The sequence below is a fragment of the Crassostrea angulata genome, unplaced genomic scaffold, assembly GCF_025612915.1.
Source record: "Crassostrea angulata isolate pt1a10 unplaced genomic scaffold, ASM2561291v2 HiC_scaffold_169, whole genome shotgun sequence".
Classification (NCBI taxonomy): Eukaryota; Metazoa; Mollusca; class Bivalvia; order Ostreida; family Ostreidae; genus Magallana; species Magallana angulata.
In genome coordinates, this window is record NW_026441722.1 from 57,726 (window position 1) to 129,814 (window position 72,089).

The 72,089-nt window shown below is 32.6% G+C and overlaps 2 protein-coding genes and 1 pseudogene across 2 annotated transcripts in view; 1 reads left to right on the forward strand and 2 right to left on the reverse strand.

The window, feature by feature from the left end:
* Positions 1–23,039: 23,039 nt before the first annotated feature.
* LOC128169679 (uncharacterized) lies at positions 23,040–31,095 on the reverse strand (annotated as a pseudogene).
* Positions 31,096–34,517: 3,422 nt separating this feature from the next.
* On the forward strand, positions 34,518–36,496 carry LOC128169670 (uncharacterized). The gene is made up of 2 exons (XM_052835772.1): positions 34,518–35,093; positions 35,313–36,496. Exons 1-2 carry the CDS (start codon positions 34,796–34,798, stop codon positions 36,494–36,496), a joined length of 1,482 nt encoding a protein of 493 aa, XP_052691732.1. The 5' UTR covers positions 34,518–34,795.
* A 17,714-nt stretch (positions 36,497–54,210) lies between these two features.
* Positions 54,211–72,089, reverse strand: part of LOC128169676 (synaptogenesis protein syg-2-like) — a 22,271-nt gene continuing 4,392 nt past the window's right edge. The window contains exons 4-16 of the mRNA XM_052835780.1: positions 71,085–71,354; positions 70,463–70,732; positions 68,413–68,673; positions 65,297–65,584; positions 64,720–65,010; positions 61,401–61,523; positions 58,124–58,142; positions 57,151–57,203; positions 56,781–56,802; positions 56,384–56,448; positions 56,039–56,057; positions 55,762–55,847; positions 54,211–54,932 (exon numbers count right to left, since the gene is read on the reverse strand). Of these exons, the coding sequence (XP_052691740.1) occupies positions 54,865–54,932; positions 55,762–55,847; positions 56,039–56,057; positions 56,384–56,448; positions 56,781–56,802; positions 57,151–57,203; positions 58,124–58,142; positions 61,401–61,523; positions 64,720–65,010; positions 65,297–65,584; positions 68,413–68,673; positions 70,463–70,732; positions 71,085–71,354 (1,835 nt within the window). The 3' untranslated portion in view covers positions 54,211–54,864. The remainder of the gene's footprint in view (positions 54,933–55,761; positions 55,848–56,038; positions 56,058–56,383; positions 56,449–56,780; positions 56,803–57,150; positions 57,204–58,123; positions 58,143–61,400; positions 61,524–64,719; positions 65,011–65,296; positions 65,585–68,412; positions 68,674–70,462; positions 70,733–71,084; positions 71,355–72,089) is intronic.

A 72,089-nucleotide genomic window follows, 5' to 3' on the forward strand; every position in this document is an offset into this window, starting at 1 on the left:
AAAATGTAAAAAAAAAACTTTGTTTACATAGCGAAGAATTGTAAGCTCTGTAACTCCTTTATAACTCAAGGAATGACACTCATATTTTGTTTGCAAGTTAAAAATGCCTCATTGAAGCATTAAAATCGGAAATAATTTTTGACAAAACTCGTGACCATGCCCTTTTTAATGATATGTCTCAGTGTGTAGACTTAACTGTATATGCTAATTTTAATAGTCGTGTTAATGATATTGAAAATTATATTATGATAGGAAAAATATAGCTGATATGACAAAGTTTTTGTTCACTCCCAAAGATATGAAAAGATTTAAAAACATATAGAACAAAAGATGACTTACCTATTATTTTCAATGTAATATTTTCAAAGCAATTGCTGTTAATTGCTGCACTATCACAGAGGGAAAACAATCCAACATCTTGTATTTGAAAATCTCCAAAGCAGACAGACATCTTATTGGCAGTGATACTACAGTTCATTGTTTTATTTCCAAAAGGTGACATGTTTGGTGGGATGCTTTCAGTTACACTAACACAAATAGTTGAATAATTTCTTTTAATAACGTTTGTTATCTGGGCATCATTTATCGTGAAATTAAGACAAACTGTAGATCCTTTTTCGTACATTACTGTAGAAGCTAGGCAATCTGCAAAGTAAATCAGTTTGTTTTAGATTTTTATAAACAAAACAATTCAATACTCTGCATATTTAAAAATTAAAATTTGTATACTTAAGGCAGACAAATTTAAACAGTTAAAACAACTGAAAAACTTACCAAAGATCCAAAATAGTTATACCTTTGCATGGGTGTTTTTCTACAGTGAGCCTCAGCTCACAAGGTCCAAACATTTTACAGCCTAACTTTAACATAATGAAGTATGATCTCATAATTTATTAAAATATGCACCAAAACACAAACCACAGGTTATAATTTTTAAAAATCTGATAATAGCTGTTTAACGAAAAATATCTTATTGATTTTCTACAAACTACAAAAATATGCGAAAAAAGTACATTCATTTATCTCACAACCTTCCAAAAAATACCAAAAATTTCATATTTTTGGTAATTTCTCAAAAATTTTACAGTTTACATGCTTATTTTAATAAAGTTTAACATTTATATGCAGCTATATTTTTTGTTAAAAAACACAGTTTATCTAAATTGACCAGCTAGGTTTTTTTTATAGTCCCTTTTGAAATATAAAGGCTATCTTTCAGTCACTAAAATGTATATACTCAATCAAACTGTAAAATAAATATAAAAATGTTGGTCATAGTTGGTAAAACCGTAGTAACAAGTGCAGTATCTCCCCCTCTCCGGCAAGTAATTTTTTACCAAGTGTTTTTATATATTTATGGTTTTCCTCTCCTTTTTTGATAAATATGAGCAAAATATTTGTTTTGAAGCAACCGAAACATAAGTGTGCAATACTCTAAATCAAATAAATATCATTTGAAATGATGGTAAATGTGTCTAAAACTATGACGGGAAATTTATCCAGATGTGTTAAAAAAAGAGAACACGACAGCCACTGGGTCTACCTTAATTTGATTGACCAATATAGATTTTTTATACGATGTATGCGTAATCCGTTTATCTTACACAAGGCAAGTATAAAATATTGTTATATGTTTAGGCAAAGCACGACGCACAGAAACGGATAGAAAAAAAGGTAAAGGAGACATAGTAACTCAACTGACGCAAAAACGCAACCTCGCGCACATGTGGGAGAAACATGATTATGCTGAATTCAATTAAGCAGACACATGTGTAAAATCATTAACAGACCTGTCATAATCTCGGCACCTAGCCTTCTGTTTATAACATGAGTATTCATTGTGAGATTTCCGACAAGAGCAAAGTAAGCGTATTTACGCCAAAACAATTCTAGGTGAAACAAGTATTCCTTTTAAAGGAATGATCGGCAATAATGATATATTGATAGCTAGAAGCAATCAAACATGATCAGTTTGATGTAAAATAATTTAAAAAGTACTGTATTTTTATAAAACATAGAATACTTTGAATCTGTACACCATAATTTAATCATTATAAACCGTCAAAAAATTTAATTTTGAAATAAATTTGGGGAAAGCCGTTCGTAAACTCCTTGTCTAGTTTTATATTTTTAACGTAATTATTAAATGTTAATGTATCTTCTTCTTCAGAATACTGAGTAGGGCTCTTCAAAGTGCATTAACACGTATACAAAGCAAGAATTGTATTAAAATAATTTAACGCGACCGATAAACATTGAATGCTATCATAACTTGCTATTGAGGTCGCATTATAACGTAACCTTGTTTTTAAATCAAGCCGTCTTCCTAGCTACTATTATGCAACATCAATAGATCGAGGTCAGTTCATGGAGCATCTTCTTATGATTGAGGTCAGTTCATCGAGGCCAGCTGCATTACTGAATGAATATTTCGATCGAAATTCTTACGCGTGAGACAAAATGTGCATTCTTGAATTAATGGGTCGAACTGTATTTTATGTATGTTTGCATCTCTTAATGTAAATGAATTGAAATAAAACTGAGTGAAATGTTACATAAATACTAAACCAAACTTCAAGTTTTTATAAGAACTACTTATGCAAGCGGAATGTGTGCGCACGTGGAAGCATTTGCCGGATGCCTCATATGAATACAACTGTGATCGGCCGAAGCCGATCACAAAAATTAGATAGATCGAGACTCTTGAGGACTTCTATCAGCGTAATTTTTTGTAAAACGATTTGATACCCGAGTTCAATTTCTTTTGATCACAGTTTAAAAACCAAAGTGCTGTTAGACGTGTTCTTTAATGTCTCTAATAATAATATGTTGGAATATAGCATATAAACTTCTTAAATACCTGTTACGTAAGGGAGTGTTTACATCTAGGTTGACATTCGACTTAGCTTACTATATTAGTATTTGGACTTACGCCTTCGCAAAGTTTCGGGTTTGGTCCCAGATCAGGCCGGGGCGCTTGATCATATGAGTATTAATAATTACCGATGAACTCACTAAAACCTAGCGTGATATAAACTAGATATGGATGAACAAAAATGTGGTCAATACGAAAGCCGAGAAGGATCATTCGAGATTCGAGATTCGAAATACGAGATTCGAAATACGAGATTCGAGATTCGAAATTCGAGATTCAATATCTAAATTAACCAATCAAATCATAGATCTGAAACCTGTATCCTAGCAACATCAAACTGTTCTAAATAAAGATCATTCGTACATGCTCTTTCCTACAAATAAATGTCTTAATAGCTCTTATATAGTGGTTATAAAATGGTTAAATTAACATTGATGAATTAACCCCACACAGTATAAACAATTAAATTAGAAATAACACTGTTGGCTTTGCGAATCTAAGTGGTTTTGTTTGCCCTGTATGTATTTCCCCCCGAACAATTTTAACCTGAAGTGTATTCGCCCCAACTGTGTAAAAATCGGCTCGCGAAGAAAGATCTGTTTAATCTAAATGTTTTAGCTATGAAACGAAACTCAATGAAATAATCGACATGTCAAAATATAGGTTATGATAAAGTTTTAAACCATAGAAGATATAATGATTTTCAACCTCAAAGACAAAAATCCAGATACGAATAGTGTATTGTAGGGTATGGCAATGCCATTGTCGATATGAGAGAGAGAGAGAGAGAGAGAGAGAGAGAGACAGACAGACAGACAGACAGACAGACAGACACAGAGAGAGTTTTGTAGTGTCAAATTCAGTTTGATTTTGAATTTGAAATTGATTTGATTTGTTACAAGCATATATAGACAATAATTAAGCCTCTAAAACGAGAAAAGAGAGGATGTACCTAGGGTAGGGCAGACCAACTAGCAAGCTTTAATTTTAACGGTGTTAGCGCACCTGTGATTTACATCGACTCTCTCTCTCTCTCTCTCTCTCTCTCTCTCTCTCTCATCACCTAGCATTTCCTTTTCCGTGAGGGGGTTTGGGGTATTTGTGATGTCTTACATTAGCTAGCGAAAATGATAAAAAAACATGAAATTTTCTTTAAATTGTGTGCTGATGTTGTACGCCAATAATCTGTTTTCAGTATATACATTCAAGAGGGGGGGGGGCTATATAGTCCTAATTAATTTGTCAGTTATTCTGTCCCCTCTTTGTTTTCTCTTCGTTTTCCAGGGTTTTTTTATTTGGCTCAGCAAATTATTATAAAACTTTCTGTGTAGCTCCATAACGATGCACTGTAGATAAATTATGAGTAGTTTTACTTTTGATAAACAGGTACATATCCGTACTTGATTTTTAATTTGACTCTTATAATCGGATTTAATATTCCAATATTTATAGGGTAGGAAAGAGTAGACGGGACTTTTTTGCGCATATCCTACTGTACCATTCATTCAACACAGGTATTAGCACTCATCGAGTTCGACTTGCTTTCCTTTTCTTTCATCCACTGGATTTAAAGCTATTAATTTTTCAAAATATTTTGAATTTATGGCTTGATTATATATAAATTAGAGCTGCGCTGGTGCATATATTTACCAAAATGGACCAAAATATAACCAAATGAATCTAAAAATTTTGACAAAATTAGTTTTAAACGTACGACTCTTTTTCAATTCTAATCAGGTATGTCATTTAGAAAAATCTTGAACCACACACATTTTAGCAAATAAAACGACAATTGTTTCATTTTTTATGGGGAGGGAGGTGGTGCCGGTAAAGGACATGTATTGCTTGTGGCAGTTGTGCTATACTCTCATTTGTTATAATAGGTAATACTACATATCGATATAAAATGAAAGTTTCCAATTACACTGTACATAGCTTCTATCACGCATTTTGACCCGTGCGATAGTTTAAAACAATTTTCAAAGCATTTAATGTAATTCAACCGATCATTTTTGAAATTTAATTTTCTGGATCCCCGCCTGATACGTCCGCCTTCTTGTATATTAGAAATACATGTACGTTGACCATATGTACACATTAACTTAATCGGCTATGTTATGGGACGATAACATTTTTTATCAATGTTTTTGCAGGATATGTAACAAATAACAGCCCATTTGTGGGTTTTTGCACTGATTATTTGAGATAATTTGCCGCCATCTTTTATGCATTCCACACACCACTCACAGTTTCTTTATTTGGTGTTCTGTGTGTATGGCGACAAATTGGTAAATTTGCACCACTCACCCCTTGTAGCTTCATCCTGATTACATTTTATCTGGCTAAGTGTAATGTAGTAGTATATTAAATACACACATCTTTGTTTGCAGTGCTTATTTACATCATTAGAGATTAACTTTAAAAAAAGTAAACATTTGTATGACTTATATGTAATTATTGTCAATTTTGAAATTTTAAAATAGTTCAATAATTGCTTGTTTGAAGTTAATAAGTAATCTTCAACGCATTTGAAATTACAATGACGATCGTAATTTATCCTATGATGATAAATCTATGGTCATCAAAACATTCAAATTAAGAAATTATAGTGTAGTAGGTATATTATTTAAATTTGAAATCGATGATTTTGTATGAAACAAGTAGTTTCCCGATACTGTGTGTTTGTTGTGTATAGCGTTTAGCACTTAGGCTTTAGGCACTTTCAATATATTCACCTGTTCTGCAGATTAAACCCGCGTTTTAATTTTTCTTAGTAACTGAACGATCACAAAAAAGGTCTTGAAGTAGATCTCATGTGTGCTTTCAACACTCTTTTTTAAAGCTGACATGAATGCATAAATAAGCATTATTTTCCTTTTATCTCTGACTACTACCATATTAGTTGTCGATTTCTGTCGTTACGCTCATCATCACTCCCCCTATGTATGAGCACTATTCATGCTTGACCACAATTAGGTATTTTAAAATTCACCCGTACACTTTACGTTGGACTGAAAGATTGACGGAAAGCGTTTTGAACACAATATTCCACTGAAAGACGAAACAAAACAGACTGAAAGCCAGGCACATATTTTATAAAACCTTCGATCAATGTAGAACGTTTTCCTGTGTCGTACTGTTATGCTAGCGCAAATGCGCAAACCACACACTGTAGCAGATCGTGCAGTGACAGCATGCACGTTAGAAAACAGAGTGTTTTTAGCTATTCTGATCACATTTTGTCTGTCGTCCGTCTGTCTGTCTGTAAACTTTTCACATTTTCAACGTCTTCTCAAGACCCACAGAGCCAATTTCAACCAAACTTGGCACAAAGTATTCTTAGGCTAAGGGGATTCAAAGTAGTGAAATTAAGGACCACGCCTATTTGCAAAGGGAGATGATTAGGAATTATTAAAATTCTCGAGAAATGTTTTAAAAACTTCTCACGAACCATTAGGCCAAGAAAGCTGAAACTTTTTTGGAAGCATCCTCAGGTAGTGTACACATGTATATTCAAAGTTTTAAAAATAATGACCCTTGGGGGTAGGGTGGGGCCACATGGGGGGGGGGGGGTTGACTTTTTACATATGAATATATAGAGTACATCTTTGAAAATATTCTCCTCAAGAACCATTCGGCAAGAAAACCTGAAACTTATCTGGAAGCATCCTTAGCTTGCATAAATTCATGGTTGTGAAAATCATGACCCTCAGGGGTAGGTTGCGGCCACAATGGGAGTCAAATTTTTACTTAACAATATATAGAGTAAATCTTTAAAAATCTTCTTCTCAAGAACCATTTGGCAAGGAAAGTTGACACTTATATGGAAGCATTACAAAGGAATTTGTAGATTCAAGGTTCTGAAATTCATGACTCCCGAGGGTAAGGTGGGGTCACAATGGATGAGGGACAAATTTAGGAATATATAGAGTAAATTTTTAAAACTCTTCTCAAAAACCATTTGGCCAGGAAAGCTGACACTGTTATGAAAGCATTATCAGGTAGTGTAGATTCAAGGTTCTGAAAATCATGACTTCCAAGAGTAGGGTGAAGCCACAATGGGGGGGGGGGGTGAATTTTTACATAGGAATATATAGAGTAAATCTTTAAAAATTCTTCTTCTCAAGAACCATTTGGGCAGGAAAGCTGAAACTTGTTTGGAAGCATCGTTAGATAGTGAGATTTCAAGTTTATTCCAATCATGATTCCCGAGGGAAGGGTGGGGTCACAAGAGGGGTGATAAATTTTTACATTAGAATATATAGAAAAATATCTTTAAATCTTTTTCTAAAAAAACATTTGCCTAGAAAAGCTGTAACTTTAGTGAAAGCAACTTCAGAGAGTATAGATTCAAATTTGTTCAAATAACAATCTTTAGGAGTAGTGTGGGCCACACTGGGGATTCAGTTGTAGAAAGGAAAATATTTTTATTATTCACAAAAACTGAAATGTTATTTTATATGCTTTTACTTATATGCAAGCATTTTTATATTTTGCTGATTCTTTAAAATTGTTTAAACTTTGGCCCCAGGACGATTATTTGGCCTCACACGGGGTTCAGAGTTTTATGAAGGTTTATATCCTTTATATAAACAATTATTCAGGAGCTTTTGAGAACTGCAATGCTGAAATGATGTGATATGACTATAAATCATCCTGTTAGAAAAGAGACTTGATTATGAATATAAGAATATCCAGGGGAAAATAGATTTTTTTGTATAGGATCTACATGTATTATACCACAATGTCAAGATTTTTTGTATTATGACTCCATGAAGCTGATTTTATCATGCCTATTGTTGCTCAGGTGAGCGATGTGGCCCGTGGGTATCTTGTCAAAACTGATAAAACGATGTTGTGTTGTTTCTTTCTTGGATTTAATGTCATCTATTCACTCTGTTGGATGTAATGCGGCCGCGGTCTACAATAAGATGCAGACCTTATGCACTCTGTATTAACGACACACGTGTTCAATGTTCATGCGAAGTAAGGCAGCGCAGCACTATCTGTGTAAGATAATACGGATACATTCGAAATTCTTTCATAGAATAAACCATCTTTTATGTTATATTAATTGCAATTTCCTTTATTCTTTATACATAGATATTACTATGATGTGTTTTAGAAGTCCGTGAATCATGAATGCCTCGTTTGGAAAGTAACCGACCGTAACTTTGTGGTTGCAGTTGAGAAGCGATCGACACTAATATGGAGACCAAATTCTTTTATGATTATTTCAGCTTTAATGCAGGACAAGCGGACCTAGATATTAGCAGGCAAGATGGAGAATGGAACGATTTTCGTGACCAAAAAAAAAAGATTCTTTCAATCAATTACATATTGGATTTAAGTAATTATTTATGTTAATCAAGACAATCATTGGTTCAGATGTTCCCACTTTAAAGTAAAAAAAAAAAGAACAAGAAAATATATTGACGCAAGCGTCAAATTGACCGCAAAAAATATAATTCTTGTGTGAATCATCATTGGTTGTTTACATAAAAAACACAGCACAAAGCTCAAGTTAGCTAGTCTGATCAATTTTTGTCTGGCGTCCGTCTATCTGTTTTTCCGCCTGTCTGTAATTTTTTTTTCATTTTCAACTTTTTCTCCGCTGGGCCGATTTCAATCAAAATTGGCACCAAGCATTCATCGATGAAGGTGATTTAAGTTTGTTAAAATGAAGGGCCACGCTTTTTTTTTAAAGAGATTATTATGAATTATTTTTAAAAAATGTTTCTATCTTTAAAAAATCTTTTAAAATCTCATTCGGCCAGAAAAGCTAAAACTTGTGTGGAAACATTCTCAAGTAGTGAAGAATTAAGTTTGTTCAAATCATGATCCCCGGGGGTAGGGTTTGGTCCCAATGGAGGTAGATTATTTTCATAAGAATATAATTATAGAAGTTTATCTATAAAAATATTCTTCTCAAAAACCAATTCGTCAGAGGAAGTGTAAATTAAGTAAAGCAACGTTAGATAGTGTAGATTCTAGTTTGTCAAAGTCATGTTCTTAGAGGTATTTTAGGACCAGACTGGATGGTTGATAGTTTACGTAGAAAATATTTCTAAATTTTAATCGAAAACTTTAATGTTTTAATATATGGTATTACTCGTACTTAAATGCAAGTATTTTGACATATTGTTAATTCTTGATTGTTTAGATTGGGGTCCCTTGACAATTCTTGAGCCACACAAAGGGTTCAACGTTTGATGTAGGTTTATGTAAATACAACCAGTTGTTAAAGAACTTATTGAAAACTGCACTGCTCAATATGTAATATCACTAAAAATCATCATATTACAAAAGGGGCTGATTGTTATGTATAAGAATATCTAGTGAAAATTTTTTATATATTTTTATACAGGATCTATTCTACTTCATTGTCAAGATTTTTTTATATGACTTCAAACAATGATTTTGATATTTCTATTGCTGTTCAAGTGAGCGATGTGGCCTCTTGTTAATCTTAACAGAATCACGATCAAAATTAAAAGCATGCCTGTGTTGTCTTTCATTTCATAAACATTAAAAAAAATTACCCTACCCCCTTTTCACTAACCATGGTTAAAATTCATACACAGTAGCTAATGCTGTAAGTTATTACATGTACAATGTATAAGTCATTTTTTAGATTAACCCCTTTTTATCTAAATTGGAGTCTATGGAAAAGTTCATAGTTACCCAGATTTATGTTTGGCATCATAATTTTTGGTGAAGTATTCTGATATGTCTTCCTCAAAAAACTTACTTTTTGAATACCATGAAAACATAAAAATTGAAACAGCATTGTCCAAACGCCAAAAATTGTGTGCAGTTGTAATGCTTGCCCCAATAACTATTATTGTATTACAAAATAAAAATAAGTCATCACGTTTAACTAATATTTGTGATATAAAAATGGAGACGTCTGGCATACTTGTGAGCCTACGTAATTTCAAATTAAACAAGGAAGAAATGTAAATGTATTCCTGCAGTCAGAAACATAGAATGACTTACTTATCTTCTGTTAAAGAAAACATTAAAGTCGCCCACAACAATGAATGAAAAAACATTTTTCTTCCAATATTTGAAAGAAGTTTGAGCATTTCTTGAACATCAAAATATCAAACTTCTTTTCAGAAAAGATTTAAATGGGTCACACACACCTATCAAAACCTACAAGGAAGTTCTTCCTTGCGGTTTTTAAATCACATCTTGATAACATTGCTGTTTATATCTACTTCACTTTCTAATGACACACGCGCTGTAAAATGACCTTCCTTATTGGATAAATATGCATTACATAATTTAAAAAAGTAAATTGAGCACATAATATAACATCGTTAAACATACCTATAAATGAAGGAACAAACAAATGAAAACGACGTCGAATTTCCACTGTATAATTGATTTCTCATCTAAATCAGTTGGTTGGTTAATAATTAAGTGTATTAATAACAAGAGGCCCAAGAATCACATCGCTCACATTAGCAACAATAGCAAATATAAGATTAGCTTTTTGGAGTCATATACAAAATATCATGAAAATGTAGTGGAAAAGATCCTGTATAAAAGATTTTCAAAAATAAAAAATAGATATTGTAATATTAATGACAATATAGGATCTAATGATAAAAATAATCAGATATTCTTATGTCAAAAATTGAGCACCGTTTGTGACAGAAGGATTTTATTAAAGTCATATCAGATATTGAATGTTGCAGTTCTTAGAAAGATTTGAACAATTTGTTTATATATATATATATATATATATATATATATATATATATATATATATATATATATATATATATATATATATATATATATATATATATATATATTTGTTATATTCAGTAGTATATTCTCACTATATAACTCTATATATTTACATTCTACTGTGTTTTCCCATTAAATTCTGTGATCTTCAAATGCCTCTAAATGCAACAAGTAGTCAAAGGTCAAATTGACGAGTTTTATTATGACGTCACAAACGTTGAACGCTGTAAACTGCAACGTCACAAGCGAAAATCAAAGTTCACGCTTGTGGCTGTTACTGTGGCTCTTCCATTAATATTAACTTACCCTTAGGATAAGATCGGAATTTTAAGGTATAATTCATATTTGCAGACACGGCAAGAAGTTAAAAAATGTAAATATAAGCATTAAATCATGATTTTGTGAAGTATACACTCTCATAACTGCCGCGGTGTGTGCATACAAATTTTCATAACGCGCTAACGCGCGTTACTCAATTTGTATGCACACACCGCGGCAGTTATGAGAGTGTATACTTCATAAAATCATGATTCAATGCTATAATAGACGAATTAAGAAATGAAGATAATAATTTTTCTATTGATCGACGTATCAAAGAAAAAATTGACCGGAAAACTTCATCAATGCGCGTAGCATAAACATTGAGTTTATTTCGGTGTTGTGATTTTTTTCATGTAATACAGACCCTGAAACGTGCTACTACACCTCTAAAACGAACCGTACCGTTCCGTGCAAGAAACGAACCGTACCGTTCACAAAACGAAACGTACCGTTCACAAAGCGTACCGTACCGTTCACAAAACGAACCGTACCGTTCTCAAAGCGAACCGTACCGTTCACAAAGCGAACCGTACCGTGCAAAAAGCGTGCAATATAATTTATGCAAGACCCGCCTCCAGACGGACAAAAAAGCGTACCGTACCGTGCAATAAGCGTGCAACTTCCATATATGGCTTATTGACCTAATGTCTTTCGATGAATACGGACGGAGATTATCGCTGACCAGATAAGTTCAATATTTTGCTAGATTTTTTATACGGGATTAGATCACACATACTAAGATTTAAAACTGTTATTCTTATTAAAACAGTCACAAACATATTTCCTTTCTTAGACCGTAACCATTTCTTTGCTTTTCGACAAAACTTGCATCGCTGATTTCTTAAACATTGTAAACTATTAACGTTCACACAATCCGTGGTTATACTATTTTGGTTATTTTTATGAAATGTTTGAAACATCGGGTACATACTGGACTTTACATAGCTTTAAGTGATTCTCGGGGGAGAGAGAGAGAATGAGAGAGAGAGAGAGAGAGAGAGAGATCTCGTTACCCGAAACGTTAGAAAAGTAGCGTTTGTTTAGAAATATGTATATACACTATGACTAAACAAGGTTGAAATATATCTAAATATAATTTGATATCCTTTTTAAATTAAAAAAAATGTCGACTTAAGTTACGCAGACCCAGAAAATGTAAATGACAACCACATATTACCGGTGACTCGAGTGATTTGTTCTTGAGCTATTTATGTACCAATAAATAAACAAAAAAATCACTCACACATGTATGATGAATTGTAAATAAATACATGAACAAAATCTTAATGCATTAAATGCAAGCATTGAACGGAAAAAAAGTACACGCATTCCATAAAATAACTTTCAACTTTATTTCCCGCATAGCTGGTAATGGCGTCGTGATTTCACATGAACAAAAATCACTCGTGCGAAACACGTGTACAGAAGCTGATCTTTGGTTCTATACACAACAGGTGTTATTGTCTTTCTTTGGTCTTTAGCAGTTATTGTACTTTACAACTAACTCTGTATATTTGGACGCTTAAATAGGTGTACACGAGATGCCGGTATTCACACCTTTCCACGGGCACCTGTTAGGTTACTCATCACAATCTGTCGTGTGTATAGTCTGAATATATCTTACTTCTACTTTGTTAGTTTCATGGCTTTTCTTAATCTCTAAAGAACAAAAGAACCGTCTGTAGAAATGGACACAAACAACTACACGAAAGACTATCGGCGCGTGGATCCGTGGAACAATTCAGCGACTCTATACATGCGGGATTTTCACATATTAACTTGCGATAAAAATATCATTTACCGGATACATTAATGTACCAAAAAAAATGATTAATTAAATCATAATTAGTTGAATGAGATAACAAGTACATGTAAGCACAAACACAGTTCTTTTAAAAATTATTTTCAATCTTATATGTGTGATGTGAAATAGCGTCGAAATTTTAACCGTCGAGATCAATCTATATGTACATCGTCCGCTGTACAAACTTTTAGTCATTGTGTTGAAATCGTTGTGAAAACCATGAGTCTTAAATAAATGAATTCAATTCATACAAATAAAAATCTAATAATTCCAAATGGTTTGCACACAATCACATACACCCTCAGAGAGAGAGAGAGAGAGAGAGAGAGAGAGAGAGAGAGAGAGAGAGAGAGAACTTGTGTGTTGATTATAATACTTAAATTAAAATTTTATCACTGAACTTTATTATTTAAAATTTCGCTTTAGGTTTCTATAATTGGTCATTTGAGCGGGATTTTCTCTCAGGACTCCACGTGCTTCGCCTGTCAATCAGTTTAAGTATAACAGTACAGATCACGCCACGCGCCGCGTGCTACTTGGCTCCTCCTATATGGCTAGAAGAAAATTATCGAATGAAACGTTTTTGTTTTATGTTTTCTTATATCCCTATTGAAAAGAGTGTTTCTATTTTAAATTATTCAACAATAATTTCTCTCCGATTTCATGATTATTATTCATGTACTGGCGATCAGAGTCGTTTTCCCTCGCTGTCGTATTATTTTTGTTACTAGATAAATTCTTATATATTAATAACTTTTAACATTCATTTGTTGATTACCGGGTAATTTTTCGTGTCCTGTTTACAACAAGTATGTGTGTAAAAAGGTAAATAAAATATAAACAGGTTAGTCAGCATTTGTAAAACGTCAGCTAAATCGCATGCATACAGTGAAGAGCGGACACTTGTTCAACAGAATGATAAATATCGCTATTATATAAATAAAAGTTATTGACTTGTTGTGTATATCCAGTTGTGTACATATCGTATGAAATATGTTACATGAACATGTATATAGTTTAACGGAAAAACAAAAACTAATAGTCATATTTTGACTATACACGCGATCTTAGTTCAGATAAGAGAGGCGATGACGGGTTAGATGTAGGTATGATCTATGTATACAAACAAGTGCAGAAAATCATAGAATTAATATTTAAATGAATAAAAATTCGTGTCAAAAAACTATATAACACTTGATTTCAAGATTTCTTATCTATCCATTAATTTTACATCGTCTATTCACTAAGGCAATCGGCGATCGGCAATAGTACTACAGTAGTACGCAATAAAGAATGATCATACGAATTATGAATAATAAAAACTAGCCGAAAATCAAGACAACGATAAAGGAAACTAAACTAACAAAATATCGGAATAAAGTCGGGGCAATTTGTTATAGCAATTTTAAATGGATTAGAAGTATTTAATGACTTCGACTCAAGTACATGTATAGAAATAAAAACTCAAGATGCTTTGTAAAATTATCGAAGGCTCGCTAAATTAACAAATATATTGGATTAAAGTCAAACAGTTCTTTTAATCTATCTGAATGATTACATTAATCTAAATTAAATACTAATAATAACAGACTGATCAAAATTAAAATTACCCCCGCTTCCCAGTTGTCACTGAGTACACGGTTCACGCAACGTATCAAAAACGGGGGAACGGATGGACGCTCTGATTTTAAATAGATCGATTGAAATTCTTTTGTAATATATCATATAAAAAAAGAAAAATTCTTGTCATAATTACCACCCTGCTGAAGTAGATCGGGCAAAAACTAAACAAAATTATATGGAGAAAAATCAAAGCGTTCAGGCCACGCCTACCTCATTAATAAAGCGCGCAAACCGTTCACAAAGCGTGCAGCTATTTTTAGCAAAGCGTACCGTGCAAGAAGCGAACCGTTCCGTTCACAAAGCGTACCGTACCGTTCACAAAGCGAACCGTACCGTTCACAAAACGAACCGTACCGTCTACAAAGCGAACCGTACCGTTCATAAAGCGTAACGAACCGAACCGTGCAACTGGTGTAGTAGCACGTTTCAGGGTCTGTACTACGTGTGTGGATTTATACTATTTATATATATAATATATATATATATATATATATATATATATATATATATATATATATATATATATATATATATATATATATATATATATATATATATAAGTATTGAATCCTTATTTTTTGAAAGATATAGTCTCATAACTGCAACGGTGTGTGCATACAAATTGAATAACGCGCGTTATGAAAATTTGTATGCACACACCGCGGCAGTTATGAGAGTGTATACTTCAAAAAATCATGATTTAATGCTTATATTTACATTTTTTAACTTCTTGCCTTGTCTGCAAATATGAATTATACCTTAAAATTCCGATCTTATCCTAAGGGTAAGTTAATATTAATGGAAGAGCCACAGTAACAGCCACAAGCGTGAACTTTGATTTTCGCTTGTGACGTTGCAGTTTACAGCGTTCAACGTTTGTGACGTCATAATAAAACTCGTCAATTTGACCTTTGACTACTTGTTGCATTTAGAGGCATTTGAAGATCACAGAATTTAATGGGAAAACACAGTAGAATGTAAATATTAGACAATAAACACCGACTGATGAAGACCGGTAACACGGTCGAAATATTTTGAAACAGTGTTTTAAAGTTTTTTATTATTCATTGAAAAAGTGACTTTGGATAGATATATATAGTTATTGCATATAAACACAACCAGAGCGCTCTGTTTTCATCGCGTCGTCAGGATGAACTCCTTAATAGTTAACGTAATTTGCAGTTTTATAAACTTCACAAAGCAAATTGAAGTTGAAAGTGGGCTAAATTTATCAAAAATCTTGACAAACAAGAAAAAAGGGTCTTGTGGTTACGGTTATGAATAACTTTGCAAAAAAGGTGTGTGTGTGTGTGTGTGGGGGGGGGGGGGTCTAACCCCCCCCCCCCCCCCACTCACAATAGCCCCCCGGTTCCGACGCCTGTGCTACGCAGTTATGTGTTTTCCTTCATATTTGTAATTTAACGAGGCCGGGTCTAATTTGTTCTGCCCTAGATTTTTGGATGAAACTGTTTACATGAATTTCTACTGATATAATTATTATCTTAAGATTAAAAAATAAGACATTTACCACACCGTTTGTTTAGGGGGTCATCTCAAAGTTTGTTAATCTTTAACATAGGACACTATGGGATTTTGCTTGAAATGTATCAATTTTGCACATTTTTTACATTTTTTCAAAACTTCTGCCCTAGGGATTTCTTTTTCTGTTCTACATATCAAAGTTATTGCTAAAAGGCATCAAATGGTCAAATAAAAAAAACCTTTTACCTCCTGGTTTGTGCCAGGGGTCTTATCAAAGTTGATTTTTGTATGCCCAATTTCCCAGATTTGTCAGATAATGGCTATTTTTTTATTTGACAAAGGCGGAAAAGGTGATCTATATAGTATCATTAAAACATTCAGACATATTTAAGTAATAAAAAAATATATAACATCACATATTAACGGCCATTAATATAAAATACATGGTTACTGTCTTGAAATATATGAATTAAGCTATATTTAGGCGGGTTAAGAAAACGTGACAGAGGGCTAGGCTTGCTGAACCCTCTTCACGTTTTCGACCCGAGCCCAAATATAGCTTATACTTCGAGACATTTATATTTATTCCACAATATAACATTAATTTTACGCATCAAACGAGCTAATTTTAACAATTTTCGCTGAATATCTGCAGTTGAAACTATCACGCCATGGTGTCAACCAAGCAAAAAGATGACGTCACAATACAAATGAAACCCTGCACGAGAGCGTGCGTACTCGGTCTGTACTCGGCCTCGTTAATTCTTTGACAAAATCGATTTTATATTAATTTTTGTAGTAGATATAGTTATGTTGAAAGTACTAGCAAATCTTCGAAAATAGGTCACTGAAGCGTTGAAGCGAGGGGTTGTAGTTCCGACCGGAAGTATTTGATATAGCATCACCCGTGTGATATAGCAAAGGTTTATCACACGGGTAATATACACCACACGTATGAGATAAATATACATATATATATATATATATATATATATATATATATATATATATATATATATATATATATATATACAGCGCGCTAGGTTCCGTTCGTCATCGAAAGCAAGAATTTTATCTTGCCTAGATGGCCGAGTGGTTAGCGTGGTGGCCGCTCAATGCTAGGAGAATGGGTTCCAGAGGTGATGAGTTCAAGCCTTGGTCGGGGCGGAGGTGGAGCTCCAATAAAAGTGAATTTTCCTGTGCTTTATATGTACCTATGTTATTCACTAAGGGCAGATATATGTCAATTTGAGAGTTATTGCAATGTTTGTGCTCATTATATATGTATATATATATATATATGCTTGTATCGTTTCGATCCTCTCATGTCGTCGATTAACTGTATTCCACCTGTATCTCAAACGACTGTGTAGTGAGCGGCCAGCGCGCTAGGTTCCGTTAGTCATCAGAAGCAAGATTTTTGTCCTGCCTAGATGGACAAGTGGTTAGCGCGGTGGCCGCACACTGCTAGGAGAATTGGTTCCAGAGGTTATGAGTTCAAGCCTTAGCTTGTTCGGGGCGGAGGTGGAGCTCCAATAAAAGTGAATTTTCCTGTGCTTTATATATATCTATATAATTCACTAAGGGCAGGTATATGTCAATTTGAGAGTTATTGCAATGTGTGTGCTTATTATATATGTATATATCTTTGCAATGTGACAAATATTTAAATATACTCTTTTAATAATTTAAATCTTTGAATCATATCAATACATTAAACCTCGTTAAATCTGCAAAAATTGCAAAGTTGTGTTAAACCAATTAAGTATTTCTATGTAGAATAAAACAAAATATATTAGATTTTGTAATAGAAGCAAACCATTGTGTACGCGTACGTGTATGTGTTAATTAAATTCGTCGCGTCAGAAGTCAAAAAAGAGGTTACGAACTTAAACATCAAACCGTACAACGGGCATGTGCCTAAAGACATATTTCAGATTAACTAGTGCAGACTGTGAAAATGTCCTTTTGGTTGAAATTAAATAACTACAAAATCTTGATGGTGGAAAAAGAATGTTAAAAATAAGAATAATTTGTACAACATGTGTTGCAGCAGTAGAGCAAAACAATCCGGGGTAGATTGTATCCATGAGGCAACGTGCAAGATTAGTACAGCAGATGTCCATTCGTCTTTTCTTATTTTCAAGTGTGTTTATTTCTCTTTTTCTCTTATTTCTTTTGGTGTGTCATAACATTGGTAATTGCATTAAAGTTCAATAAAATGGCAGATTCTTACATATTAATAGAAATATACATCATTACTTATGAATAAAAATGTATATTTTGATTGACTTTATCTCGCTTAAAAACTAGCATTGGGTGAAAACTTTTGTTCAGTGTGATCATTAGATTTAACAAGTTTACGTACACCAGGCATCATGAAATGCGGTGATAACAAACAGTGTTCAAAATCAAAAGTCCAAAGGAAAAATACAAAACAGAAGCAGAGCAAACAAGTACCTCTACAAAAATAAGAGGTAGGATCTGGTGCCATTAAGGAGTGAGAATCCTTTGTTGACCGGTCACACCCGCCGTGTGCAACAACTCATACCATAATTCTGCAGAGTTCACACGAAACTGATACAGAAAAAAAATTATCGCTCCGAGCAAAATTGAGACAGCATATTATTTTACACAAAGAATAGTTCCTAAATACAACAAATATATTAAATCAGAAGTTTTCTTTCTTTTGAAAAAGGCAACCTTTTGATAAAGTTGTCCACGCAGTTGTTAGACACTTCACTAATGTTTGTATTCAAGTGAATAAATTTGTATAAAATCTTTACACAAGGAACTAATGGAAGGTTTCGTTCTATTTTATTCTTTCTCTGATAGAAGTTTTACAGCTGTAACTCTGGCCCTACTGTCACAAACGGAAGCAGACGGGTTCAATTTCATTTCTTAAAATAATACGAGTACCGTCTAAGTTTGCACTTGCTTCAAGCATCACAGTAGATAGAAAAACTTTAAAGGCCTATTTAGCTATAGAGAGAAACTAATTTTAAATCATTTAACGTATTTGCTAATTAAGAAAGAGAAAAGGCACAAAGCCAAAAAGTAATTCCCATCAGATGTATATCTTCATTACACTGCAGTGTCTTTCAATTGACATACACTGTAATATCAGGTTCATTATTGATTTTACAAAAAGTTATTTCCATGGTTTTTCGTTGTTGTTTTTTTGTTGTTTTTTTTTGGGGGGGGGGGGGGGGTGAGATGATATAAATCAACTCTCCTATGCAGTTACTCTGGGAAAACGGAAGTGAAACAGTGTTAGGACCTAATCATAAATATTCATCGCTGACAAGTCTTAGTACTTAAAGAAAATCGATTCGATAAAGAACTAGGTACAATTTCGGTCATATTTCATTTACACAAAAATACCCTAGAAATGAAGAATCTATAAATAGTTACCTGATTTGACGTAGACAACTTTATTAGTATTTGTTTCTTTTAAAATTGCTTGGATATAATTTTCCAGAAACATTCCAATTACGGTTATTTAATGCATCGTAGAGTTTGATGGCGTTAATTCTACCTATATATATTACACAGCAAGCGATTCATATGTGGGTTTCCTTCTTTATTTATCTCGGATTTCTTGTCGGAAGACCCCAATAATTCATATATATATATATATATATATATATATATATATATATATATATATATATATATATATATATATATATATATATATATATATATATATATATAACATTGAGTTGATTTTAAAATACTTTATAATCAATAAAATCAACTCCCGTCACTACTCCAGTTCTTTGATTTATTTACAGTTTCTTTAGATGGATTATTTTCTAAAAGGTTATATTCAACCGCACCTCATAAAATCATAACTTTATTTCTAAAGAAGAAGTCATTTTGCATAATTAGACCCCTCCCCTAACTTTTAGCCCAGCCGTCATGAAAAACTTTTTACAGTTCATAGCGACTATAATAATTCCACATAGTTTAGTTTATATGCACCTTAAAAAGCGGCTTCAAATGAATGTTCATGAATTTCTACAATAACGTCTCATGAAAATATGGCAAATTTAGGTATTTATATCTTTCACTTGGAATAAACCTTGTGTAAAACCTGTGGACGGACAGAAGGACGTATAAGTACATTTTGATCCGGGAAAAAACTTAGTTTAAAGTTCATATGATTTTAAATATCAATTTTTAGCAAGAGGTCCATGGGGCCACATCGCTCACCTGAGCAACACTAGGCGTTCAAAAGATATTGTGCCATATGGTCCCTCGGTAGAATAACAAAAAATAAATATTGTAAAGTATTCGAATTTTTTACTTATTTTTGCATACACGTAATCTTTGACTTTGTTCCTTCATCAAATACTATTTTTTACTAGAATAAGAAAATCCTACGCAAGATATCAAACTAAACATTTGGTAGGGGTACACTGTTGAGTTGTTCCAATTCCCTATATTTTCGTTCTGCCCCTCCCCCCCCCCACTTTGTAAAGCGATCAAAATATATGAGAGCATATAGGTACATTTTTTTCATCAACTACTTACTAGTTATTGTATTTTTTTAAAAAAATATAATAGTTATTGTTTTTTACTTAAAAAATCCTACATGTATAGATGTGAAGAAGAAAATTGTACCTCAATGTGCTCAATTCCTCAAATTAAAAACATTAAAAAAAATTATTTGTCTTCTCTATTATAATTAAATGACTGTTATTTACTTCGCGTACAGACCAGGATAATTTTCCGCTGTGATATTTCCTTAGGAATAGCGATAATTACTTTATCCCCGCAACAGAAATGTGTCAGAACTATGGAAACTGTTTTAAAGATGTCGTTTTTATTTACTCGTGTCTGAAAAAATATCAAAATTGATGTAGATTTCACATTATTTATTGTATAAAGAGAGGGCCCCAGAGAGTAGGTATATACAGAATATCATTCTTTTATTTTGTTTGTACAAGTATTTAACATACTCTAATTCATATAGAATTTCTAATGTTCAACCAAAATTTCAGCGCCAATCGTAGAATTATATGCAAGATACAGAGCTCACAGTTCGCCTAGGTTTGAGTCATATTTTGTTCACATGAGTTTATTACATTCAGCTTAAGATTTTTAACTTGGTATTTCCTATTCAGAATTCAAAATGGAAAAAAAGAATGGCCAAAGATTTTCAATTCTTTTATTCACTCAAGACCAGTTCACTGGTATTTGAGGTTCAAAATCAGTTTATACAAATGTACACAAACAGACAATGATCACATGTACAGTAGGAGTAATAATGACGAAAAAGGGCTAAGTTTACAATACAATAAGTTGTTAAAGTTGGTTTCTGGAAGAACAGACTTTGAAAATTGTCTTGATAAATATTGACAAATTTTTTACTTTTTTAATCTTTAGTTTTTAAGATCTGTGTACAAACATAGCTCTCTGTATCTTGCTTTTAATTCGAAGCTTAACACTCAAATATGGTTAGTAAATAGAAATTGTAAACAATTAAACACAAGAAACATGCACTATAACAAATAAAAAACACAATTTTTTTTTTCGTAATGAATCATATATATACATGTATATACCTACATATTTCCGTCAGCGATAGCAAACTCTATTTAAACTGAATAAACTCGAGAAAATGCCGAGCATCTCAACAAAATCTATTGCATTAATCTACCATTACGCAAAAGATATCGATAATGCCGAATTACCGATAGAATGAATTGTATTTCAGTACTTTTTTGATACATCAGAATTTGCTTAATTTGCGCAGGTAAACAGTTAACTGTTTGATTTACCGAAGTCTCTGTTTGATTTGATACGTAAAAATCACGAAATACAGACGATAATTCCCAAATTACAAAGCATAAATAATGAAAACAAAACGAAAATCAGAACAAGCTAACACCAACGTCATGTGTGAAAACTGTCAACGCATTGAAATATTTAGCCTCAATTTACTTCACAAATCGGCACCAATATATTTTGCATGTTTCAAAAATTTCCCTTCATACGCAAACTGTTGCACAACAAGCAAATTCAGCATAGTCAGATCGACCCTTTTTCGTATAGTGTCATGGCTGCTTTAAACAAAGAACCTCGTATACGAGTCTTGGTAAAATGGGTATGCAAACCTGGGCCGTGGCAAAATAAAAGCCGGCACAGGTCGGCAATCGTCAATTCCAAATACGCATTATTACAGCGAATACAAATATACTGGTCCATCAAATATCCTGAAATTTTAATGAGATTGGCAGATTAATAACTGCCAATCTTTTGTTTTGCCCAGGCCAGCTATTAAACTGATTGAAACACGCCTTTCCTTTATTATAATGTTCGTAATAACTCAGATTTGAAACAGAATAAGCCCTTAATTTTTGCAATTTATATGTTCCTTCCCATAAGGATAATTTATGCTAAACTACATTGAGTTGGACACAGTAGTTCTTGAGATTTTTAAAAATGCACCCTCCTTTTTCTACAGTTTCAAGGTTTTCTCCGCTTTGGATACTTTTATTTCTGCAATTTATATTCGCCCTCCAATAAGGATGCTTTGTGCCAAATTTGGATGAAATTGGATAAGCGGTTTTAGAGAAGAAGTTCAAATTGTAAAAAGTTTACAGACGGACAGACAGACGGACGGACGGACGGACATACGGACGACGGACAAAATGTGATCAGAATAGCTCACTTGAGCTTTCACCTCAGGTGAGCTAAAAAAAGTATTAGTTGTTTTAAAAATGGCTTGACGAGGACGCACAAAAATAACTGTTTTACAAACATTGTGTTACCCCGTCATTTCTTTATTGAATGATCAGATTTGTCAGAGTAGGACTAAATACTAGTAAATAAATGAACAGTTACTGGCCATCATAGATTGGTCAAACGAAAATTAATTAAGGATTCCTATCTAAAAGGAATCAGACAGGCTAAACCAATGGCAATTTTAAAAGTAGAAATCAACAGTGAGTGGAGTAAAACATGCGACAATAATGTCAACCATTTAAAAAAAAGTCCTTTGTTCTCTGGTTTCGGATTTTTTTTCTTCAAAATATCATATTTTTCATTTAAGGTATATCAAAATACCACAAAACAAAAAACAAGATTTTTCTTTCACTTAAAATAAATATTAAATTATTAAACGATGCATCGGTATGTAGAAATAAAATCGAACAAAGTGATTTATTAGATGCTTTATTTTTATTTACACTATCGTCTGTAAAATTTACAACAATAAAGATCTACACTAGCCCAGTAAAAATAGAACATATAAAATGTCTTTTATTGCCAATTTATAAGAAATCATCATATTCTTCGTCACTAAGTGTTTCGCTTTGTTGAAAACTATACACTCTGAAAATAAAAATTAACTTTTGTAGGCCAATGATAACTTTATTGAACAACACCAGTCTTTATATTAAAGAATAACATACCCTGGGTTCTGTGTTCTCGCAAACGATTTTCCAGCATTCTGTTCATATAAGTCAACTTTGTAACCCAAAAAAAAATGCATTTACAAAAAAATTCTTGGCAAATTTATAATTTAAAAATCTAAAGATGGACTAATATATTTTTTGAAATATATCAAAATATTTTGATACATGAAAAATGTTGAAGAAATATTATATATACATTGAATTATATAATGTTCTGAATTGACCATTTCTTTTTACAATTAAATTTATCGTACCCAAATCATTTTCAAGACAAACACAAATAAGAGTACAGATATTTTTATTAAACGTTTCAAAAGCTTGTCTAATACATTTACCTCTTAATTGTAAGGTTTGATCAGGGTCAAAACTTGTTTGACTTGGCACTGGGTTCCTCCACAAAGTGTTACTGTTATTATGATTTGTTGTCTTGTGTGAGCGGACTGAGTGAGTTCTCATAGAAGCATAGGACTCGGACACTCTGCAAAAAATCCGTATCAAAGAGCTGGCGTTGATATCCCAGGTTTAAAAGAAACTTTATATTACAGTATGCATACTTTATTGAAATAGTATAATTAAATTTACCTAATTGAAATAAAACAATAAAGAAAAAAATATCTAAAAACTTACTTTATTGTTTCCACTGAAATTTTAGCAAATAGGAGATACATAATAATGTCAGATAAAAAATATTTTGCCAAATGAATAATTGTTGAACTGTTTGACATAAAACTTATGAATCATAGTTAGGTTTACCCCGTTTAAGACGCCTGCACAGAGTAATGAGTACAATCAAAATTATCAGTAGTAGCAATCCTAATCCACTTAGTGACACTAAAAAGGAATTCTCCTGAAGAAATCTAACTGTAAAAAAATATGTATATTTATATATATTAAAATTGTTTATATTTCTACAAAATAGCAATAATTAATTCAACTCATATGCTCACAAAACGATCCTCTGTCATCAGAATCATCGTATTTGATGGTTAAGTTCAGCGTAAACATCGTTTCTCCAATCCTATTTGATATATATACTTTGATACAGATGAAAGTTTCTCCAGTTAAAGTTGAAGGATCGATTGTAATATTGGTACGATATCCAGTGATTTCAAAATCTGAATTATTTCGACTTGCGTTCACCAATACTGACTGGTATTCTATAACATTCATTTTTCTCTGGTTTTCTGCTCCACATACTTTGATTGTAACGTTCTCGTCTGGAGGTGGAAAACTTATTAATTCAGATGCAATTAAAATCATATTTGTTTCGCCAATGCCGATGTACTTCTTTGTTCTTAAAACAACGGGAGGTCCTGTAACATTATTTTTAATCACTGGATGAAAAATCAAGTTTCAGCAAAACTGAAACTATATGGAAACCTTGCTGAAACTTGAAGTTGAAGTTTCATGTATAGTTTCCGCAATGCGGAAACCATTATATCGATTCAGCACGTATCCGTTAGGTTTCAGTCAGCAGAAACTTTAGTCTAAGATTCCTGATGGTTTCCGCAATGCGGAAACTAAATTTGAATCGTGTGAATAGTTGTGTAAATTATTATGGAAATATCAATCAGTTTCAGAACATTTCCGCTAGGTTTCAGTATGCTGAAACTTTAAGTTAAGATTCCTGATGGTTTCTGCAATGCGGAAACTAAATTTGAATCGTGTGAATAGTTGTGTAAATTATTATGGAAATATCAATCAGTTTCAGAACATTTCCGCTAGGTTTCAGTATGCTGAAACTTTAAGTTAAGATTCCTGATGGTTTCCGCAATGCGGAAACTAAATTTGAATCATGTGAAAAGTTGTGTAAATTATTATGGAAATATCAATCAGTTTCAGAACATTTCCGAAACTTTAAGTTAAGATTCCAAATGGTTTACGCATTGCTGAAACTATTACTAAAATTGATTTGAGTTTAATAGTGATATCATTTATTTTCAACAGGTTTAAGTTTAATTCTAGCCTAATGATAATGAATCCGTACATACTAAAATGTATAGTAAGGTTTCAGCGTGACTGAAACTATATGTATACATGTAACTATCTTCAAATGTGGCAAATAAGGCGATTAAGAACCTTACTAAGTAATTAATTGAATTTGAAAAGAAAAACTGATGTCTGATCTTGTTTAATGCATATGATGAAATCATTAATCTTAGGTACTCGGGCACGTGTATACATGTGTATACATTCTTTGTCCAGGTGACCTCCTCTGTGATTTTCCTGTGTATTCTGTGTGGATTGCAGGGTTTTTTTTCTGTCAGGAGTGAACAAAAGACTGTTACATAACATATACACAGTACGAAGCGTGAGTTTATAACTGGAGCCCGGCGGGAATTTTTTTTCAATTTGTGTGTACCTGAGTTAGTAAAACAGATAAGTAAATTATAATTATTTAGTACAATAAATTAATATACCTATTTTGTAAGACTCCTTCTTAAATCATTTAGTTATTATTTGAATGAACCTTGAGGTACAGTAACTAATTAAGCAAACAAATTAAGGTAAAGTCGTTGTAAATTTTAACAAATCGTACCAAAGATTCGTACAACCTGAAGTTTAGAGCTAATTCATTTCTTTTTTAATACCACGCCAACACATGTACACAGGAATTTTTTTTAAAAAAATTCTACAGTTGATAATAACAAGTAAAACCCACTTGGAGTTTGAGTCTAATATAATAATTGTTTAATTATTTACATGCATTTCAGACTTTACTGCATGTATGACTGTATCATGATTCACTGGCGTCGGAAGCAAATTGAAGGGGGGGGGGACTAGACTAATCCTCAGAAATATTGAGGAAAAACCCTAATTCCCAAAATCATGAAAATCCTAATCCGGGGGGGGGGGGGGGTATACCTATACTATATACTTCCGAAAATAAATTTCCCTACCCAATTTTTCTTTCCCAAAATCATGAAATTCCTAATCCGTGTCGGGGGGGGGGGGGGGGGGGGCTAGTATGCCTATTACTCCAACTTCTCAATCTTTCAAGGTAAATTTAGGAACAATTTTAGGGGGGGGGGGGGGCTTAGTGCAAAGTTAGACTTAACCAATAGGCATATAGCCCACCCACCAAGCCCCCCCCCCCCCCCCCCCCGGTTCGACGCCTATGTGATTCGTGCATTTCTATACTTTGTATTTACTTTCTGTACTGTAAACACAGATATTGATACATGTTTATGAAACATGCACATGTTTCTGTTATAAGATATAATAAGCATTATTTATAATTTTACTGAAGTTATACGTTATATTACAAAAGCAGTTTAAAATCCAGCACTAGCCATGTGGTGCACGTGATTTTAATCCCATTTTTAAAATTTGATTATACATTCGTATACATTTGATGTAGAAAGTATACTAAATAATTAAAATTATACTTTGTTTATATATCAGTCCCACGTGTACGTCTTACTTTCCGGCTTGTTTAACGCGTTTGTATTTTAATTTCAATAGTATTCTTAACGTACTGTTCATCGCATGACCAATCAGTGCACATGTGTAACTGTAAAATAATTGCCATCAATTCATCGTAGTTGTTTATTCACCGTACGGGTGAACGCTGTTAACCGGACCCCGTTAATTGATCGGCATCTAATTATATTTGTGATTTCTGTGTGTTCATGCAGAACCTGCTCTGTGATGAACATAATATTTTCACACCTCTATATTTTGAATAAGAATATGACCGTGCTTAGAATCGCGATGAAAATTGGACAAGTCAAGACTAACTTGTCAGTAAACTATATATGGCTCTATCATATTTAGTTTGGCAAAATCATCAGTACATGTAAATAAAATATACTTAAAGACATGTCTCATTGAAACTTGTTTAATTTCATTAGACATTTGTAAACAAACGGTCGGCCATTTTTTTTTTGGTTAATCACGTGTTACAAATACAATTGTAACAAACACACGCCAATACTTTGTCGTATTTAACCAGGAAATACTGACTCCAACAGTTCTTATTTAAAATAAATATACATGGAAAAAGTATACTATTCGGTAAAAAATGATAATTTTGATTAAACATTATTCATTTTAAACTATCCCAAGATGCACTTCTCCAAGATTTAGCGGGTTCTGATTGGTCGGTATTGGCGCACTTTATGATTCCGAGCGAAGGTTAAAATGGACAAGAAGGTGCTGTTGTAAAATGGAGAATTGAGAAGCATTAATAGCCTCTACAACAAGGAGAAAACGCAGGAACGAAGAACTCATGTCAAGGTAACTTAATTCACAATATAGATACTCCCAATAACATTTTCAAGGCTCTAATTTATCTCTCATTTGTAAACGAGATCTCGCGCCATCAAATCAAGATGGCGTCATTTTTTCAAACTTGGTTCGGCGTTTTAATTTTTATTACCGTATCTCTTTTAAATATACGTTTTGACCAAATTAACCATTCACCAACTTTATATGCATGATAATCAAGATTATCCAGGGTATACACATATACAATTATATAAACGTCCTTAATATATGAATGCTTGGTTGGTAATCAAGACGAACAATGAATCTTTCGCACATTATACAATTTACAAACTCTAAACATGCTAAATGTAACGAAAAAAAAATTATTAATTAAATCCGGAAAATGAAATCTTTCACGTTTTTCTTTTTCAGCATTGACAGAATACAAAGTCAATGTTTCCGGTGATTAGTTGCATCCTCTGTTCGGTGATTCGGGTGAATGTTTTGACCAGCTGGACGATTATTGCTTTGAAATTGATTATTTTCACCATTAACTTATACATGTGTAGGATGTTTATAATTTACTGTAGTAATTTTTGGTAAATCCAGGTCCAAGTTCTTGAAAAGGAGGTTGGGGGGGGGTGAAACACACTTATTGTTGATAAGTTTTTCCATTGTTCAACAAACAATAATTGAATCAAAATGAAAATAACATAGCTTCAAACATAAAATGAAACATTTTAGACCAGATACTACTGTAGTCATTATATGACATAGTTTAAACAGCAACTGGCAACTGCATAGTAGCTTCTGTATTCAGAATTTTATTCAGAATGCTTTTATTACATGTTAGGCTGAATAACTTATGTTTATTGTTTAAAAATCTAAATGAAACTTTATTATTCATGTTTAAGATAAATAGAACAGACATAAAGTACAGCCCAGTGAAAGGAACAAGTTCATCGCAAGAAGAAGAATTTTAATGCTACCACTGTCCAGAACTACTAAGTCTGCTGTAGCCATGATGTGATCATATGAGTGCTTCACCGGTCTGGACAATGCTCGAAAGTCCCCCAAAAAGGCCTATTTCCATAAACTAGGACTCGGGTTACATCAACAACAGCCAAGGACACTCCTTATTGATTCGAATGGACACATCTCTACGACCCGACTAAACCTCTGCAGAACAAGACTTTTTAACTGTAAAGTATTCTCATTTCAAAAAACCTATAAACTATAAAAGTACTTTTTTTATATGATCAAATACCAGTATATTACAATGTCTGTTTGTAAGCTAGAATCTTAGAAAATCACATGGTTTTGACTTATTAAATGATTGATTAGACCTTGCAGATATTAACTTTCATTTTCTTAAATAATTTCTTATATTTGCAAATATTGCATAAAATATTAGACTCCATGTAACATATATCCTCACACCTCCAAGTTGATAAATGTTAACTACTTTTTTTTCCATTTTCTTTGTTTAAACATTTATTGATAACTTAGTTTTTATTTGCAGCAATATATGAAAAATTAAGAAACCAATCTTAAATGTAAAAACACTGCCTTAGGAGATGAATGCATGGGTCATAGAAATGATAAAATACACCAAACAATATTCAATTATGTGTATATGAAAATATATAAAGACAACATATACACCATGTATTACAATTTTTATATAACAAAATTACTTGGATGGAAAGTTGTTTCCATGTGGGTTTTATTTTAATCTGTGTTATGTAACTAATATATAATTGGAATTAGCTTTTATATCATAAGTAAAATGCTGGTATTGATGAGAATTGTAAGGTGAATGATCTGTGTGATACTTTGTATTTTATACATTCATGCTACAAAAAGCAAGTACATGTACATGTAGTAATACTTGTCATATATAAACAATGTATATTTTACTTCATGTCTTGGATTTAAAAATATTAATGTAGGTAAAGTAGTGAAATGTAGGAAGGTAAACTGTGTGTAAAGAAGAATATTCATCAGGAATGAAGTGTGTTGCAATCAGCATAATTAATTAAATGTGTACATCATATTTTTGTACATGATTTGACAGACTGCTCCATTGTTAGCTTTTTATTGGCCAACACGCTTTTCATATCTCCCTCTGGGTCATCTATTAAATACTGACAGGCTTATGATATTAAAATCTGATCAGTTGGTACATCATGGGTGGAAATGAAAAGTTTACTTTGGACTTAATGGATTATCAAAAAAATGATATCAAATCCTGTTCTATTGTAAAACATTAGATTATATTACTAACAAAGAAAAGGTTTATCCCAACTTGTAAGTGGGTCACTTTGACCTCATTTTGGAATTTATTGACATATTCAAATCAAATCTGGGTCATACCTCTATAGTCAACTACTATCTTGTAGTGTATTTTTTTTTTTAAAGATGGATACTTTAGACTTTTCAAAAATATTTTATGGTGTACATATTCATTGTAGTTCAAAACAAATTGAGACAAGTGTATCATGTTCATGTAACAGTGAAGTTTTCTTTGTTTATTCATGTACGTGCAGTTATTTTGTAAATTGCATTCATATTTTTAAAAAAGTAAGATCTTTGTTGCATTTTTTAAGGGAGATTTGATAGGCATTTAATCAAGATGAACAAAAATACAAATGTAAAGATTTCTATGGGAGTTTTTTTTTTCTTGTGCAATTTTATCATTTTTTAAATAAAAGTCCCTAATAAGGGAATTGCCATATAGATGTTTCTCCATTATTGTATCTTGGCTGTATTTTATTTATTATTGGAAACAATTTCAGATTTTTGAACAAAATAAATTTGGAACTGTTTGAAATTGTTTTGTTTTTACATAAAGTAGAAACCTTGCTCAGCTTTTGTGAAAGCAAAAATATAAAAAGTTTCAGTAAGTTTCAGTTGCGGAAACCCTTTGTAAACAATATGTTTCCCAATTGTATATGGAGGTTGAAACTATGCAGAAACTTCAAGTTTCAGTAAGTTTCCGTCGCGGAAACCATTTGTAAACAATATGTATCCCAAACGTATATGGAGATTGAAACTATGCAGAAACTTCAAGTTTCAGTAAGTTTCCGTTGCAGAAACCATTTGGATTCATGGACAGCCTAAGTTTCAGCACTGCGGAAACTTAATGAAACTTGAAGTTTCCGTGCTGAAACCTGTCGGAAACTTAAAGTAACCTTAAGTTTCCGCAGAGTTTCCAAAGGGTTTCCGCAGCGCTGAAACCAGATATTTCATCCAGTGAATATGTCTTAAAAATGAAAAGGACTTTTTTTATCAACAAATCATTCTAAATTTTCTAACCGTTGAAAACTATCTTTATAAATTCAGAATTCAACAAATAAAATCCATAAATTACCTTGAACATTTAGAACAACTTTTTTTCTAATGCAAGAATCCTTTATAGTTAAGCACTGATAAGTTCCAATATCCAAATAGGAAATGTTAAATATGGTAATATTTGGAGTATTAAAGGTACTCAAGAGAACATTGCTGCTGTGGTGTTCCCATCTTATTTGGTTATTCTGTGGTGGTCATGACAACGATAGACTATCGCCGACCGTCCTATGTTCTATCATAACTTTGAAAATAAAAATATATTTTGATATGTTAAGAAATTTAATGTATTCTTATTTTTTTTTTAATTGTTCCTACTATAAAATTTACACAAACACTCAAAAACATTTTACTGTATGCGCTTTATGCTTTTAATGGTTCCTTACACAGTTGTTGCAAAATGAATAACAAATTGCATCGTTACATAAACATTTTCTGATATCTAAGAAATGTTTTATGAATTACATAATAAAACTTTTAAATTACCAGTGGTATCGTTGCATCCCGTTGATATATTCTTCACCAACCACACTGAAGAAGACATAAAAAGCAATTATATCCACATATATGATGCTAATTTGTTTTAACTTTATAACATGTCTAAAATATTTTCGGTAAGTTATGATACCATTGTGTTTTCAAATACATACCTAAATTGATGAAAATAGACAGTCTAACAAAGGTGTTCATGGCTGAATTGAAATTTCATTAAAGCATCGACAATTGATATACTAAGGTTAAGCTTTGTGTCAAAGTGTATACTTTGTATCCACTTTTCAATCTGGACAAAGTTTAGTTGAAATATTTCAGAGATAAGCACAATAAGGACGTTCAGTTTTCGTTAAATTTCCATCGTAACATTAAATATGGAGAAATAAATTTTCCAGATTTTTTTTTCTTTATTTGATTTTAAAGAAAAAAAACTGCTTTTCCTACATGCTGTACAACTTGAATTGGAAGAAAAATTTGTAAAGGAAAACGAGTACGACGAATTACACATATAAAGTACTAGTATAGTTTTTAAAAGAATAACGTTTATCGCACGCACAGAAAAAGAATATATTGAGTTGTTAATACACTGAACCAAACTTCGAGTGTTCAACCATCATCATCATCATCATCATTTATTTTTTATAGTGACATGTGTTACATCTTTTACAACTAAGTAGTATACAATTACATATATCAAACACCCGGCCCATTGGACCTATAAATCACTGTAAACACTACGTAATAATTTTAATACATGCGCGAGAATTTACTTTGTCTTAATTAAAATGCAGAATGTATAAAATTAGCAGTTTGTCTTGGAATATTGCAAATGAGAGTTTGAAATAGATTGTCTTGAGATAAATATGAATTATTCGAAAAATTAACACTTTTATAAAGTTCACTTCTGAGATTGTAATATAGAGCACATTTTAGGAGAAAGTGGAACCATTATGATGTATTGATAATATTTTTTTAAAAACACAAATTTTTTCTTGCCGTTTGGGTGACTTATTTCCGTCTTACTCTCAAGATGTTTAGAACGATGTAGCAATCTTTGGTTGCGACCCGATATTTTGGGCTTTGTTGGATATACAAACACTTCCGGTCCGGTTGAGTTTCCCAAGAGTTTTCGGATTGGGATTATTGTTGGTTGTGACAATAACAATATACCCATATATTGCATTAAAGATAATGTTGGAACAACTTATTATACAGATTGACAAATATTTAAAACAATATCAAGGACGAAAAGAATAGTAGATTTAAAGTAAGTACAGCCTGGTGTAAGCACAATTCAAACACCAACATTCCAACGGCTCTAGTATTTTACTCAAAGGTAATTCTGCACATTTTTAGTGTTTTTCATTTCAGACTGTTACTAAATACTAATGCCAATCGCAAAAGTTGTAAATAACATGAAGCACGTGCTGTAAAACACAAATTTTCTTGTTTTAAGATTTCGTAACAGTTAACTAATTTCAATCAATATTGTTTTAATTTATATGCCTTACAGATATTTAAGCATTGAATCATTATTTTTTGAAAGATATAATCTCATAACTGCAGCGGTGTGCATACAAATTGAGTAACGCGCTCTAACGCGTTATGAAAATCTGTATGCACACACCGCTGCAGTTATGAGACTATATCTTTCAAAAACTAATGATTCAATGCTTATATAAACATTTTTTTAACTTCTAGCCTTGTCTACAAATGTGATTTATACGTCAAAACTTCTGTTTTATCCTAAGAGTAAGTTCAAATTAATGGAAGAGCCACTGTAACAGCCACAAGCGTGAACTTTGATTATCGCTTGTGACGTTGCAATTTACAGCGTTCAACGTTTGTGACGTCATAATAAAACTAGTTATTCTAACCTTTGAGTACCCTGTGTGTGTAACGGTCTTAAAACTGCAGTGTCTTTTCACACACTTTACAAGCAAAAAATATGTGGAATGTAAATATATACATATATATGAGAATACATATCGTTTACGACATGTTGAACATGTCTTATTATTTAATTCTAAAAATTTCAAATTATTCAATTCATCAGAGTGGACATTTAAGTATTGAATCCTTATTTTTTGAAAGATATAGTCTCATAACTGCAACGTTGTGTGCATACAAATTGAATAACGCGCGTTAGCGCGTTATGAAAATTTGTTTGCACACACCGTTGCAGTTATGAGACTATATCTTTCAAAAAATAAGGATTTAATGCTTATATTTACATTTTTTTTACATTCTTGCCTTGTACGCAAATGCGAATTATACCTCAAAATTACTGTACTATCCTATGGGTAAATTTAAATTAATGGAAGAGCCACTGTAACAGCCACAAGCGTGATCTTTGATTTTCGCTTGTGACGTTGTATTTATCAGCGTTCAACGTTTGTGACTTCACAATTTAAACTCGTCAATTAACCTTTTAGTACCCTTTCTGTGTTATGGTGCTATATCTGCAGTAGCTTTACATGCAAAATATACGTGGAATGTAAATATATAAAAATACACTGCTAAGTATGTCATTTTGAAAATGTTAAAAAAAGAGGCCCATGGGCCACATTGCACACATGAGCAACACTGGACATATGTAAATTATCTTTATGAAGTAGTTTCCAATATATTGGGACAAGGAATAAGTAAAACAGATCCTGTATTAATGTGGTATGGGACATCTGTCGATAAAAACATTATAATTTAAATACTTTCATCGGTTTAGAATTTCAAATTTAACAATTTATAACCAAAAAATAGCTTTTCAAATATTTGGAGAGGTAGAAATTATTACTCAGAGATTCGTAGTAAACCCTCTAAATTACTGTGCTATGCTGATAGGTGACAACATTGGGAAAGGAACTATTTATATAATTACACCTGGTTTCATTGGGTTTTTTCGATAAACAATACGTCACAACATGGGAGTGTCCCCTACCACCATAAAGATTTTTTAAATATTCTACAAAAAGATCTTAATCACCTGTTTATATAAATGTAAACCTACGTCAGCTTTTGAACCCCTTGTGTGGCCCAAACTTTATCTAGGGCCATAGCTGTCTAAACAACTGAAAATCAATAAATATCATAATGCTTGCATATAAGTAATACTATATACTAATAATTTAATTTCATACAAATTGAAGCTTTTGATTGGATTAGCCAGTCACATGACAGTGTTTTATATTGTATAAAGAATGTTGCCTATGGGGCCACGCCCCCTTGACAACAATGAGCAGGAACTACTTTTATCATTACTTCCTGTTTACATTAGAGATCATATAATACACATTATATACAATCTTAAACCTTGAAAAATAAATATCATAAAAAAATTGTTTGTATTGTTCATTTAAACAATTAAGACAAGGTTTATACTAAATATATTATTGAGACAAAATTCAGATGGAACTATAGTTGTTTGGTTTGTTGTCGTCTGCTATAAACAACATGGCAGATTTTGAGATGCTGGGTGTAGGGGAGACTGTAGAGATTATAGATATTGATTGGGACACACTGCACCAATTACTGGATGGTGAGTTTGATGTCTCAACATCAACAAATGAAGCAGAGGAGGAGCTTGAGAGGGTTTTAAGCCCTATAAAAACAGAAGAAACAATGCTGCAAGAGCCATCCTATAGCAAGAGATTTAAATCTGTCAGTGATGCAGAAATTCAGGATCTTAAAGAAAGAAGACAGTCAAAAGCCACAAAATCTAACACTAAGTGGGGATTAAATTTGTTTCAAGGTAAATTTATGATTTAAATATTTAATGAAATGCTAAAATTGAAAATATCAAGTCATCATCATTTACATTTTGTACATCCAGATTGGGACTTGAACCCAAATTCCCCACACACAATGCATGGTTGCTTTAACATTAAGCTATCTGGATTTATGTACATGTAAATAAGCATGATAAATAATTTGATATGTTCAAAACAAAAATTTCAAAATTTCATTACAGAATGGAGTGTTGAGGCTCTTGGGCAGCTAACCAACTTTCATTCAATTTCTGCACCTGAGCTCAATAGCCATCTTGAAAAGTTCTATGCAGAGGCTGCACCAAGGCCAAATGAAAAAAGATCTCAATCTATGACCAAACAACAAGCGTCCGAATATCATAACAATACATTCAAAAGCATAAGGTTAGCATTAAACCGTCACATTCATGATATTGGACGACAATTTGATATCGTACGTGACCGCGAATTTAGAGAAAGTAACAATGTTCTAGATGGAAAACTAAAGAAAAACCTACAAGATGGCCTCTCACGACCAATCACACACAAAGAAATCATCCCTAAACAGGACCTAGACAACATTTCTGCCTATGTTTTCGGGGAACCAACACCAATCTCTTTAAGATTCCGAATCTGGTTACTTATTGCAATTCAATTTATCAGCAGGGGGTTAGAATTTCATGAACAACTAAAAACTGATTCATTTGAATTTCATGTTGATGAAAATAAACAGGAATATGTTGCTTTGTCACATGAAACGAAACAGAAAAATTGGCAAGGAGGAATTGATGCAAATGGAAACCCAAAAGAGAAAAGAATGTATGAGGTACCTTCTGCTGGGGCAAAATGTCCAGTCGCCTCTTTGAAACTCTACCTCTCGAAGTTGGACCCTAAGGCAACATTTTTATTCAACAGATGTTCAAAGGAAGCGCTTAAATCTCCAACAACTGAGGAAATTTGGTACACAGATGTTCCGATAAAAAAATACCAATTCACTCGGTTCATGGCCGACATTTGTAAAAATGCAAAATGCAGTAAAACTTACACTGCACATAGCCTACGTGCAACCTCAATCCAAGGAATGAACGACGCAGGATTTGAGGTTCGACACATTATGCATATGAGTGGCCATAAAAATGAATCTTCTGTGAGAAGTTATAGTAGAGATTGCCAAAAGGCTTCAATGAGTAAAGCTTTATCAAATTGGGTAGTTCCCCAAAACGAAACAAGCGACCCAATTTCAGCCAACCACGCCGTTAGTAAACCTCCCAATGAATGTGAAGTCTCAGCTACAGCTCCAATGACATCTGCAGAGATTCCAATTGCTTTTCAGTCATCTACCTTCTCCTCGGGATTTATAGCGAATTCTGCCTTTCACCAGTGTGTGTTTAATTTCACTTCTAAGTAGATTAATCCAACACATCTCGTTCTGTGATCGTTTACATTCCAAACAAACATGGCCGTCTTTCTCCGCTTCGAAATATTTAGGTCAATCCGTTACTATAGAATGACGTATTCTTGCGCGGTTAATTTTAAATTTAATGTTGTAATGTACGAAATAAACATAAAACTTTGAATCTTTTGTTGTTGAAAATTAAATTATAAGGAATGAATTTAAAATTTATTAGTTTTATACGATATAAAATGGTTTGGGGCAGTTTACGCTTTTTTATAAACCGCTCCGCGGTTTATAAAGCGTAAACTGCCCCAAACCATTTTATATCGTATAAAACTAATAAATTTTAAATTCATTCCTTAAATATTTTTGATAATAATCAAATTTATTTCATGCTAAAAAATTCGATGACCCAACCCATTATGGTCTCATATTTTATTTGATTTTCAAAGATGTTTTTCTAGAAATATTACACCACCTTAGAATGCTTCCAATATTTTTGATAATAATCGAATTTATTTCATGCTAAAAAAATTCGATGACCCAACCCATTATGGTCTCATATTTTATTTGATTTTCAAAGATGTTTTTCTAGAAATATTACACCACCTTAGAATGCTTCCAATCAACTTGAATCAAGTAATATCTTTTTTGCTTAGTGTGTTTTTCGAGAAAAAGATATTTCTCTTTACATTCATATGTAAAAATTCAACCCCCAATAATTTTGAATAAAATATCCTTTAATCTACACTATTTGGGAATGTTTTCACACAAGTAAAAGATTTTCTTGTTGATTGGTTTTTGAGATGATTATACAGATTTTTCTCTATATATTCCTGTATAAAAACTCGACCCCAAGAAACCAGAGCTTGAACAAAATTTAGTATACACTACTTGAGGATGCTATCATGCAAATTACAGGTTTTCTGGCCAATTGGATATATTTCATTTTTAAAATATTGAATTCCCTTCACTTAATTTGTTTTTTAAGGATGCTTTGTGCCAAGTTTGGTTGAAATCGACCAGGTGGTTTTGGAGAATTTAAAAATTTAAAAAGTTTACAGACGGACGGATAAACAAACAGAGAAACAGACAGATGGACGGACGGACGCTGGACAAAAAGTGATCAGAAAAGCTCATTTGCTACACGCTGTGTACGAGGTCATTTGGGGGGGGGGGGGTTGAAAACCTGTTTATATATAAAATAATTAATTAAAATTTTAAGTTTATTACCATATTGTAACAATCGTAAGATTAAAGACCTACATGTACATGTATGTCAGTGTCTTAAGATGAGTGGAGTCCCAAATAGCATGCAAAAATTTGCTTTATAGCTGTTCAATATACAAACTCAATTCTTTGTCTATATAATGATATACTTGATGTTAGAAGAATTAGCAATTTTAAAAATTGTTTTGTAATTCTTACATTTTCCTTGAGTTGACTACCATAGACGTATAATCAAGTTTTAATTCTTCATTTATGCATTGTGATGCAATACTCTTTGATTATATTATGACCGAAATATGTTTTATCAGTACGGTAGCATTTTATCATTTTTGAATGTAACATATCAGGTGGGCCGAGTGCTCATACTAAGCTTGAAAAGTATTATTTTGGAATCATATACATGTATAAGCACAATATCCTTCTATTCAGTATTAGGTATAGTGAGAAACAGAGTTGAAGTATGAATGAAATTGATTTCAATTTTGTCTAAACATGTGACAGTATACTGAAATCTCTTGAATATTAGTTCCTTAATTTCATAATTAGTTTGGATGTTCGCACTTATTTCATTATCAAATTGCAACTTTTACATTTAAACTTTGAACAGAATATCGTTGTGCATTTCAATGTCAAACACAAAATCAATTCTAATGTTTACTATTATACTTTTATTGAAAGATATGATCGTGTTGGGAAAAATATCTTCGTTTGATAGAGTTCATTTCGTGTTCAGTACAAAACAGCGTTGAAGAGTGATTTAAAAATCCATAACTCGATTCAGTTGTCTTATATTTAATTGCAGTTAAACATTTCATCATATGTCAACATGAAAAGTCGCTTGTAGTGCTTATTATGCTTAGTGAATAGTCGATAAATTGATCAGAGGGAATGCAAGAATTATTAAACTATTACTATTAGTGTTTCAAATATTGTAGTAAAGTTTGAATCAGTATACTTAAAACAGTCCTCTTGTTGTTGAAATAATTTTTGTGAATAGTGAATCTATACAATGATGGAGAGTTATCACAATAGGTTTATTAAAGTACCTTTTCATAATCATCAAGTTGTTGCAAAACTCCTTGAATTCACCTTCCTGAATAAAAGATTAAAAATTGCTACACTTATTCAACGAAGTAGATAATTCACACGATTTCTCTCACTTAAACTTTGGACTTTTATCATGTACTTTTTATATTATACATGTATGACCAAAATGTAATTTACAATTAGATACATAATCAATCAAAAAATTATACCGTATAACGGGTATTTTTTAAGTGCAGCTTATTTTTACTAATTTTTACGAGTTTTATAAATCCGTAAAAATTGAACGCGTAAATTTTCACAGAAGTAAAAAAAAACACTGCACGTAAATTTTCTACATCGTACGTATGAGAGTAATGTTCATGACCTTCAGCTCAGTCCCTGACGGCTGTACATGTAGGTATAATTGAGCGTGTTTGGTCACGTGGTGATAACAGTTTAGATCTTTCTATTCAGTCTTGAGCATTTTTTAAAACAACGTATAATGCCACGTTAGTAGCTAGATTTCAATCACTCAGTCAATAACTATGACGGGGATTCGAAGCTAACAGAAAAACAGCTTTCTGATTTGTGTATGTATTAACTGTAACAAAGTCCCTTTTTACCACAGATGATTTTGAATTTTACGGACATGTCCAATTCGTAAAAAAATAACGCGTAAAAATTCAAATCGCCCTATTATAAGTAAAATTCGTATAAAATGACAGCAGTAAAAATTACCCGTTATACGGTATATCGACAATGACATGGGATTTTCAAATTTTTTCTGTTTCCTGTGATTTGAAAACGTGACTTACATGCATTATTGAAAATATAATGAATTGATATTTTTAACCTAAAATTTAAAAAAAATCGATTAAAATGTTTACAGTTTTACAGAAAGCACTAGTTTTCTTTTCTCTGATATTGTAAAGTTTATGATAATAATAAAAAGCGGTTATAACGGAATCTCGTAAGAATTTTTACTCTCTCTACAGACCTGAGTCAAAAGATAGCTTTTGATAGATGTGAAATTGATCCTTAAGTTGACATTTTAATCGCCATTTGTACACAGAATCTGATTCCTATTGATCATGATTAAAAGTGCTTCTTTCCACAGAAGTATAGTTGAATGTTTCTATCATAGAGCTTCTGACGGATTCCATCAGCTCAGTGATGTCATTTTTGGACAGACCACGGGTGCAAACTGCGGGTAAACAGGTTAATGTGATAAGCCCTGAGGAAGAGAAATATTTATTGAGAGATATAAACGAACAAAATCATATCAAATACATAAATAAATAATAAATAAATAAATAAACACATTCAGCCTAAAGTCAATCGAACAAAGATTGTTGATGAAAAGAAACCGAGGCACAGTAATATATTGAATCCTGTTCTCCGTAATCATGTGGATAAGCATTATTTAAGCATCCAATGCTTATTTTTTGGTTATCGTCAATTTTTTTAACATACCAGGCCGTGCAGACAAATTGAATACTGCGCGTTAGTAATATTTTTATCGTCGTTTTAAAGCTGTTAATCCCAGATTCACCGAATATTATAATGAACAACAAGCAAATAAACACGAGGATTTATTTCCGATAATAAAACTGTAATAACATTTAGTGGCGAGTTTTGTCATAATCTATTTATACAAAGCAAGCCCATACCGGCGGAACCCAATGAACACTACTCACCTACAGGGGTGGCCTCCCCTGCTCATTGGCACAATAGTGCCTCTACAGGCAACTGTGGTGGGAACAGTCCTCTAGGTGCCCACCAGAGTGACTGCCACAATCTAAGGAGGAAATAAAGTTCTGACTCGGTCCCTAACTCTTACCTGCCTCCCCTGGTATATAACCCACCTGGGGATTACACACCCCACAGAGGTAGCCCCCCCCCCAAGTTTTCCTTGGCACTAAGGGTCAAGCCGGTCCTTCATGTATCAATGTAGTGCCCCCTGAATCCTCCCCAGCACTAAGGTTGATACCCCACATAGTTTTGAGACAGACATTAGTGAAATCCTCCTTCGTGGTAATCCCCGGATTCCGCCAAATGAACTTGTCTCTACGAGTTCATCCGCCAATAAACACTGATAAATCGCGATGAATGTGTATGCTTAAACTGTAAATTATTTCACCCACCAAGCATTACCATATGCATAATTAATGTTAAAGTGCACTGAAACACGAACAAAATTGAGCAAACAAATATTTATCATCTGGGAATATAGTGATGTTTGATAATGAACACCCCATGGTTTCAAGGCCCCCTGAAGGCTATTGAGGTATGCTGCATTGCCCAAATCATTAAGATGTGTTTCGTCATAACGGAACATCTGCTTCTGTGTAAAAGTGATTGTTGTGTGCCGAATGACCAGACCCCCTCTGGTCTAAGAAATTGATTTACAGCACAATTTACAGCTTTACGTGTGGCATCAATCGTAAAATAGCTGATTTTGCATTGTGCCAGTACAATTGTGGCAACATATCTGACCAAATAATAGTCATACCTGGGACCAACACTTTACAACGTAATAAAGAGCATTTAATAGAATGAATTAGTTCAACCACGCACAAAATGCCAAGGTCATTTGAACACAAGTGTACCACCAGGTAATCTGGTGGAGGATTAGACTTCAACTTATTCACAGGGCGAAAAACCATCTTTAAGCAAGTCCTTAAAGGTGGCTTAAAGGTGACTTAAAACATATATTAAATGCAAAAGCTCTTTTATAGAGATGGGAGGGGGTCATCCGAGTGATAATATAATTTCCAAGGAAGGGGGGATGTTCCAGGCGGTTTTAATCGTCGCTCCATTAAACGCAGATCTCTATCATCAGCACCGCTCCGATGGACACAGATTGCCGTTATAAAATTCTTTATAATTTTTGGGGGGTTTCAAAATTATTGTAGGGATGAGCGCAGTCTCTGTATCTTAATATGTGCATAAAACTAATTAAAGTATGTTTGTTTTCTATTATAAATTAATCGGTGAAAAAAATCTCTCTCTCTCTCTCTCTCTCTCTCTCTCTCTCTCTCTCTCTCTCTCTCTCTCTCAGTTCATCCGGTTATTAAACAAAATAAAGATAATGAACAAAAAATGCATGATTTAATTTGTTAATCGGTTTAAGGTTTGTATTTTTTTTTTCAATTTTCATTATTTCTAACTCTAGATCTGCTAGATACATGTTAAAGATGAAAAGACTCTCAACTGCCTTTGTTTTATCGGGCAGGATATTACTGCTTTGTTTGTCTAGACATAGTTTTGTTCGTTTGTGTATATCTAATTAGAGTCTATTGTTTGTCCAACTTAAGAAAACCCCTGGAACTAACACAGAATATACAAGATATACACAACAGTTGTGTCGTGTGCCCAGATGCATGTTTGTGTATATCTAATTAAAGTGTATTGTTTGTCCAACTTAAGAAATCCCCTGGAACTAACACAGAATATACAAGATATACACAACACGTGTGTCGTGTGCCCAGGTGCACGTCAGGGTTTCTAAAGGCGTTGAATCTTAGTATGTACGAGTATACGATAAGTCTAGTGAATAAAAGTTAATTTACATTTGTAATTCATTTTCAAAGTATTATTTCCTAGCTCTGGGTTTCAAAGATGTTACGTCTACAAATTAACGATACATGTATGTAAGAGTAAAATCTTGAGGCTCATTAATTAATGTACCGGTGATCATAAATAGGGTTTGATTATTTAAATATATGTATAAGGGTAAATATGGCAAATATACCCGGCCTGGCACATCATACAATTGTATGTACAAGTCATTTGCAATTGCCACATGCAGTAAATACGTCACCGGTAATTGGTAATTTTGTTTGTTATAGAATTGATAGTTTATAAATCATGTACATACAATTACATGTAAATATTTAAACATATTGGAACGGCGCCGCGATCATGAAAACCGGGAAATTGCGGGAAATTGAACAAATACCCTAATAGTATCCATGCATTTAATAAAAGAAATGATTTAATTTTCTTTCTTACATTTTTATAGCTATAAATAAGATGAACGTATATCTACTCGGTTTAAATTTATTAACTACATGTAAGAAAGCCTACTATAGTGAACCTAACGGTTTCCATTTAGGTATAATATATTGTTGTTCACTGAAGACCAAGTTCCGTATTTCATTCTAAATACATGCATGCATGTACTTTATAAATTAGATATAAGTGATTGTTACAAACTGAATGGTTTGTCAAAATCTTTTCAAGTAAACACATTCAATACAGTGATTCAATATCCACTGATATATAGGATATAAAAACGCCCTTATATATGTAAGTTGCCGTGGCGCAGAGGATGTGTGGTGATGTTAGTAAACTAAGGGTCCCGGATTCAATTCTCGCCGTGGACGGTTTTTTTGTGATTTTATTTCATTTTTCTTTCTAGAACAAAAACCGTTTTAATACCTTTTCTTTCATAAAGTTAATACATTTTGTTGGAAATTAAGCACAATATTGAATTAATTTTTTTTAATGGCTTAAAGGTGGCTTAAAGAAGTTTCGACATTAAGGACCTATAAGTTGTCCTTAAAGGTGGCTTAAAGGTGGCTTAAAGATAGTCTTTAAGCTGCCTTTAAGCCATCTTTACGCTTTCTTTAAGCCACCTTTAAGCAATACTGTAGCTTAAAGGTAGCTTAAAGGTGGCTTAAAGATCGTCTTTAAGCTACCTTTAAACACCTTTAAGCTATCTTTAAGGAGGACTTAAAGATGGTCATTCATCCTGTGATTGTCCAAAAGAGGGTCAAATTCCTCCATCTCATTCCCCTTACTCCAAACCACAAAATGTTGATGTTCTTGTCATGTATGGTTAGATGGTTTCCTCCCTGCCGAATACAGGCACTTTGTGCAGCCCAGTACACGATGGACGATCCCATGACCCATATAACTTTCTTACATCCTGTAAATCTTAGTATTTGTTAATGTAGGAACAATAAAAAAGTGGTCAGTAACAATAAGCTACAAGCAAACATGTAACAGTATTAAAACCTAACTTATGAAGCATAAGACTCTGACTTCCAGCGCTCCCATTGTTTGATAACTTGATCAGGGATGCCCCTCATTGCTGCCTCTATTGCAGCCCCAATACGAAATGAATGAGACTTAAATCGTCCAATCTTACCCCCACAGAATTGCAATGATTTGGCAAGTATGGCTGAAAACTGATGACTTGTTAGGGGTTTTCCATCAAAATGAACTAAGAAAAGAACTTGACTTAAACCCTGAGCTCGAACCTTTCGATAATTTACCACTGCGATAACAGGGCATGCCTAACCTTTTGTTTCAGACAAAAATAGGGTAGACAAATGGGCTAATTGATCGGTCTTTGATTGTCTAATTGTGACTTTCACATGTTTACACCCATTTGCCTCAACAATGGCAATGCCACCAAACGGCAAAGGTCTCAAGTCCCGACTTTTGGGTGATTTTCTGGTTTATTCCCCTACTCTCAAGAATCCAAAAAACGCCAAACAGAATGCTGCCTTAAAGACAAAATTCATAACTATTAATACAGACTTTTTCTTAAGCCTGGAGCAGTGTAATAAGGATATTAAATGTTATCGGGGCTCGGGTGTCGTGTGTTGGGTTTTGTCGGGGGCTACCCCTTCTAACATTTTAGTGACTTGGTAATGTTCGTGAGACCATAGATTTTGTACATATATGACAAGCCGGATATATAAGTTCTAATAGATCCAGAGGCTCTCCCCTCTGCAGACATAGTAATTATAATTGATGTGTTCGAGAGGAGCTGGGCATGAAAGAGGTAACCCATACAAGTACTTTAACGATTGAAGCTATCAGAAGATGTTTTATATATTTGCACTGTACTCTCTGCCATAGAAGCCTTTAAAAGTCTATTGGTTTCCTCCGTTAAAACTGTCAAATCTCTCGGGGCAGTTGTGTCGGTGTTGGGTCTGCATATGGAGCCAAAGCCACTGACAACGAGAAATAGAGTCTGCAATTGCATTGTATTTAGTGTATACGTACTTAGCCTTAAATGTAATGTTGAACTTGAGGGTATACACTACCAATATCCTGACCAATGACATGACCTGAATAGATTTAGATGTTTGTTTGTGTACTATATACATAACTGTCTGGTTATCAATATGAAATAATATCTTCCTGTTGACCAAACTAGGACCCCAAACATATAATGCAACTACAACTGGAAAGAGCTCTAATTAAGTCATGTCCTGCAGCCTACCTAATTTTACCAATTGATGCGGCCACCTTCCAAAAGCCCATTCGTTGTGGGGAAAAAATACAAAGCCCCCCAACCTACCACCTGTGCTATCTGTAAAGAATCGTATCATTTGAAACCCAGAGTCAACTAGGAAAGAGAGTAATACCATTGTACTGATTCAGAAAGTCTTGCCACATTTCTAGGTCTAACTTCATCCAGGAAGTAACTGTTATCTTAGATTTAGCCTCTTTCACACCCACTGTAGCATCAATTAGTCGACGTATGAAGGCCCTACCGGGTGCAACAACCTGGCATGCAATATTTAAAAGCCATTATATAGACTGCAAATCTTGTAAGGTAAGTGTTGGTGTGAGTAAGGTGGTTTGAATTTTGGTCCACAGTTCGTCTAGTTTGCTTGCAGGTAAGTAAGCGCATTTGCATAGCTACAGTCTCCAGTTCAATATCTTAAAAAGTTATACATGTAGTAGGCTCAACTGTCTTGTCATCAGCAATCGGAACACCAAGTCTAGCACAAATGAGGTGGAAAATGTGTAAAGTATGTTTACATAAAGTCATTTGACCTCCCTGCAAATAAAAAATCGTCCAAGTAATGTATAATGTTTTGATTACTTGGATGTTAATTAGCCAATGTAAAAATGTACTAGACTTGTTAAATAACGCACATGAAAGCTTTGAGCCAAACGGGAGGCATTTGTCAAAATAATATTTGTCACCTAACTTAATACCTAAAAGATCAAAGTCGCCCGGATAGATAGGTAATAAACGAAATGCACTATTGAGGTCAAACTACTCTGCCCCAGTAACTAGATCATCAGCACAGCTTCATCTATGTTACAATATTTAACCTTGCAAATATCTGGGTCAATAAAATAATTAACCGAGTTAAAATCTGGGTAAGATAGGTGATGAATTAGACGAAAATCCCCGTCTTTCTTAAGTACAAGGCCAACAGGTGAAACTCTAAACGTGGTGAAAGGAATTTCATCAAAAGGACAGCCATCCTACCTAAACTAACCTCCTTATCTAACTTTTGCTGCACTATTTGAGGAGCATCCCTGGCTGATTTAAAGATTTTGCTTCATAATAAATTCTTGGTCCAGCACACTGTGATGGAAAACCAAATTTGAAACCATTATCAATTGGAGTTTGTCATTCTGAGAGGGGTATGAATCTAACTCAATACATAGCTGATTATAAACAATGGGTGTTGAACCCAGACTATACATGGTGATGTACCTGACAAACTTAGTTTTGCCTCGGGCAATTGGCTTGAGGGTGGGGCCCTCCGCAATGTTCACATCTGTGTCTAAACCTGCAGGGGTTGAATGAGCAGGACTTCCTATTTAAGGCATAGCAGTTGCCCATGGACCGGGGTAGCTTATTATCTGGTATTTTGACGTGGTTTGAATCCTGCCCTAGCCCCGTAAGAGTTGGATCCCGGATACTGGGCTTGGGTTCGGATCCCCGTGGCATTGCGAAAGGGGTAACTAGGCCCATTATTACTTCCCAACGTGTCTCTGTCAGATGAGTGTGTAGATGACTGTTGTAATTGCCCAGGTTGGATTAGCATGACCCACAACTCGACATCTACAACCCCCTATGATGATGTCGGATGGCGTTCCATTTTCAATCTTAATTGCTCATCATATTTAGACCACACCAGATGACCCTGCCTACCAGCTGCCAATCGGATGTTATGCATGTATTTTAGCATATCTTGGACTTTACCTGGGAAATTTTCAAGATAAATGGACATAAAAATTGTGAATGCAGTGAATGCAGTTGTCCAGGTGTTTATGTTGTTGATATACTTGAGGTGTTGTTTTTTGATGACAAGTTGACCATTTTTAATCACGAGTACCCCTGTATTGTAAGGGTCCGTCCGTAAGTCACGGGCCTGTTTTAACAATAATGGTAAGTCAATGTATGCCCCAGCCAATATCTTTTCGCGGATGGCTATGGGCACGTGACTTTCTATGAGGTCGCAAATGCTCATCTTAGCGGCGGGCCGACTAACCTGCACCTGTTCCCCAGTAATGAGACCCCCAATACACTGATTCTTCACGAGCCTGCACTCGACTGATTAAATGCAGAATTTGGAACAGACAATACATCAGGACTAAAATTAATGGTTGTACCTGTGGCTGCGGTGCGCACACTGTGCAGCAGACTTTGGTCCGTTGGTAACTGTCCCTGAGGGCGAGACTGTCTGCTGGCGCTTTGGCGGTCCGATGACGGCTATGGAATGACCTTTGTTGCTGAAGGGAGATGATTCAGCCTGATGTTGAGCATCTCCCCTCCGCTGTTTGACGCAGAATGACCTTTGTTGCTGAAGGGAGATAATTCAGCCTGATGTTGAGCATCTCCCCTCCGCTGTTTGACGCAGGAGCGCATGGTGCATCACTGGTCTCGCTCGCAGCCGATGTAGCCTCGATAATCCTTCGGCTCGGCGTTCTAATTCGTTTTGCCGGGTTTTTTCGTACGTTTTGGTTGCCTTTCTTGTGCTTTTAGGAGGCATTTGACTTGATGTCGATCGATTTAAATTTAAATGAAATTTTCAAGCTGCCCGTCTGCTAGATTAGAGGCTAAGTCGTATGAAACAATGTTTATATACCAAAATCATAGTCTCAAGGACGTTTGAAATAAACAATGATGCGGAGTTGTCGCGCTTGCACAGAAATTAATAGCATGTATCACAAAATGGTGATCAATGCAATAATATACGCTTTTTGTCAGGGATACGAATAATAGATGGAACGGTCATTAATCATATTATTTAATGCGCTTCCGCGGCAAAAACCTTAGTGCTAGAATCTTTGCCGGGAGAGCTCTTTTTTTAAAATCAAATAGGAATGATTAAACGATTATTTTTCAAAAGTACATATCAAATTGATTGTTAGTTTGCAGGTTTCATTTCATCTTACAATTATAAATCTATTAAAACGCATGATACGAAAGCCGAGAAGGATCATTTGAGATACGAGATTCAAAATACGAGATTCGAAATACGAGATTCAAGATTCGAAATTCGAGATTCAATATCTAATTAACCAATCAAATCAAGGATCTGAAAACACGTATCCTAGCGACATCAAACTGTTCTAAATAAAGATTAATAGTACATGCTATTATATACAAATAAATGCTATGTTTACTTCTCCCTAGCTAACTAAATAATTTTACATATAGAATATTCAAGTAGACTATTAATAATGCAGTGTGTTTCGCAGATCTAAGTGATTTTGTTTGCCCTGGTGCATTTCCACCTGATGCTTTTGAACCCTGGGGTATTTCACCACCAATAGTTTAAACCCCGGCTTTATTCACCCTTTTTGTGTAAAAATGTGGTTATGATAGAGAGCTTCATAAGCGGAGCCAATTTTGTTTTCGGTAGGGGGGTCCTAGGCCAATTTTCAATAATTTTACTATGTAAATTAAATAAGCATCAATTTTCCCGAGGAAAGTCCAGACCCCCTGACCCCCTCCTTTATAGACCCCATCCGTGCATGAAGATTAGTATCTAAAACATGTTTTAATCTAAATATAAATAATTAGTCCCGATTTCACCAATAAATAGAAGCACTACTATCGTTTTTTATGTATACAGGCATACACTAGTACTATGATTATAAAATAATCATTGAAATATTATCACATCATACGGAATAATTAATTATTACAAATTGTTTTTCCCTTTTCTTGAGTAAACAACTTCTTATGAGTCTTACTTTTGGCATTGTTTTCAATATAGAAGGATACATATTATGTACAATTAAAGGTAGGGATAATAGGGTGCCAATTTGTTCACATTGCCGATTTCTTGTGCAGAGAACAGTACAATTTTAAAAATTTGATTGTGCATGAATTTTTCAAAATCTATTGTTGTAGTTTGTTATAATTCATTCATTGATATATCAACAAGAAAGAATAGAAGGTATAGACAGGCATATGTATCACACCCAAGTTAAGTGTCTCTGTAGTTTCCTACCCCCCCCCCCCCCCCCCAACGCATCAAAATTGACAATAATTGCATATAAATCATACATAAGTTTACTTTGTATGTAAGTAACTCTCTAAAGATGTAAATAAGCACTGCAAAAATGTGTGTACTTAATATGCTACTACATTACACTTAGCCAGATAAAATGTTATCAGGGTAAAGCTACAAGGGACGAGAAGTGCAAATTCACCAATTTGTCGCCATACACACAGAACACCAAATAAAGAAACTGTGTGTGGTGTGGGGAAGGCATAGAAGATGGCGGCAAATTATCTCAAATAACCAGTGCGGAAACCAACAAATAGGCTGTTATTTGTTACCTATCCTGCAAATACATTTATAAAAAATGTTATCGTCACATAACATAGCCGATTAAGTTAATGTTAACATATGGTCAACGTACATGTAATTCTAATGTACATGGAGGTGGACGTATCAGGCGGGGATCCAGAAAAATTATTTCCAAAAATGATCGGTTGAATTACATTAAATGCTTTGAAAATTGTTTTAAACTATCGCGCGGGTCAAAATGCACGATAGAAGCTATGTGCAGTGTAATTAGAAACTTTCATTTTATATCAATATGTAGCATTACCTATTATAACAAATGAGAGTATAGCCCAACTGCCACAAACAATACATGTCTCTTACCGGCACCACCCCCTCCCCATCAAAAATGAAACAATTGTCGTTTTATTTGCTAAACATGTGTGTGGTTCAATATTTTTTCTAAAGGACATACCCGATTAGAATTGAAAAATGAATCGTTTAAAACTAATTTTGTCAAATTTTTTAGATTCATTTAGTTATATTTTGATCCATTTGGGTTAATATATGCATCATCGCAGCTCTAATTTATATATAATCAGGCCATAAATTCGAAATATTTTCAAAAATTAATAAAACCAGTGGATAAAAAAATGAAAGTCGAACTCGATAAGTGCTAATAACTGTGTTGAATGAATGGTACAGTAGGATATGCGCAAAAAGGTCCCGACTACTCTTTCCTACCCTATATTTATTGGAACATTAAATCGGATTATAAGAGTCAAATTTAATCAAGTACGGATATATATATATATATATATATATATATATATATATATATATATATATATATATATATATATATATATATATATATATATATATATATATATATATATATATATATATATATATATATATATATATATATATATATATATATATACACCTGTGTATCAAAAGTAAAACTACTCAAAATTTATCTATAGTGCATCGTTATGGAGCTACACAGAAAGTTTGAAATTAATTTGCCGAGCCAAATCAGAAAACAAAAGCCTGGAAAACGAAGAGAGTACGAAGTGGGGACAGAATAACTGACAAATTAAATTAGGATTATTATAGCCCCCCCCCCCCCCCCGGAAATTTATATACTTAAAACAGATTATTGAGTACAACATCCCCACACAATTTAAAGAAAATGTCATGGTTTTTTTTTTATCATTTTCGCTAGCTAATGTAAGACATCACAATTACCCCCAAACCCCTCCACGGAAAAGGAAATGCTAGGTGATGAGAGAGAGAGAGATAGAGAGAGAGAGAGAGAAAGTCGATGTAAATCACACGTCTGCCCTACCCTAGCTACCTCCTCTTTTTTCCTTTGAGAGGCTTAATTGTCTGTATATGCTTGTATCAAATAAAACAATTTCAAATTCTAAATCAAAATTGAATATGACACTACAAAACTCTCTCTCTCTCTCTCTCTCTCTCTCTCTCTCTCTCTTTCTCTCTCTCTCTCTCATATCGACAATGACATTGATACCCTACAATACACTATTCCTATCTGGATTGTTGTCGTTGAGGTTGTAAATCATTATATCTTCTATGGTTTAAAACTTTATCATAACCTATATTTTGACATGTCGATAATTTCATTAAATTTCGTTTCATAGCTAAAACCACACTCAGTTTTAATTATTTAGATTAAACAGATTTTTTTCGCGAGCCGATTTTTACACAGTTGGGGCGAATACACTACGGGTTAAAATGGTTCGGGGGGAAAATACATACAGGAAAAACAAAATCACATAGATTCGCAAAACCAACAGTGTTATTACTAATTTAATTGTTTATATTGTGTGGGGTTAATTCATCAATGTTAATTTAACCATTTTATAACCATTACATAAGACCTATTAATACATTTATTTGTAGGAAAGAGCATGTACTAATGATCTTTTTTTTTTTAGAACAGTTTGATGTTGCTAGGATACGGGTTTCAGATCCATGATTTGATTGGTTAATTTAGATATTGAATCTCGAATTTCGAATCTTGAATCTCGTATTTCGAATCTCGTATTTTGAATCTCGAATCTCGAATGATCCTTCTCGGCTTTTGTAGCATGATGACATTTACGTGTGTTCATATGCCATAATCATTTGACGTGTGTAATAGAAAATTTAACGTCACAGATTTTCAATGCAAGCATGGGGATAAAATAAACACCGAATTCAAATGTATAGTATTAAAGAAGTTCAGCACATCGTGCAACATCATTAAAAAAACTTAGAAATAAAAATCAAAGAAACAAATACGTTTCATGAAAGCGACGACAATATTCAGTCAAACAAATATCATTTCTTTCTTCTGGATCAGCTATTTTGATTAGTTAATCAAAGCAATAATAAAAACCTTGATTTTATAAAACATATCGAATTTAATACCGTATCCATAAACAGAACACTAATTGCATACGCAGCAATGACTAAAACTGTGTACCGTTAAGAAAATATGTCATCCCCAGAATATGCAATACTCTATTTAAGATATAAAAATAACATTTTTGTATTCAGCTTTAACAATTTACATGTAACAACATAAAACATAAACGCACACCATAAATCTTCGCAACTTATATGATTTTGAAAAATATAAATCTGTACATAACATTATTTTAAAAGTTTACAATTACACTGAAAAGAAAAGACTTTCTTTCATGAATATCCCATCGAGCTAACCTTGGTTATAATAATAATTTATCATATATGAAAGTCTTAAGAATATCAAGTGAATTCTGCTTTTTTTTTATGAAAATGCGTTAATATCAACATTATCAACGCGCTTTGAAGAGTGCATTTTTAAGTGCATTAATTAATTTGCCCTAAAACTAAAACATTTTTATTATTTTGATATTTTTTTAAAGTGCTTCAATTTTTCAAAATGCGTTTCACAAAGCTTTGTTGAAAATAATAGCAATTTTTGTCCTTGAAAAAAACATATAAAGTGAGACACTTTTTTACAGCTTCATAGTTATTTTCTCTATGAAAAACGTTATGCTCTTTTTACTATTGAGATTTTTCTTCCATATAGATGCTCTGTGCCAAGTGTGGTTGAAATTGGTCGTGAGATCCTGGAAAAGTAAAAACTATAAACTTTTACAAACTGACAGACGGAGAGACTGACGACAAATTATATATTAAAACTCACTTCAGCTTTTATCAAAAGGGAGCTTAAAAAGCGTTGTATTGAGTTAAGCAATTACTTATCAAAATTTAGATTTTTCAAATACAATAATTTAGAAATTTATTTCATTTATATATCAGCTTTCTTTCGCTACCACGTTAAATAAAGTTTCACCAATTTAGAATTTCAAACGACTTTTACAATATCTTGATTTAAACTTATTTTAAACAAATTATTGTTCCCCCGATTCTTCTTTTCAAGTTTCTTTTTAAAATGTTTTCTGAAAGATATCAAGGTAATATTCAACTATCCCAACCCCATCTCCAATCATTATGAACTTTCTGTGACTCTTAATGATTATAGTAGTACAAGCCTTAAAATCTCAAAGATTATAGTAATCTTGTTATATACTTGTGTATGGAATTACCTTAGAGACAAAAATACAATATTCAGGTGATGAATGCACTGTATATTGCTACATAAATAAGGATAGTTGACTATAGAAAAATTAAAGTCCTCGCGTTTTGTTGTTTGGTTACCATCAGTGTCCATTTCCATTAAAATATATTAGATATGAAACAGATGACGCAGACCCTGTAACAATCTGTTGGAATTTCCATGGGTACCAATTGTGCTCCATTGTTAGCAGACCTATTTTTGTATTCTTATGAAGCAGATTTTTTCGAAAACTATCACGTGAAAAAAATATTTCACTCGCTGTGGCCTTCAACTCAACATTTTGGTATATCGACGACGTATTATCAATTAACAATTGTTATTTCCATACTTATGTAGACTCGATATATCCCATTAACTTGAAATAAACGAGACCACAGAGTCTGTGTTCATATTTGAATATTTTACTGGATATGGACAGTGATGGTAACCTAACAAAACTCGATGACTTCAATTTTTTCTATAGTCATCTTTCCTTACTTATGTAGCAATATACCTTCATCACCTGCAGATGTTGTTTTTTCTCAGTTAAATCGATACACAAGGGTATACTCTTCGTATGAACAGTTTTTAAGGCGAGGCAAACTACTGACAAACAAGTTGATAAAACAGGACTATCAACAGTCTCGTTTGAAGTCATCTTTGCGTAAGTTCTATAGTCGATACGACTTTGTCAGTACAATCATCAACTGGGTTGCATGCTGACTGACGTTTTTCGTACTAATTGTTATACCATAATTAATAACCTAATTGTCTACAGACTTTTCCGGTTTTTCCCCCATTACGACAAAGAGCACACGGCGGGTGTGACTTGTCAGCAGAGATGGCTCTCTCCCCCTAGGTACCTGATCCTACCTCTATCTTTTTAGACGTCCGTGTTGCTCTGCTTTGGATTTGGATTTCGTTTTATGGATTTTTTAGATGGTTGACGGTTTGTTATTGTCATTTTTTCACTTGTCAATCTAGAATTATAAATTTAATCTCCCGTTTTATTATAATACAAGGTACTATTACAGGTTTTTAGCGTTACATTTGATCTTTATTTCTCATGCTATTAACAAAATTTATGACGACTTTATACACTATCATCATTTGTTTCCAAAATCAATGAGGTAAGTCGTAATTTTTATTTAAGGCTTGGTCCATAAAAAGTTTAACACAACATGACCTCAAAATAGAGGGTGTATATTAAAATATAAAGAGAATGGATCTTAAAACCATTGATTGATTCCTTGCTTCAGCCCTTTTTACTTTCATAACTTAGATTTAAAACGCAATATTTTGATATAAAAACTTTCAGCAAAAAACTCGTTATCCTGTTTTTACATATATAAATTGCGTAAACTTTAACAACATTAGAACGTCCCAGAAATAAGTCATTATGGGTTTTCAAAACAGACTAAAACAAAAATTGTGGAATAAATCTTAGATGTAAAATATTTTGTATTGACAACTCAATAATAATATTGAAAACTTCATAAATCATTTAATATCTGATCATGTGGATAGGCTACAGCTGTTCAGCTGTATTATATTTATATGGTTAATAAGGTATTATGTACAGTGTTATTTTCAGTATATATTTTGAGGTAGGGTCTTAAAAGGCGTAATTTTTTCACTTTTTCACTTATCACGAAGTCTTGTGAAGGTTTTTTAAATTTAATTTTGCGGTTTATTGTGTTGGGTGGTGGGGGATTGAGAGTCTTTAGTGTACAAATCCCATACTTTCTATATGGAACAAATAAATGATTGAAATTCATACAGGTAAAATGCAATAAATGGGATAAAAATTAATTATACAAAACAATAAAAGTCTTTCAAGTTTGAACTTCGAACACTCATAAACATTTATTCGACATAAAGTCACTACTGTACATTCATGTAATATTCATGTATGTAAGTCATTAAATCATTACATGGTCAATCAGAAGACAAAGATACTTCAAAGAATGATTCCGAAAAATTCCGGTGGTAGTAGTTTACTTCATAAATGATGTGTTAGCATATTCTTCAGCTTTTTGGGTCACGGATTTGTCATCACTTGATTCTACAAAAAATTCCAACAATTCAACAAAAGTTGACAATATGATTTGAACTAAATATCAAATGGATGAATCTATATATACATTATTTATATACCTTACGAGATCTACGTGCTTTAAAGGAGCATAGTCACGATTTGAGCTGAAAATGCTTTATAAAGGTATTTTTAAAGTGGAACCAAGTTTGGATGATGGCTGTTATAGCATGAGCGAGATACAGTCTTCAAAATTCTTCAATTCTTTGTTTTTGTAGACAAAGATCGTGCTAATATTTTATAGTTTTATTTCATGCAGTTGACATAATATCAATTTATTAATTGATAAACTAATATGCTACTGCACAATCTATTATGATATCTTCAAATGCTGATCATTGTTGATACTGTAATGATACCGTTACAATGATTTCCGGTGCGAGCATTGGTGCTAGCGCAGCATATAATATATTGAATACTTCAGGTACATATGTAAAAAAAAAAAAACCAACAAAAAATAGCAGGGTTTACCAAAAAGATGCAATAGCGTGAAAAAAAAAATTAATTCTATGTCTTCTCTTGCTTTTAATCATTATTTATGATTTGATTACTACTCTGTATAAATTTGAAAGTTTCTTAATATCAGCAACAGTACGAGTTTCTTTTATTGATCAATGAAAATAACTACGGTTCTATTCTACGTCGGTCATTAGACTTCTTTACATCGGAATAAAATTGGAACTACATCTTAACTGTTTTTAATAAGAATGGCATATAAGTTATTGTTTTATGACACCATACATTTGTATTACAACAGCTGAAATAAATAAAACAATTGTTGTCAAATATGTAATTGTACCTTTACTTTTCAGTGGAATCATTTTCTCCATGGCCTTTCCTTCTCCATCATTATCAACACTTTTTTGCAATTTTTCATATAATTTTCTACAATCAAAATAACAAATGTTTAAGACACTTTCTGACATATATGAATTAAGCAGATGGATAGATGGATGATAGATAGATAGAAAGATTGATAGATTGATAGATAGATAGATAGATAGATAGATAGATAGATAGATAGATAGATAGATAGATAGATAGATAGATAGATAGATAGATAGATAGATAGATACTCGTTTTTTCCATGATTATCTGTAATATAAAAATAATTTTAAATAGTGTTAATGCAAATTTTTACAAAGACATTATTTTAAACAGAACGATTATAATACGAATTTTCTTTACAATTTTTTCCTAAGTAAATATGGTTGAATCCTCTATTTAGTACATTGTGTATTAGTGTAGAGAAGTCATGGAATATTTTTTCATCTTGGATCAAATGAATTATTATGAAAAATTATCATAAAGAATCATACTTTTTAAACCATCCTTTCGGTTCATAAACAAGAGAAAAAATGTATAATTTTATCTTAATAAGAAAGATTTTTCATCAACTTTTATTGAAATATTTGCAATACCTTTCTTCAAAATATCCTCGTATTGGCTGGCGTTTTCGTTTGGTGCTAATTCGTCATACATGTTCCTGCAATAAACGCATCAAAAAATCTAAATTTGAAAATATAAAATCATAATTAATAAAATTGGACTAAACCTATAATTTTTTTCTTTGAATAATTGCACTCGCAGTGTGGTTCTAAAAATGAAATATTTACATTATTACTTATTTTTCAACAGAATACTTACTGCATACGATAGTTGTACATATTAAATGTAATAAAATGATGAATCATTTAAATTTACATATAACAATGTGACATAATTATGTTAATTGTTTTATTGAATAAATATACAAAAGAGTAATCGCAAACAAAAGCCATACAATAACAAATTCAGCATTCATACCAACTCACACACCTTTCAGTATGTTCCTGTTGTTCTGAAATGGAACAATTAGTCTTTTTAACAATTTGTCAATAATGTCATTCAAAATTTATATTTTTTTTAAACATATATGCATCTATACAAAGATATATTTCGAAAAATTAGGCTTAGTATGTATTTTGTATCAAATAATGGTTGTCCTTTGAAGGAATTTGACAAACATACAAACTTTGGTTTTTGTTTTCAGTTTTAGACAACCAATTAGATTTTTTTAGAAGATAGTTTCAATCCCTATTCATATTTTATATAGTTATCGAATGACTACAGTGGAATAGATTCAGATAATTTAAAATATAAAAAAAGAGAGAATAATTAAAATTGTATTTTCAAATTAAGTCTTTACCTTTTATGGTTGTATAGTTCGATGTTTTTTTGTTTGGGTCAACTTTTATATCTCTGATTTAAATAGATATCACTTAATTAGAAATTATATAATTACAGATGTATACCAATAAAATATATAATTGTTTCAAAATACTTTGACATTGTGTTACGCAACGGAAAAATTTATTTTTAATATCTCATACCTAGATTTTCAAAGAAATTATATATACACAATATTTCAACCTAGCAGTGTAAGTTTACACGCCCATATATCTTTTTTTTTTATCCAAAACTGAAGAACTTTATAAAATGAGCTGCAACGTAGATTAAAAATCAAGGAAAACTTAAACGTCAAATAGAATTATTCACATAAATTATTTTTTTTTTGCATAAAAGCATATACAAAAATTTGGTAAGCTGTTTAAATGTAGTTCTACGAAAATTTCGGGTCGACAAACCGTAGAGCTACAGGTCCACTCATACAAAACTGTATATTTGTTGCGCACAAAACGTTGCGTACGGTTTTAGACTTATCAAAACCTAATTTTAATTGGAATATATTCTGTAAAAATGTTCATACAAAAAACCTGAGACATTTTATAATAATTGGCATTACTTTACTTGCCTCTGAATAATTTTTAACCCTTCTCACCAGTTCCGTAAAAATTGTCGGGTTTGTTGACAGGCAAAAACGGCGACTCTTGATCCTGACTTGAATTTAACATGCTTCATTTTCGAAGTCGTTTGGGTAGTTTAGGAAAAACGTTTATGGCAATTTAAGTGGTGAACCAGTAGCAAAATGGCTCATTAATTTATGGTTAGAAATATTACATAAAACATTTCTAATTTAGTTTAATAAGGCTAAACCGTGTGCAATATATCTATATAGTTTGTTTGTATGGATGAAACTTTACAGTCCGTCAACCCAAATTTTTCGTAGAGCTATAGTTCTGCAGTTAAGATTTAGAAAGAGATTGTATCAAAAAACTTACATGTTTCTTTTTTCCAATGCTACAATAGATCAATATAATCATTTTCTTTTAAAGGTTAAGGTGGCTAGACACACCAATATATTATTTATTTTTTTTATTAAATGAGATTTCACCAACAATAATTATTTTATAATTTTTTTTTTGTAATAGAAACCGGAAAATTTGTTTTTACTTCACACAATATATCTTAATATATTTTAAAAATAAAGATTTGCTCTCGGTGCATTATACTATATAATAATCTATAAAATAAACTCTATTACATTTTTGATAAATTCAATATTGATGAAAATGAAAAAGATTGAATGAGGCTATTTATTAAACCAATGGATAAAGTCTATAAATTTCACGAAACACCACTATTTTATTTGATGTTTTAATAAAGAATCGTTTTTCAAATATGATTTCACAAAATAGAGACCGATATTGGCTTTTAGTTATTTTGTTTGATTTGTTTGCATATTTTTAGTAAGATTTGGATAAAAATGTTTTGACTGCAAACAGATAATTTTAGTCTTAATAGATGTATAGTATTATTTTTAATAAATACATACCAAATATGGCCTGTTCAAGTTTTTTTAATTATTTTACAAAACAAAAATATTTCTGAAACAAAAACGTTATTCTTTTATCTCTAAAAGATAAATTATAAAGAAAAACAAACAGTCGCATAAAGCACTTATCAAACAATGATTTTTCATAAAGAAATTAAAACGAAAATGCAAAACTTTTTTTGAAAAATGAACCAATTCTGATTGAAAAAACTGACACCGATCAGAATCTTTTTAAAACCGAAATTTTGCAAAAATACTCCAGTTACAGAAATTGATATCAATAATAAAATCAAGAAAGGAACAAACCATTTTATAGCCAAAAAAATATTTGCAAAATTGTGATACATTCCAGCTCGATGTGATTTCGTTCATGATCGGTTTCATTACAATTAAGAATAATAAATCCAATTGTAAAACACATTCAGAAACTTTCTAAATTCAAATATTAGTGGGTCACACACCGCATGCTAGGCGCTTCATTGTTTTATTGTTGGGGATAACTCGGTTAGATGTGATTTTAAAGACGACCCTATAAAGTGCATTTTATTGAAATGAAGACCATTGGCATACATTTACCTTGTATTTCATACATGCACATTTATGAAGCTGAAGCATTTGGATTCAAAATAATAGTGGCTTATTGTTTTAGCTATATTCAAACGAACTTTTAATAGTAAGTTTTGAGGTGCTATGTGCTGACTCTTTCGTCTACACACGCATATCAAATGAAATTGTAATGATTTTATTTTTGAAAACAATTCAATAAATCTATAAAACTGAATTATACTTTTATAAACTTTTGACGAGTTTCCGGATTTAAGTTTTTTGTTTTCTTGTTCATTTATCATAGTTGCAAACTATATATTAAAAACAAACAAGAGGCCAGTAGGCCTTAACGGTCACCGGAGTAGCATGTAACCCATTCACGAACTTGTCGAGGAGTCTCATGTATGCAAATAATTAGGTTTCATTCTGGAGTAGAAAATTATAAATTTGTAATGACGACCACCTCTCTGCCTGAAATCTTTCAAAAAGAATTGTGAAACCTCTAAATTTGGCAAAAAAAACTTAAAGATCTGGTCTACAAAATCATGAATTCGATTTTCCTTTCAGGTGTATGGGAGTAAAGAAGATAATTTTTAAACATTATATGCATTAACACCTATGCTTTCATTTTGTCCCTGCCCTAGAGTCAAAACCCATACTCCAAGGGACATGAAATTTAAAATTTTAGTAGAGGACTTCGATTCGTGGTAAACATAATTATAAGTCAGTTTTTCATACAGACGTATAGAGAAGAAGATTTTAAAAAATATATGCGTCAATACTATATTGAAATATCCCCCCCCCCCCGCCCCCAATATTCTGAACCCCTGACCCAGGGGCCATGAATTTCACAATTTAGGTAGAGGAGTTAGTGGACATTATAACCATGTATTCAGTTTTTTGACCACATATGTGATGTGTGGGAGTAGAGAAGAAGATTTTTTAAGATTTAATACATTTTTACTATATGGCCATAATGGCCCCACCCTAGAGCCTGAGCCCCTGACACAGGGGCCATGAATTTCACTTTTTTGGCTTATGGACATTATAACCAGGCATTTAGTTTTAAACAAATATATATAGGAGTAGAGAAGAAGATTTTCTAAGATTTAATACATTTTTACTATATGGTCATATTGCTCCCACCCTACAGCCTGATAGTCATGAATTTCACAATTTTTTGGTAGACGGCCTCATAGACGTTATAATCATTCACATAGTTTTTTAGAAATATATATTGGAGTAGACAAGAGGATTTTCTAAGATTTAATACATTTAAACTGAAAGGCCATACTGGCCACACCCTAGAGCCTGAACCCCTGACACAGGGGTCATGAATTTCACAATTTTTGTAGAGGGCATCATGAAAATCATAATTATGCGTTTAGTTTTTAACAAATATAAATGGGAGTAGAGAAGAAGATTTTCTAAGATTTAAAACATTTTAACTATATGGCCATCTTGGCCCCACCCTAGAGCCAAAACCCCTGACCCGGGGGCCATGAGTTTCACAATTTTGGTAGAGGGCCTCATGGACATCACAACTATGCAACCATTTTTTTCCTAACATGTGTGGGAGTAGAAAAGAAGATTTTAGAAAATTTGGCTTTTTTTCATATTCGGCCCTACCTGTGGCGCCCCGGGGTGGTAGAGCCATTAATTTCACAATTTAGATTGCTCTTATTATGGAGATGCCTGACACCAAAAATGGTAACAATCAGCCTTGTAGTTTTTTAGAAGGAGTTAAAAATGTAAACTTGTTAACACACGACGGACGACGCACGACGACGGACGAAAACAAATAGCAATAGGTCACCTGAGTTTACACAGGTGACCTAATGAACACAATGTTGTGAAATCTTATTTTGACGTTTAATATTTTTTACGAGCTTTGATAACTCACTTCTAGGTATCCGATCGAACTGAGCTTTACTACTGATCGTTTTACAAATCAAGCAGCGGTTTAATAGTCTTTAGACAGTGAATTTCTAAGTGATTTTAGTGTTATATATTTCAAAATATAATCGATATGATTCTTTATGAATATACTGTTGGATAATTGTGTCAAATTAGCCTTAATTGTGATTGTGAAAAAAAAAAAACTGTCAAGTCAGCATAAGTCCGGTATAACTGTCCATGGAAAACTTGATTTGTGGTAAAGAATATAAATATATTACCTAGTTTAAAGATACATGTGTATCGTCTGTGAACAAAAAACACAACAATCAGTATAATCGTAACCAACACCAGCGACCCTCCAACACTTCCAGTAACTACCGCTGTCAGAGAGCTTGCTGTTTCTGTAAAAAAGCATTCATGATTCCATTTATTACTTCTCATAGTAAAATGGAGCGGGGTATTTTTTCCATAAAATCAACGCAACTCATTCAATTATGAAAGTTGAAATACCTGATCACACAAATATATAACAAACATGAACGCAACTTTGTTTTTACGGCAATTCAACAGAAATATCGTGTGGCAATACCAATAACAATTATTTATTAAGGTCTTCCGTTTCCAACGGAAGACCTTATTGTTATTGCTTTGTTTCTTTTTCCCTTTTATTTTTTTTTTTTCTTACGCATTTTTGTACAACCGATTTCTTGAAAACGACTTGACCGATTTTCGTGAAAATTGCAGATCTTGTAGATATTGATAAAAACCTTATATACATTTTTTTATTTTAATGACGTCATTTCCGTTCGGGGGATATTGACGTTTTAGTGATTTTTAGAGGGTCATTTTGTCCTGCTATCTCCCCCTAAACGAAAAAAGATATTGAATTCAAATTTTCAGGGATTGTAGACAAAAGATTGTAGATGTGTTTAAAGGCATTTGTGGTTGTCTGGCTTCAAAGGCGTCGAAGCTCGCCTGGACCCGAAAATCGAGTTTAAAAAAACGACGTAATTTTTAATGATTTTCGTTCTTTATCTCCTTTCCTGAAAATATTTTACCATAACATATAGAGCAAATAAAATTTATATTTACAGGATCTTCCGTTTGATAACAAGAAAAAGGGGCTGGTCCCTTAAATAAGGGGCCAAAAGGGTTCTAAAGTCTTTCTTCCATAGCACTTTACTGAGAAATATTTTGTATTGTTATACTTTCATGTTAAATACTGAAATCTGATTGGTTAAGACGCAGTTAATAATATTTACTATTACTCTCAGCGTTAGCAACGCACTTGGCAACGGGTAACATTAAAAAATGTTACATGCGCGAAAACTATGGGCGTACGGTTCGCTGTAGAATTCACGTTATATCTATATAAAAGCAGTAAAATTTTCTTAAAAATTTAAAAAAAGACATTCAGTATAACAAAATAAATAGTGCCTGTTTGGGAGGATAACAGTTGAAATTGACACCCCTCGAAAACCATTGTCAACCTCCGCTTCGCGTCGGTTGACAATGGTTTTCTCGGGGTGTCAATTTCAACTGTTACCCTCCCAAACAGGCACTATTTATATAATATGTTTAAGAAGCAAAAATGTTCATCTTTTACTAATTAAACTATACATTATAAATTTTTTATTATGCGTTACGTAATTATGGTTTTAAGGGGCCAAAAATCCAAAACTTCGATCGAATATATCTCAAAAAGGACAAATATTTTGAAAAGCAATATAGAATAAAAGATGCTTAGAATGATGTTTTAAACAATATTCAATCATAAAATTTTCGTTATCTGGCCCCAATAAGGAGATTAGGGGTCGGCCCCTAAAATGTCCTTTCCCAGATAGTTCTTAAACGGCAAAGAATTTCTAAACACTTGTTGAACAAAATATGTTTAATATCAAAAGAACTTTCGTAAGATGCTAAGAAAAAGGGGCTGGCCCTTCAATTTGGGGGCCAAAAGGGCTCTAAAGTCTGTCTTCCATAGCACTTTACTGAGAAATATTTTGTCATATGTTTAAGAAGCAAAAATGTTCATCTTTTACTAATTAAACTATACATTATAAATTTTTTATTATGCGTTACGTAATTAGGGGTTTTAAGGGGCCAAAAGTCCAAAACTTCGATCGAATATATCTCAAAAAGGACAAATATTTTGAAAAGCAATATAGAATAAAAGATGTTTAGAATAATGTTTTAAACAATATTCAATCATAAAATTTTCCTTATCTGGCCCCAATAAGGATATTAGGGGTCGGCCCCTAAAACGTCATATCCCAGATAGCTCAAAAACGGCAAAGAATTTCTAAACACTTGTTGAACAAAATATGTTTAATATCAAAAGAACTTTCGTATGATGCCAAAAAAAAGGGGCTGGCCCTTCAATTTAGGGACCAAAAGGGCTCTAAAGTCTTTCTTCCATAGCACTTTACTGAAAAATGTTTTGTTATATGTTTAGGAAGCAAAAATGTTCATCTCACATTTATTTAACAACATATTATAATTATTTTATCATGTGTTCCGTATTAAGGGGCTTAAATGGGTTTTAAGGGGCCAGAAGTACCAAACTTTGATAACATACCTCAAACAGAACAAATATTTGAAAAAACATTATTTTGAAAATCAATATAGAATAAAATGCTGAAAATGATGTTCCTAATAAAATTCAACCATCAATTTTTTTTTGTTGCCCCAATAAGGAGATAAAGGGTCAAATATCAAAGTCAAGGTCATATAACCTTCAAAAAATCGCACGGAAGACCTCCTCGTTGCTCGCAACGAGATCGTGTCTAGTCTTCTTTTTCTTTTTTGTTTTAGTGGGTTTTTTTTGGAGGTGGTGTTTTGTTTAGTTTGTTTTTTTTATCATTTAAACTGTTGTATCAATGTTGTTACAATGTTGAAAACACGACATTAACTGAATTTAATATTGATATTTGAATGTTCTATCTGAAAAAGTAAAGAAAATATGAATACATAATCTTTATGAATTCTCATAATTTTCAATCATTAATACTACCGGTTTTAAAAGGGCGAGCGATCGTATGATATCAAAATTTGAAGTAGCTATGCATGTCTGTAGAGCTAACCAACTCGTTTACCAGGCTTCTCTATCAATTCAAGGCTGTGCTCTTACAGAAAGCTCATGAAGTTTAATTTTGAACATGTAATTTAAAAAACAATTAAAACGTTGAATATATGAATACAGTACATCTAATTGATGGGTCTTATGCATTCAAAACACATTTTCAAAAACAAATGGTATTTTTAAAAAAAGGAAAAATGATATACATGTAAATTGGCATTGCGTGCTGAGTACGGGTTTGTATTAAGATTTTTAATGCAAAGTATGATTAACGTTTGTGATATTTTTAGAATTATACTTGATTAATGTAAATTTCCCTTTAATACTTATTCTTTTTCTGGTTATCTTTCAACGTTTTAGTGTCGGTTGGATAAATAGATAAACATTATGAGAAATAAATGAATATTACTTAGAAAGTAATTTGTTGCATGATTCATTCTAGCTATTTGAAAACTGAAAATTCTTATGTATAAGAATTCAAATTACACAGGATCAGTTGACAAATAATTCAATATAACCTTTTGCGGTGGTGCAGCTGATGGCTTTTGAGAAACTAGATCCATGACTGTTCTTTGCCGACACAGAAAACCAGTACGTCACTGACGGTTGAAGACTGCTAACGTAAGTAACATGAATTTCATTTTCACCCTTGTCGTTTAGACCATTGTACAGATTAGTTCCATCATGGCCACTCAGAGTAATCACAGTAAAATTCTGAATGTCTCCGCCATTGAATGACGATATCCATTGAACTATGGCTTCTGTTACTTTACATGTTACTTTTATATTTCTGGGAAGGTCTGGTTTTCCTTTATATACACAAGAAACCAGTAATGCCATGGTAATATGGTATGAAATACATATATGTATGCTTTAAAGATGCTTCTTGCACATGAATAAGACACTGTTTGAAATTCTCAAAACACTAAAGACTTTTAAAAATGTCAATTACTTTTAGAACTTGTTCCACATACAAAACAATTTTAATCAATATCCGTTTAGCAAATTTAGTTAAACTAAAATATTATGTCCAAAACAAGATTTGTTCCCTTTTTAAAAATTGAATAAAAGTAAGTTACATGTCTCTATACTTACTTTGCTTAATTACATTAACAGTTACGGTTTTTTCTCCAAACATGTTGCTCGCTCTTAAATAATAAACCCCAAAACTACTTTTCTCAACAGCATGTTGTCTTATTCGAACTGTGAAGTTATTCACTTTATTCTCTGTGATGGTGGTTATCATCTGATCGTTCCTTGTTCCGTTTTCATACTGTAACTCGTATTGAGGCTCTGGATATGCAATTATTATGGTTGAGAACTTAATGCCGGTGGTGCAACTAACTGCAAGTGTTATATTTGTGATATCTGGCGTTGGTTTACCTATGAAAAAGCAAAATATATGATCATACCTTCAACTCTTCATTGTGTTTCCACTTTGGTCAAAAATTTTCTACATACAAAATATTTATTTATACAAATATGGAAGGATTTTTTTCCCGATAAAAATGTACAATTCATTACTGATTGATAAATAACCTGTATAGCGAAGGCAACTCACAACTTTATTATTCACTACATTTCCGTTATACATAATTTATCAATATGTATCATTTTTAGTATGTATCAGATATGTTTCTTTTCGAGTGTTTTCCTCAAATACCGTTCACAATTACATGTATTATGCATGTTTACATGTATGCGAGCTTGTTATTCGATTACTAAATTGCGAGTAAATTGATTGATATTGTAATAATTTATATACTTAGTATCATTGTGAGCTTTTATATCGGTCAGTGAAATTTAAATAAATTTTACCATATAGTTTAAATATATGTGGGAAAGCACAGTCTTCAGAACAATTATTTTATCATAAATTCGATTGTTTTATTCCGACTCATGCAATCAATAAAGTTCAAATGTTAGGGTTTGTACGTAAGAAAAAATCTACACATGTATGTGTCTATTCAGTGTAGCATGAACATAGACAATTACTTTTTTGAAAATGAAATATTAAACAGGATTGTGTTTTCTTGTGTAAAATTGTCAAATTCATTGCCAAGTTCATTTTTTTTTGTAACAATAAAGTACGATAATCCTAAACGGTAACAGGGATAACTTCAATCTTGAAATTTCAAACACGTGATACAAAATAGAATAAAAAAATGAAATTCTCAAAACTCGTTGTATAAAAGTCATATAATATCATATATTCATTGTTCAAATAAAACGAGCAAAGAATTAGATATTGGCAAAGTAGTAAAAGACATATCTCGGACATATCCAGTAAACACGTTTACACCCAGCCATATAATGAATATTGCACATTACAGTCAACAAAAAAATATTAAGTACTTATCGTTATTTTTGTTTTCTTCCATTTGTTTTTAAACATATCCTTGAATACACATTCTTTGTTAAAATGTATGTAACGCATGCCACACTATAATGTCTTTATTCAACCTGTTCATAATAACACTAGGGAAACAAACAACTATTTAAAACACAATAACCGATATAGTTTGAGTCGCAAAGGTAAAAAAAAGAAAGTTGCTGGGCAGTGAATGGGAATAAAATCTGAGTTCGAATAAAAAACATGGACGGCTTTAGCTGATTAGAAAGTAAAATCTTCAAGAGAGTACTTAATTATGATTTAATTTCATGACATTTTCAAACGCGAGTTTTATTTGTGTTAGTTGCTTATTTTTTACACGATCTATTTCATTACTTTCAATTATTTATCTACTACGTTGCACGTAAAACCCTTATGTACATGTATGTCTACATATCCATGATATAAAATTTTACAATAGATATTTAAGTTTAGGTTGAATATGAATACATTATTGTTGTTACTATAATGTATCATGAACTGCAAATTTCATGTCAGAAATTTGCAGTTTAAAATTATAATTTACTCTTTAAAAACAAAAATATATAACGATTGATAAAGTTCTATCAGTTTTTTAAGAACAAAATCTATTTAGAGACCTGTTTACATTAATAATGTCCTATACATAAATTGGTTCGCTACATATTCCTCATCTTCGCTAGCCAAGGGTTTTCGGTCCGCTTTGCTCCCATAAACCCTTGGCGGATTTCAATATGAAAACTCGGTGATAGGCACCGCTTTATGATTGGCTGCAGCTGCGAGTAGCTGATCCAATCACAGTGCATGTAAATATAAATTTTAAAAGAAAACAATCGAGTACAGTGCTTCTCCAACGATGGTCTAACCAGATCGCTTTAAAAGCTACATGTATCTATTTTACTGGGATTGAACATGTAGCTCTACAAACTTGTCAAGGCTCGCGTGATCAGCATGGGAAGTAAACATGGAAAATGTAGAAGTTGCCTATCCCGTTAGTATATATATACGTCCCTGCTTATGGTTATTGCTTTTAACGATTCAATGATCTTTGTTTTATTTAATTTCTTTGGTCCGCAATATTCACGACAGCGATACCTGGTTTTATAGCATGAAAACTTTCATATACATGTAAATCGGCGACTTTCTCACTCCGGTCCTTACAAAACACGATGAATAAAACAATATGTGCTTTCCCTTCGTTATTACTTAATTCGTATTTAACATGTTTAATAGCATCGTTAATTATGTTCCGACATTCGGTAGTCAGCATGTTTTTAAGTTGTATTAATACTGTAGTGTGTATATAACCCGTTGTTTAATTCGATTAAAATGTAAATATGCAAGGGGCGCAACTCAAGTTGCTCGCTAGATAGCGCCACCACATCACCGAGTTTTCGTAATGAAATCCGCCAAGGGTTTACGGGGAGCAAAGTGGACCGAAAACCCTTGGCTAGCGAAGATGCATATTCCTCAGTGGATGATTATTTCTTGTGATAGAATTTAATAATTCATTTAAATCTTTTTAAAACAAAGATTGAAGTACCATTCTGTATTATTTTTAAAGCACCTTTTTGCAAAGTTTTATTTTAAAGATACAGCTCATATTGCATAGGTGTCGTTTTAGTTAATATTATATTTAATTTATCTAATTTTGACATTGTTAAACTGTATATATAATCCCTGCATTATATCACTGTGCCTGCAAACATTGAATATGATATCGTTAACATAATTATTACAATATATAAGATGTTCTAACATTTGCTATTTTTCATTATATATATATATTACCCAAAAATTAGTCAAGTAGTCAAGGGTTTTAAGCTAATAAGGATCTTACAGTTTACAATTAGTTCCACCCTTGCTGTCACTGTATTCCCGATTCCATTACTGGTCACAAGGGTATAGTTCTTGGTATCTGTACACGTGGTGTTTTCGATAGTGTATGAAGCAGTTTTCACTGTTGTCTGGGTTTTCAAAAGTTGTGTTCCATTATACCAAGACGCATCTGACAAAGGATTGCTTACTATATATCGAGTTATTGTGAATTTCTCACTCTCATTTACTACTTGTAGTGATCTCCTCTCTATTGTGGGTTGGTCTAGAAATAAAATAACCAATAACAATAGCAACTTTTAAGCTTGTTAAGATTATATTCTTTGACCAGCATGCCTACAATGTAAACTGTGAAAGGATTGTCTTTGATATGTATATATCTACACAAGCATAAGGATTTAATTTTGAGAATTAAGGATTGTCATTTTTTTTCTGTGAAATGGTTTATTTTTTATTTGTTATAATTTCAAGAAATAATTTGTATTGGATATTGGTATAATTAGATGGTAAAGTAGTATTTAATCTTTAATTTTGCGAAAGAGCGACAAAAATGTCTCCTTAATTCAATGTGCATATGCAAAACCAGATACAGTCTTATTTTCAATTACTGAAATGTGTTATATAAACGCCCAAGCTGCAGTAAGATAAGGTAGTCCACAATACAGGGTGTGGTTAACACAGGTAAAAAAAGGGTTGTTTCACTCTGTAAAAAGCTCACTTTCCCTTATAATTAGATGAAAGGTTAAGTCTGTTTTGGATAATCGTTTTCATATAATGTTGATTGATTTTTTTTTATACAAAAAGTACAAAAAACTAACAGTAAACGATATATTGCAAAACTTTTATTTAAGATTTGGAGTCTCTTTCACATATTCCCTAAAGTATTACATCATATGGTCGACTCATGATTAAGAATGTGTTAACGGCTATTTATTATTTAACTATCAGCCTAAAATAAGAGAAAATGTTCATTTAATAAACTAATTGAAATATTTGATATACAAAACGCCATTTTGATAAAACGGTGACCAAACTAGATTATTAAACAATTAGTTTTCTTCATAAGTCTACTAAGATACTAGTTAGCTCAAACACATCATCATTTTGAAGTCTTTTTACCACCTTGAGAAATGAAATAAAAAATGACGAGCTCGCGCCCACGCTTCAACATGACTTGAAAATAAAGTGTTATGATGTTCCCTATCTTTAACGAGGCCGAGTACAGAACGAGTACGCACGCTTTCGCGCAGCGTTTCATTTGTATTGTGACGTCATCTTTTTGCTTGGTTGACGCCATGGCGTGATAGTTTCAACTGCAGATATTCAGCGAAAATTGTTGAACATATCTCGTTTGATGCGTAAAAATAATGTTATATTGTGGAATAAACATAAATGTCTCGAAGTATAAGCTATATTTGGGCTCGGGTCGAAAACGTGAAGAGGGTTCAGCAAGCCTAGCCTTCTGTCACGTTTTCTTAACCCGCCTAAATATAGCTAAATTCATATATTTCAGACAGTAACCATGTATTTTATATCAATGACCCTTAATATGTGATGTTATACATTTTTTTATTACTTAAATATGACTGAATGTTTTAATAATACTATTTAGATCACCTTTTCCGCTTTTGTCAAATAAAAAATAGCCATTACCTGACGAATCTGGGAAATTGGGCATACAAAAATCAACTTTGATAAGACCCCTGGAACAAACCAGGAGGTAAAAGGTTTTTTTTATTTGACCATTAGATGCCTTTTAGCAATAACTTTAATATGTAGAACAGAAAAAGAAATCCCTAGGGCAGAAGTTTTGAAAAAATGTAAAAAAAAAAAATATCCAAAATTGATACATTTCAAGCAAAATCCCATAGGGTCCTATGTTAAAGATTAACACACTTTGAGATGACCCCCTAAACAAACGGTGTGGTAAATGTCTTATTTTTTAATCTTAAAATAATAATTATATCAGTAGAAATTCATGTAAAAAGTTTCATCCAAAAATCTAGGGCAGAACAAATTAGCCTCGGCGTTCCAAAATGATAAAAATATCTCACAAAGAACATTGACGATCATGGGCTGACTGTGTGTTCCCTTCTCCCCAATACTGTAGTTGTTCTCTGCTGTACATCTGTATGTACCAGAACTGGCTCGCTGTATGTTAGGTATATGTAGAGTGGACCCGTTCTGTCTAAATCCTGGGTTGTCTTCCTTGGTCCAATAGAATGTGGTGGAGTTAGGATTACCAGAGACGGCCTGACAGGTGACTAATAAGGCTTTTCCTTCTACTATGTCTTGTTGAGATAGCGTCTTTATTGTTGGTGGGTCTGCATACACAACATGTAACGAGATCAATGGATATTTCAAAATATATTAATTACAATATCAAGACTTTTCAATTTCGTGCATGTTAGTTAATAGTTAAACAATGCCCTTTCTAGTGAATGGTATTTAAGACATATTTGTTTTGTTCAATTAATTGGCAAGTATACTATCCATAATTCAATCTAATTAGCTATTTCTATACGCTAAACAAAACCTATGTAATATTATAGAAAGCTTATCACAGAAGAACACAAACCAGTCTGATGCACATAGAAAAACTTCTCATTAAACCTATGAAATACAAACACAAAATATTTTATAATTTTGTTTTGAACATCATAATCAGTGACCTACAAAGAACATTGACGTCCATGGACTGACTGTCTGTTCCCTTCTCTTCTTTATTGTAGTTGTTCTCCGCTGTACATCTGTAGGTACCAGAACTGATTCGCTGTATGTTAGGTAGATGTAGAGTGGAACCATTCTTTCTGAATCCTGGGTTGTCTACCTTGGTCCAGTAAAATGTTGTCGAGCTAGGATTTCCAGGGGTGGCCTTACAGGTGACAGACAAGTCTCTTCCTTCTAATATGTCTTCCTGAGACAGCATATGCACTGTGGGTGGTCCTGTTATTTAAACAATACTGATATCAATGGATAGTACGTTATTATAGCATTTTCCTGGTAACATGAATATTAAATTGATTGTCTTTCTTTTGACACAATGGTATCTATTCTTCCTATGAAAATTGGACATTTTAATTGAAATGAATGTTTGTTGTTCATTAACATTACATGTATTTTCTAAAATGATAATTTCATAATTCATATTGGTTGAAGTTTCAGGCAGAAATATCAGAAAAGAAGATTTCTGCAAAAAAATAAAATTTGATAAATAGGGCTTATATTGTTTTACGTTTTCCAATCTAAAAAAAAGATGTATGTCAAGTGTTTAATCTGTGCACGGGATATTGCGTGCGCACGAAATTATAAGTCTCGTGCAATAGAAAATAAGTCATCAGAAAATAATAACCTTAGCTAGTATAGTTAAAAAAACGTTTCTTCCTAAATATACCTACGTAGGCATGCACATTTTTGCATTACTGTAAAATATATATATATATATATATATATATATATATATATATATATATATCATATATATATATATATATATATATATATATATATATATATATATATATATATATATATATATATATATATATATATATATATATATATATATATATATATATCATATATATATATATCATATTGTATTTGATATACACCATGAATATATATTTTTATTATTTTCGTGTTTCTTTTTGAAAATAAAATTATAACAAGTATAAGCAA

Excerpts from the sequence above, each read along its gene's own strand:
- LOC128169670 (XM_052835772.1), top strand. The coding sequence starts at position 34,796 with ATGGCAGATTTTGAGATGCTGGGTGTAGGGGAGACTGTAGAGATTATA. Across the intron at positions 35,094-35,312 it reads GGGATTAAATTTGTTTCAAG|AATGGAGTGTTGAGGCTCTT; the intron begins GTAAATTTATGA and ends ATTTCATTACAG.